Source organism: Cucurbita pepo, chromosome 18 (genome assembly GCF_057944985.1).
Source record: "Cucurbita pepo subsp. pepo isolate OVF chromosome 18, ASM5794498v1, whole genome shotgun sequence".
NCBI lineage: Eukaryota > Viridiplantae > Streptophyta > Magnoliopsida > Cucurbitales > Cucurbitaceae > Cucurbita > Cucurbita pepo.
The window spans coordinates 7,300,700-7,371,837 of NC_141815.1; the positions used below are offsets into that span (position 1 = coordinate 7,300,700).

At 34.5% G+C, this 71,138-nt stretch overlaps 5 protein-coding genes, 1 long non-coding RNA gene and 1 pseudogene across 8 annotated transcripts; all 7 read left to right on the top strand.

Annotated features, from left to right (window-relative positions):
- Window positions 1–2,327: 2,327 nt before the first annotated feature.
- LOC111780496 (beta-glucosidase 24-like) lies at window positions 2,328–7,343 on the top strand. The gene is made up of 13 exons (XM_023660918.2): window positions 2,328–2,415; window positions 2,511–2,574; window positions 2,999–3,057; window positions 3,691–3,766; window positions 3,884–3,961; window positions 4,141–4,228; window positions 5,018–5,273; window positions 5,347–5,462; window positions 6,380–6,594; window positions 6,710–6,732; window positions 6,808–6,913; window positions 6,994–7,096; window positions 7,160–7,343. The coding sequence occupies exons 4-13, from the start codon at window positions 3,706–3,708 to the stop codon at window positions 7,326–7,328; spliced, it is 1,215 nt and encodes a 404-aa protein (XP_023516686.2). The 5' UTR covers window positions 2,328–2,415; window positions 2,511–2,574; window positions 2,999–3,057; window positions 3,691–3,705; the 3' UTR covers window positions 7,329–7,343.
- Window positions 7,344–8,494: 1,151 nt separating this feature from the next.
- LOC147787333 (uncharacterized) lies at window positions 8,495–10,442 on the top strand. The gene is made up of 3 exons (XR_015413720.1): window positions 8,495–8,656; window positions 8,743–8,825; window positions 10,345–10,442. It is a non-coding gene; the product is annotated as an uncharacterized LOC147787333 (long non-coding RNA).
- A 48-nt stretch (window positions 10,443–10,490) lies between these two features.
- LOC111780508 (cyanogenic beta-glucosidase-like) lies at window positions 10,491–12,568 on the top strand (annotated as a pseudogene). Its single transcript, XR_015413719.1, has 5 exons — window positions 10,491–10,602; window positions 10,676–10,763; window positions 10,840–11,096; window positions 11,184–11,299; window positions 12,227–12,568. The product of XR_015413719.1 is annotated as a cyanogenic beta-glucosidase-like (transcript).
- Window positions 12,569–17,392: 4,824 nt separating this feature from the next.
- LOC111780499 (beta-glucosidase 24) lies at window positions 17,393–24,825 on the top strand. Its single transcript, XM_023660922.2, has 15 exons — window positions 17,393–17,566; window positions 17,649–17,712; window positions 18,911–19,002; window positions 19,098–19,161; window positions 19,535–19,593; window positions 20,514–20,589; window positions 20,707–20,784; window positions 20,964–21,051; window positions 22,269–22,524; window positions 22,598–22,713; window positions 23,696–23,910; window positions 24,018–24,040; window positions 24,116–24,221; window positions 24,302–24,404; window positions 24,467–24,825. Exons 1-15 carry the CDS (start codon window positions 17,399–17,401, stop codon window positions 24,633–24,635), a joined length of 1,677 nt encoding a protein of 558 aa, XP_023516690.2. The 5' UTR covers window positions 17,393–17,398; the 3' UTR covers window positions 24,636–24,825.
- Window positions 24,826–30,122: 5,297 nt separating this feature from the next.
- On the top strand, window positions 30,123–35,880 carry LOC111780506 (beta-glucosidase 12). Its single transcript, XM_023660933.2, has 14 exons — window positions 30,123–30,251; window positions 31,535–31,626; window positions 31,707–31,776; window positions 31,862–31,920; window positions 32,451–32,526; window positions 32,652–32,729; window positions 32,828–32,915; window positions 33,554–33,809; window positions 33,906–34,021; window positions 34,593–34,810; window positions 34,965–34,996; window positions 35,145–35,250; window positions 35,343–35,445; window positions 35,573–35,880. The coding sequence occupies exons 1-14, from the start codon at window positions 30,242–30,244 to the stop codon at window positions 35,739–35,741; spliced, it is 1,473 nt and encodes a 490-aa protein (XP_023516701.2). The 5' UTR covers window positions 30,123–30,241; the 3' UTR covers window positions 35,742–35,880.
- Window positions 35,881–49,816: 13,936 nt separating this feature from the next.
- LOC111780505 (beta-glucosidase 24) lies at window positions 49,817–54,581 on the top strand. Of its 2 annotated transcripts, XM_023660931.2 has the most exons (13): window positions 50,117–50,226; window positions 50,305–50,374; window positions 50,460–50,518; window positions 51,216–51,291; window positions 51,387–51,464; window positions 51,558–51,645; window positions 52,469–52,724; window positions 52,825–52,940; window positions 53,026–53,243; window positions 53,728–53,759; window positions 53,883–53,988; window positions 54,073–54,175; window positions 54,252–54,581. In XM_023660931.2, the coding sequence occupies exons 1-13, from the start codon at window positions 50,164–50,166 to the stop codon at window positions 54,424–54,426; spliced, it is 1,440 nt and encodes a 479-aa protein (XP_023516699.2). In that variant the 5' UTR covers window positions 50,117–50,163; the 3' UTR covers window positions 54,427–54,581. The 2 variants fall into 2 exon arrangements, with proteins under 2 accessions (XP_086975862.1, XP_023516699.2); XM_087119736.1 differs by lacking the exons at window positions 53,728–53,759; window positions 53,883–53,988; window positions 54,073–54,175; window positions 54,252–54,581 and adding an exon at window positions 49,817–49,913 and having other exon boundaries at window positions 50,113–50,226; window positions 53,026–53,319.
- Window positions 54,582–62,909: 8,328 nt separating this feature from the next.
- LOC111780507 (beta-glucosidase 24-like) lies at window positions 62,910–66,133 on the top strand. The gene is made up of 10 exons (XM_087119501.1): window positions 62,910–63,081; window positions 63,163–63,240; window positions 63,337–63,424; window positions 64,182–64,437; window positions 64,663–64,772; window positions 64,867–65,084; window positions 65,286–65,317; window positions 65,468–65,573; window positions 65,664–65,766; window positions 65,907–66,133. The coding sequence occupies exons 1-10, from the start codon at window positions 62,910–62,912 to the stop codon at window positions 66,073–66,075; spliced, it is 1,332 nt and encodes a 443-aa protein (XP_086975627.1). The 3' UTR covers window positions 66,076–66,133.
- The last annotated feature ends 5,005 nt before the right edge of the window (window positions 66,134–71,138 follow it).

The following is a 71,138-nucleotide window of genomic DNA, read 5'->3' on the forward strand; positions in this document are numbered from 1 at the left end:
TTGAATATTACAGATAGAATTGTCGATCATAGCAATGGAGATGTAGCCTTAGATACATACCATAGATACAAGGTGCGTGAGATGCCAACAATAATCGTGATTAGATTAGATTTAGATAGCTTAGGGTTTAAGTGCACAATTACATCTAGCTAGAGATGTTCATGAGAGGAGGCCGGATAAAAAAAAACCTTCCCCATTTTCGTCCCCACCTTTTGTTTCAATTTGCATCTACGTACAATTTTTCATTTATTTTATTTTCTAATTATAAGAAAAACATATTCATTTCATATAATTTCTATTTTTCAATATATAATTTTCACTAAAAATGTAACACTGTAACTAATATTGTTCGATTACAAGGAATGATTTGTTCCTCACGATTTTAAAACACTGGTAGGAGAGGTTTTCACACTTTTACAAAATCCACCCCTGTACACTCGTCGGGTATCTGGCTCTGGCTTTGATACCATTTGTAACCTCTAAAGTCCACGTCTGCCAGGCAGAGGTTTTCACACCCTTATAAAGAATATTTCATTTCCCTCTTCAACCGATGTGAGATCTCACAATCCACCCCCCTTCGAGTCCTAGCGTCCTCGCTGACACATAACCTGGTGTCCATTCCCTTCAAGGCTCATGTTCTCACGGGCACACCGTCCGGTGTCTGGCTCTGGTACCATTTGTAACAGTCTAAGTCCACCGCTAGCAGATATTGTCTGCTTTGGCCCGTTACGTATTGCCGTTAACCTCACGGTTTTAAAATGCGTCTGTTAGGGAGAGGTTTCCACGCCCTTGCAACCAATGTTTTGTTCCGCTCTCCAACCGACATGGGATCTCACACAAAAAACATATAAAAATTCTAATAAATTCAATAATATTTCAAAAGTAAAATATAATATAAGACACCAACATAATTTTTAAATAGTTTTCAATATTTTCATAAAGTTATTTATTTATTTATTTACTAAGTAAGTAAATAAATATATAGTTTTATGTCTTAGTTTTGATATATATAGATAAATATATTTATATTTATATGTAAAAAGCGGGACGAGGGGAGGATGGAGACGAGAAATATAATTTATATTCCCAGTCCCTATCTTGTTTAGTGAACGGGAAAAAATATTTTCTCGCTCCCTCTTCCTTCTCCTGTTTAAATGAGAATTTTCCACTTCGTTCAAGGCATGTCCCAGTCTCAACAGGTTAAACGAACATCTCTATCTCTAGCGATAAAATTTCTTGTTTATGAGCATTTATTCAATATTTACTACTAGAGATGTCATTTAACCCATGGAGTCAGAGACAGAGATTAAATTCTCCATCTCTACCTCCCATGTCACAATATATATATATTGTGACATGGGAGGTAGAGATCGATTGTGAGATCCCACCTTGGTTGGAGAGAAAAATGAAACATTTTTTTGTAAAGGTGTGGAAACCCCTCCCTAAGAGAACATTTTAAAATATTGAGGGAAGTCCAAAGATGATAATATCGGTTAAGAGTGGGCTTGAACATATAAACAATTTTTTTTTTTCATAATTTCATAAATCAAGGTTTATAATTGTTATAAATTTTTATCTAGAAGTGTTTTTTAGCTCTACTAGTTGTCTTAGCAGGTAAGATACTAAATACCATCTTGATAGTCAATCATTTTATCCCACCAACTACATTACTTCTGATAGTTTTATTATTAAGAAAGTAATATATGATCTTATGAAAAGTATAACTCAAACATAGAGGTTAATAATTGTGGTATTCGAATAAATGAAGGGTATGGGAATGAACCGACACTCAATCGAATGAGCGTGATCCTGAAGATGGGATAATTAAAAAAAACTTAAAGAAATTGAAAGTTTATATATATATATACCAATAAAGTTTATCTTCTTATTGAGTGGATAATCATATGAACTTCAAAGTTAAGTGTGCTTTGGTTGACATTCTACTAATTTTTCTAACAAACATGTGAGGAGAAAAATATGCTAAAAAAGATCCATGTTGGTCTTGAGGTAAGTAAGGTGATCATATTGCAAAAATGCCAGAGCTATTAGATGCGGAATCTGGATTCCAAATCATGATGGTTTGTTACAATAATAACCGAGATTTCTCAAGAATTAATGATATCTCGCTTTACTTTAATGCATTAATAGGCATTATAGTCTCTTAGTTGTCTTATAATGATTAATGGATTTGAATGTTAACATTTGCACTTCTCCTAATAATCACTCAATACCAAAGAAACATAACAAAAACATGCGATGATGGGTATCAAAGATGGCTGCGTTATCGTCTTCTTCCTCTTTAATTTTGTATTTCTTCGTGTAGCGGAAGTGCAGGACGACGATAGTAATCACTTAATCAAACGAAGTGATTTTCCTGAAGGCTTTATTTTTGGTGCAGCATCTTCAGCTTACCAGGTGAAGAAATGAGTATAAAGTTTCATTTTGTAAGTACCAAATTCAATGAAGGAATGTGGGTTTCACAGTTTCTTTTTGGTTGATGTTCTTGGCAGTATGAAGGTGGTATCTCAACAAGAGGAATAAATAATTGGGATATCTACACTCATAAATACAAAGGTCTTCATCATTGTGCTTTTTTAATTCTCTTAGCATATATTCTTTACTTTTTTGATATCATCTTTCAATCTTTGGCCAAATTCTCCAAACAATAAGTCAAAAGCTTTTTTAAGAACTACTTTCATTTTCAATTTTTTTTTTGTTCTAAAATAGTGTTTACAAACTTAATTTCATTGAGATATATCGTTCCCGATAACTATATGCCAACGTTTTTGTTGACACGAGATTTTTGTCGTATTTTTGGCAATGAATTGCACAGACTTCTCTTAACCCTTTGCAACGCTGAGAAAAGTGAAAATTCTTGTGGTATTTGACTTTTAAATTCTCAAACACGAACTATTCAAAAGCAAAATAATCGATATTTCTAATAACCTTTCGAGGAGGGTTGAAAAACGAAAAGTAACTACGTATTTGTGAATTGCAGAGAGAATTGTGGATCATAGCAATGGAGATGTAGCCGTTGATCAGATCCGTCGCTACAAGGTTTGTAGAATGACAACCAAAACTAGGATTTAGTTTTAATCTATAATGCTCGTAACACATCAACTAGAACCTATTTGCTTGTACTTTATTTCAAAATTACTTCTAAAATTTCAAGTGTTTCCATAATAACAACTTTTAAAAAAAATCTCAAAAACACTTTAAAACTTGAAAAAAAAAAGTTCGAAATTCTTACCAATATTTTAGATGGAAACAATTAATACTTTATTTAAAAATATCCTTGAACTTTTAATACCGTTTAAAAATTACCTTTTAACTTTCAAAATGTTCCAAATATACTCTTCAATTGTTTTATTAGTATTTTAAACTTAAAAAAAAATTCAAAATACCCTTAAGAATTGTACCAATATTCATGAACTTGTAAAACTAACATTAAAAAATTTAGAGATAACTTATAAAATGTAAATACACGGTGTTCGTTCCGATAAAAAAAAATTTAACAACAAAGTTTTAATGCCATTTCTAAAATTTTATTTTAACTTAGTATTAACAATAAAGGAATGTGAGTAGAGAGCTCCTAACTCTTGTTTGGATCTTATTATTATTAGCTTAGTTATTTTGTTTTATAAAATAATTTTGGAAGAATGACCCGTACTTTTATATTTATAAATGTAGGAAGATCTTTCCTTCATGCAACAAACTGGCTTTCATGCTTATAGATTCTCGATTTCTTGGACTAGAATATTGCGAGGTAATTAAGGAATTATTGACTCATAATTTTGAGAAATTTTCTTATATTATGGTAATATGAGTACTATTCTCATTAATTGATTGTAATATCAGCGTTTTTCATATTTTATTAATGCAGATGGAACTTTGGAAGGAGGTCTGAATAAGGAGGGAATCGAGTACTACAATAATCTCATTGACGACATGATCTCCAAGGGTTGGTATTATCATAATTTTTCATTACTTTTTCGAAAACATTTGATTGATAACTTATTAAATCCATTAGATAAGTGATAACTTTGAAATTAGAGAAGAAAACTACCAAATTTTGTTGAATATTTTGTATGAACACTACTCTTTTCTCCTTTTCTTACAACTAAATATTATGATTTGTAGGCATCACACCTATGGTTACACTTTTTCATTGGGAAATTCCACAAGCTTTTGTCGATGAATATGGAGGCTTCTTGAGTTCTCGAATCGTGTAAGTAAATTTATATTGAGGTTGCCAAATTTTCATCTTCGTCGTTGTTAGAAATTGTTTGCAAAAACATTAATTGATTGTAAGATTTCACATCGGTTTGAGAAAACAACGAAACATTTTTGATAAGAGTGTGAAAACCTCTCCCTAGCAGACGCGTTTTAAAAATCTTGAGGGGGAAGCTTGAAAGTGAAAGCCTATAATCGATTGTGAGATCCCACATGGGTTGGAGAGGATAACTCGGGCAAGCCTATAATCGTTTGAAGAGGATAACGAAACATTCTTTATAAGGGTGTGAAAAATCGATTGTGAGATCCCACATCTGTTGGAGAGGATAACTCGGGCAAACCTATAATCAATTTTGAGATCCCACATTTGTTGGAGAGGATAACTAAATATTCTTTATAAGGGTGTGAAAACCTCCTATCAGACACGTTTTTTAAAACCTTGGGGAACATTCTTTATAAGGGTGTGAAAACTCTCTTTAACATTAACTTTTTTAAAACCTTGAGAGAACATTCTTTGTAAGGGTGTGAAAACCTCTCCATTCTTTATAAGGGTGTGAAAACCTCTTTATAGCAGACGCGTTTTAAAAACCTTGAGGGGAAACCCGAAAGGGAAAGCCTATAATCGACTGTGAGATCCTACATCGGTTGGGGAGGACAATGAAATATTTTTTATAAGGATGTGAAAACCTCTTTATAGCATACGCGTTTTGAAGCTCAAATAGTACAATATCTACTAGTGGTGAATTTGAACAGTTACATTACTAATCTTAAAATTCAATTACAGGAAAGATTTTACGGACTTTGTTGACGTTTGCTTCCGAGAATTTGGAGATAGAGTTAAGCACTGGATCACAGTAAACGAACCAAATATTTACACCATGATGGGTTATGCAGTGGGACAATTTCCACCTGGTAGATGTTCAGAGTGGCAAATTCACAATTGTCTTGGTGGGAATGCAGCCACAGAACCATACATCGTTGGTCATAACCTAATTCTTGCTCATGCTCATGCTGTCAAAGTTTATCGAGACAAATATCAGGTTCTAACAAATATACCAACTTTTTACTTAATTCAGTCATATTTCAACCACTCTCTATGGCTTTGATTTGCAGAAAACACATAAGGGTGTGATCGGCATCACAGTGCTGGCTGATTGGTATGTCCCGTTAACAGATACTCCGGCCGACATAGAAGCTACAAATAGAGCTGTTGATTTCTTTTCTGGTTGGTAAGTAAATTTATTGATACAACTCAAACCTCTTGAATTATTGATTTTTTCTTCTTTCAAATTTTCAAAGCTTACTATTAAAATTATTTCGGTACACAAATTATTTCGGTACACATTTTCTTGAGATACCCAAGTAAAAAAGAAGTATATGAATGAACCGAGATCATATCTAAATAAGAGAATAGGATGATTAAGAAAAATTTAAAAGAATTGAAAATTACTATTTATACCAACATGATACACATTCCTTTTCCGTAGCTCAATTATAAGAACTTAGAAGTTAAATATGTTTTATTTGGAACAATTTTATTTTGGGTAATCCTTAAGAAATTTTATTAGGAAGCGCGTGAGTGAGAACAAAGATGTAAGAACCTCTTTGGATTTTTCCTCTCGTGCTTGCCCTCAAAGTTTTTAAAACGCGTCTCCTGGGGAGAGGTTTTCACACCCTCACAAAGAATATTTCATTCTCCTTCCCAACCGGGATCTCACAAAAACATAAATATATGACTGAACCAAGATCATATCTGAATAAAGCATAAGATGGTTAATAAAAGTATAAAAGAATTGAAAATTACTATCTGTATATGGTACACTTTCTTTTTCAGCGGCTCAATCACAAGAACTCTAAAGTTAAGTATGTTTTATTTGAAATAATTATAAGTAATCTTTAAGAAATTTTATTAGAAAGCAGGTGAGTGTGAACAAAACTGTAATGCCCAAGCCAACTGCTACCCGATATTGTCTTCTTTGAGTTTTCCCTCGAAGTTTTAAAAATGTCTCTTAGGAGGAGGTTTTCACACCTTTATAAAAAAAAATGTTTTGTTCTTCTCCCCAACAGACGTGGGATCTCATGTTGGTTTGTAGAAATATTTTTAAATAATGTGACCAGACTGCAAGGAATAAAAGGGAAAATGTAGGTTCTTCAATCCAGTTGTACATGGTAATTATCCAGAGACCATGATATCCCGAGTAAAAGAAAGATTGCCCCATTTCACAGAAGAACAAAGAATTTTGATAAAAGGAATCTCTGATTTTCTTGGAGTCAACTACTACACATCCAATTATGCCAAAAATGATGACAAACCAGCTGAACGTCCATCCTACCTCACTGATTCTGGTGCCATTTCTATAAGTACGTTATTCTTCCTACTTCTATACTTCTTACTCATAAATAAAATGATATTTGCTTATATTTTAGGGTTTCTTCATTTAAATCTCTCTAATTACACTTCGTATGATCGTTACAGATGAACCTTCACTTGGTTCAAAGGTAAATTGTCTAAGCTTTCTCTTAGGATGAAATTTGAAAAATGATATAAACATCTTATGCTTGTTCGTCTTTAAGGTGAATGCATCATCTTGGCTCGCGGTTTATCCACGAGGGTTAAAGGATGCGTTGATGGACATTAAAAGAAAATATAACGATCCAGTTATCTACATCACAGAAAATGGTAATAGAACAAAAATTTCGTTCGATCCTCCTAATTATTTATTTTATTTTATTTATTCATAAAAGTTATACATCGTGCAGGATATTTTGACTACGATGGTCCTAATGTTAAGGAATTGATTGATGATAAGAAGAGAGCGGAATTCTATAACGATCATCTTTATTATCTTCACAAAGCAATGGAGTAAGTTATTTCTTTTTTTCTTTTCTCATTTTGGCCCTAAATGATTTGAATCAAATATTATAGGGATGGAGTAAAGGTAAAAGGATTCTTTGCATGGACGTTATTGGACGATTTTGAATGGAAATCGGGATATACCAAGCGCCTTGGCCTCATCTATATTGATTTTTTAAACGACTTGAAAAGAATACCAAAGCTTTCACTGAAATGGTTCGCCAATTTCTTCCAAAACTAGAGATGTTTCAGCTACCAAATTCTTGCTATTCGGTGAAGTTTTATATGTCATATGTTATATGTTATTGCAAGTTTCTTAAAGACTACTCATAGAAAGAAGTAGCTCAATAAAGTTGCAATAGCAAAACCTTGTCTTGTTTCTTTTCCTCCTTGTCTTTTTTTTTTTTTTTTAATTATGTTTACATTATTTTGGGGCTTTTCTTTCTTAAAACTGACCATGTATGATGAAGTAATTTTACCAACTTTATTATTATTTGATCTCTAACTAAAATCTAAATAAGGTAACAAGATAAAAGAAAGAACACAAATTCTTCCCCTCATCCTAAATCTGAGTGAAACAATTTTTTGTTTATGTTTTTTTTCTTTTCAGGAAGGAATTATTGATACAGGATGATAGAGGTATTTTAGGGAATGAGCGGAGAGATGAAAGAAGAGGTGGTCCGTTACTTTTATTTATTTATTTTATTATTATTTTTACTGGGGTTACACCACATATCCCTATAAAAAAAACTCTAAATCTTCACTCAAAACTCAACAAAACAATGAATCTCTAAATAATAAATAAAGTCGAAGAAAGAATATCATTTTCTAACATTGGTGAGCTTTAAACAACAAATAGACTAATTTGAACTTATAAAGTCTTCCACTCTACAAATTAGGTAATTGTTTCGCCATAAATGAAAGAAAAAACAAATAAATGGAAGATGGAGATGATAATACATACCTAAATGGATTTCTTCCATATAATGATGTAATTTTTTTTTTTCAGAATTTAAAATTTTAATGATTTAATTATTAAAAATCCAAATCAAAACTGTCGTTGGTCATACCGCTGAATGGTGCAATTGAAAAGGAAATTGGTTCCTAACATGTTTCTTTTTCCCTCTTCTTAAGTCTCTTTCTTAAGCTATGTGTTGGTCGGCCATGATTAACGGTTTAATTAGCAGATGAGAGACTCTTTTCCCACCAATCCTCTTCTTAAGCATTGGTCGGCCTCTTCTTAACCCATGATCAACTCTTTAATTAGCAGATGCGGGACTCCTCTCCCACCAATCCTCGACATGGTATGGAATCTGTGCATACGAGAGAGGGAGTATGTTGCCAATAGTGTAACCTCTCTATATAAAGGAGGCCAACTAAGAGAGAAGTCACACCAAAACCTAATAGGATCGAGTTACAATGGGTATTAGAAATAGCTATGTCGTTGTCTTCTTCCTCAACTTTGTATGTCTTCTTCTAGAAGCAAAAGACGACATTGATCTTCAAACTATCAAACGAAGCGATTTTCCGAATGGGTTCGGTTTTGGTGCATCATCTTCAACTTACCAGGTTAAGAAATTTGTATAACTTTTAAGAGATTCAAGAACCCACGTGGGTTTCACTTCCCTTGTTAATTGGTTTTGTGTTTTGTTCAGTATTTTGTGTTTTGTTCAGTATGAAAGTGGTGTTTCATCGAAAGGAAAAAGTATTTGGGATACCTTCACTCACGAATACCCAGGTAAGCTTTAATTTAGAAATAACACAAAAATTATAATCCTTCTAATGTTATGATCATTGTGATTGTAAGTGTTTTAGAATATTGCAGACAAAATTGTCGATCGCAATGGAGATGTAGCCTTAGATACATACCATACATACAAGGTGCGTGAGATGCCAACAATAATCGTAATTAGATTGAGTTTAGATAGCTTAGGGTTTAAATGCACAGTTACGTTCATGAGGGGAGGCAGGATAAAAAAACCTTCCCCATTTTCGTCCCCACCTTTTATTTCAATTTGCATCTCCGTAAAATTTTTCATTTATTTTCTAGGATCAATGTGAAATTACCATGGAGAATTCATGGGGATTGAGTTTTTGGTGGATTAAAATTTTTTAATTATAAAAAAAAACATACTCATTTTAAAACAAAAAATTCTGCTGGGGAAAGGTTTTTTGACCTTTATAAGATTTTTTCCTCCTCTCCGTGAGATCTCACAATCCACCCATGTACACTCGTCGAGTATTTGGCTCTGATACCATTTGTAACCTCCAAAGTCCACCGCTAACAAATATTGTCCTATTTGTGCTTTCCATTTCAGGCTTCCCCTCAGAGTTTTTAAAACACGTCTCCTTAGCAAAGGTTTTAACACCCTTATAAATAATGTTTCGTTCCCTTCTCCAACCAATGTGAGATCTCACAATCCACCTCCTTCGAGGCCTAGCGTCCTCGCTGACACACCACCTGGTGTCCATTCCCTTCGGGGCTCATGTCCTCGCTAGCACACCGCTCGGTGTCTGGCTGTGGTACCATTTGTAACAGCCCAAGTCCACCGCTAGCAAATATTGTCCGCTTTGGCCCATTATATATTGTCATCAACCTCACAGTTTTAAAACGCGTCTGCTAGGGAGAGGTTTCCACAACCTTGCAACATATGTTTTGTTTCCCCTCTCCAATAGTGTGATCTCACCACAAAAACATATAAAAATTCTAATAAATTCAATAATATTTGAAAAGTAAAATATAATAGAAGACAAACATAATTTTTAAATAGTTTTCAATATTTTCAAAAAGTTATTTATTTATTAAGTAAATAAATATATAGTTTTATGCCTTAGTTTTGATATATATAGATACATATATTTATATTTATATATAAAAAGCGGGACGAGAAATATAATTTATGTTCCCAGTCCCTATCTCGTTCAGTGAATGGGAAGAAATATTTTCTCGCTCCCTCTTCATTCTCCTGTTTAAATGAGACTTTCCCACTTCGTGCAAGGCATGTCCCAGTCTCAACAGCTTAAACGAACATTTGTATCTCTAGCGATAGAATTTCTTGTTTATGAGCATTTATTCAATATTTACTACTACAGATGTTCATCTAACCCATGGAGTCAGAGAGACAAAGATTAAATTCTCCGTCTCTACCTCCAAAGTCACACTATATATATATATATATATATATAAAAGGGCAATTTCTTATTTGTTAATTTAAAATATCCTTAAATTTGATTGATATGTTTCCTTATAAATGCAGGAATATCTCTCCCTTATGAACGACACAGGCTTTAACGTTTATAGATTCTCAATTGCTTGGAGCAGAATATTCCAAGTAAAATATTAAAAACTTTTTTTTATTTTAAGAAACAAAAAAAAAATTAGAAAATTAAACTTGAAAATATAATGGTAACTTTTTGGGGTTTCTTAATTACTTCAGATGGAACATTGAAGGGAGCGGTAAATCAAGAAGGCATTAATTACTACAACAATCTCATCGATGGAACCCTTAAAAATGGTTGGTCCTAAATTTTATTGAATATATTAGTTGGTAAAAAAAAATTTACCATTTCATTTTGATTTATTTATAGGCCTCGAACCATACGCTACACTTTTCCATTGGGATGTTCCACAAGCTTTAGAAGATAAATATCGAGGTTTCTTGGATCGTCAAATTTTGTAAGTAAAAAACGGTAACATTTTGAAAATTAGGATCCAAATAAAAATTAAACTCAAAACTCAAAATGAACGGCAGGGATGATTTTGAGGACTATGTCGATGTTTGCTTCAAGCACTTTGGTGATAGAGTTAAGCATGTGGATCACTTTGAACGAACCAAATATGTTCTCTATAAGCGCATACTTGGAAGGAACATTTGCACCAGGAAGATGTTCGAAATGGATACACAATAATTGTCGTTATGGAAATTCTTCAATCGAACCATATATAGTCGGTCATCACCAAATTCTTGCTCATGCTCGTGCTGTCGAAGTTTACCGAACAAAATATCAGGTTTGCGATTTCTAAAACTAAAGCAATATGCATTTATATGAAGAATTCTTTCATATATTTTGAAGTATTATCACATTGAGTTTATAGAGAACACAAAAGGGTGTGATCGGAATAACCGTGATTGGAAATTGGTACGCACCATATTCAAACACTTGTGCAGACGAAGAAGCTGCAAAACGAGCTATTGAGTTCTTTTCTGGTTGGTAAGTATATTGATACAATCTCAAATTTTAAAAATCAATCATTTTGACACATGAATTAAAGCTTTCAATGCTTTCAATATTAAAATAAATTGCTAAGAAGTATTCCATTAGAATTACTATAAGACACGAGTTAGTTTAGTTTAGGTTATACTAATAACTTTGAATTTGTACTTAAAATGACGGGTTAACTATAGAGATGATTGTTGTCAATGGTGGGTGACGGTGGGTGTTGGTGAAGTAGGTAGAATTTTTTGAATGAAAAAAAGATCACATCTGAATAAGAGCGATTCTGAGAATTGAATGACTAAGAAAGACTTAAAAAGAATTGAAAGCTATTACATATACAAACACGATGGCTCAGTCATAGGAACTTTAAAATCATGTGTGTTTTGCTTGAAACAATCTTATGTTAGGTGACCTTTTCGGAATTTTTCTAGAAACATATGAGTAAGGAAAAACCATGCTAAAAATATCTGTGTTGATTTGTGGGGATAGTATTGTGGAGGATTGTTGAGAGAGGAGACTCACATCTCCTAATTAAGGAGTTGATCATGAGTTTATAAATAAGGAATACTGTCTTATCTCTATCTTTATTGGTACGAGACTTTTTGAAGAAACTAAAAGCAAAGTCACGAGATCTTATGCTCAAAGTGGACAATATCATACCACGATATTGTGGTTCCTAACACGTCTTTGCTCATAGAAACAAAAAATAAGTAACGTGGTTATATCGTACGGGAATGTCGAGTCTATCAAGTAGCAAATTCAAGTTCTGAATCATAGGTCACTAGTGCCAATTGCTAATGGTAGTCATCGAAAAGTAAAGATAGTGTGAAGATATTTTGATCATTTTTATTTATCAATGTCATTCCTCACTTAACCTAAATCATCAACTCAATAGTTAACCAAATTAAATGAATGATATAGGTTTTTCAATCCAATTGTGAATGGTGATTACCCACAAAGTATGAGGCTGCGTCTAAAAGATAGACTGCCCACATTCACACAAGGCGAAACCACTTTGATCAAAGGCAGCAATGACTTTCTTGGACTCAACTACTATACAGCTGCATATGCCATCGATGATTCCAGCGCTCATGTTCTATACCCTTCCTGGCGTACCGATTCTAGTGTAAATACTTCAAGTATGGCCTTCATATTATATCATTCAAAATCCTATCCTTTTTCTAAAACTATTTTGTAAAATTATTTTTCTATCTTTCATAACTTTTTAAAATCTCTGATTAAATTTTGTATGATGTGCTTCGGATTTGCTGCTGATCGTTTCGTGAAGTTTCGCTTGGACCAAAGGTAATTTATGCTAATCGTCTCTTTCCATTGTAGGTGAATGCATCGTCTTGGCTTTCAGTTTATCCCGAGGGATTGCAAAAATTGTTGATAACGATAAAAAATGATTATAACAATCCGACTATCTAAATCACAGAAAATGGTATCGACAAAAATCTTTTTATCTACTTTCTGACAATAAGAGAATTAGTTACCATATGGAACATCTCTTTTATCTTCACCAATCAATGAGGTAAGTAACTGAATGAGAGGTTCTCTTCTTCATTTACATCTACTCACCCATTTTCATCCATATTCGTATTTGGAAGTTTAATGTTTGATATTGTGAGATTGCACGTTAGTTGGAGAGGAAAACTAAACATTCATTAGAAGGGTATGGAAACCTCTAACCAGCAGACGCGTATTAAAATTTTGAGGGAAAGCCCAAAAGAACAATATTTGCTTGCGGTGGGTTTGGGCGGTTACAAATGGTATCAGAGCCAGTCACCGAGCGGTGTGCTAGCGAGGATGCTAGCCCCCAAGGAGGGTGGATTGAGATCCCACGTTAGTTGGAGAGGGGAACTAAGCATTTCTTACGTGTGGAAACCTCTCACTAGTAAACGCTTTTTAAAACCTCGAGGGAAAGCTTAGAAGGGAAAGTCCGAAAGGACAATATCCACTAATAGTTGGTTTGGGCGGTTACAAATATTTAATACTCCAAGGGTTTTAATAAAATTTTAAAAAAAAACCATATTGGATGCATTTAAAGTAATAATATATGAGATTTTTTAAAATAAAAATAGAAAAAATAAATAAGTAAATTTGACACTAGATCGAATTGATGGAGAGAAATCCTTAAAATAGGAGGGCTAAAAAAGACTTAAAAAAAAAAAAAAAAAAAAGAAAGAAAGAAAGTTAGTACCTATATTACTGTTTTTTTTAGGCTTAATCATAGAAACTCAAAAGTTAAGCCGTGATTTAGTTTGACCAATCCTAGGTTGAGTGACATCTTGAAACTTTTCTTAGAAAACATGTGAGTGAGGATAAAACATATTAGAATGACTCGTGTTGGTCAGTTAGGATAGTTTTTTGCCCTTAGAAGCCAAAAAAATAACGTAATCATGTCATAGGGAATGTGAGGAAATGTCAGAACCAGGACATGAGACATTAGAGATATTGTGACAAACAACATTAAACAAACGACCTCATTTTTGTTGGTTTAAATATAGTTTTTGTTGTTGCGTTTCTTTGTCATAAATAATGTTCTTACTAAACTTTGGAAAAATTATAGGGATGGCGTAGGGTAAATGGATACTTTGCATGGTCATTGCTAGACACTTTCAAATGGTCAGATGGATATACAAAGCGCTTCGCCTCGTCTACATCGATTGCAATAACAACCTGACTAGAACACCAAAGGATTCACTAAAATGGTTCTCTTCTTTCCTCAAGGGATGAACATGTTTCGCCAACCACTTCCTGTCGTTTGTTGTGTCCTTACAATATGTTCTTGCAACTTTCTTAAAGACTGCTAGTGGAAATAAGTATTAAATAAGTTGCGTTGTCTTGTCATTTTTATTTTGTGTTCTCGTTGTTGAGGATTGTTGGAGCTTCACGTTGACCAATTAAGAGAAAGATCATAGATATATAATTAAGGGACACTACTCTAATGATATGAGACCTTTTAGGAAAACCAAAATCAAAGTAACTAGAGCTTATATTCAAAATGGTGGACTAGTTTCTAAAACAACCCTCTGTACGTAGGTTCAATCCTTAGTATGTACTCGTCATGAGCTCACTTGCAAGAAAAAGAAATGTGAAGGTGACATATAGAAAGAAAACGAAGTTTCAATCCTTAGTATGTACTCGTCATGAGCTCACTTGCAAGAAAAAGAACGGTGACATATAATAAGAAAACGAAAGAACTTCGGCTAAGGCCAACCAAGCAAGGTAAGTGGCTTTACCTACAATGAAATTGTCCACCTTGAGCAACTACTGTCTATTCTGATTTTTTCTTCCGAAATGTGGCTCCCCCTCTTTTGTGAATCATTTTTCTTTTTATATTGTGCATTGCTTCCCATTTAGGGCTGAAAAGGAGTAACTAGTCCCCTAGGATGTTCCTAATTGGGTAGTCAATGTCCCACATGAATTGCTTATGTGGATTAAAATTATCATATCATTCCCAAATTATCATATCATTGGGTAGTCAATGTCCCACATGAATTGCTTATGTAGATTAAAATTGAATTGCTTGAGCATTAGGGTCAACAATTTGTTCCAGATTTGCCAACAGTGTTGTTTCTAGATTTGCTACAGCATCATGGTTCAGCATAAGTGTTTTGAAATTTTTTCCAAATAACTCGATTAAATGTATAATTATGCTCAATTCATGCAAGTTGATAATCTTTTCATGCTGAATCACACTGAACTATTTCATGCTTACTAATTAAAATAAATGGAGCAAATAATGAGAAAATGGTTTGTATGAGTGCTTTATCTAAAGGCAAGAACACTTATTTGAGATTCAAATCACCCCACAAACAAGATTGATCATGTCAAGCTTCAATCATTCTACCTGTACGTAGAATTGCAAAGAAATTTAGTCATTGACTAAAGAAGAACACAAATGCTTCTTTTACTACATTTTCCTAGTCTCTTTACAAAAATAACATACATGACTTTGCCTCAAAATAAAATTTTTAACCTTACCTGAGTTATTTTATGACCATAATTAGCAACTATGTATATTTTATGACCATAATTAACCACTCTGTAAATAAGCCTTAAAATACATTGAAGAAACAACAGCTCTAATTTATGATCCACCCAAAATTTATAACAATGATACTTGATTTTTCTTCGGCATGAATTGAAACATCTTTTGATAATTTTGACAACATTTTCTTCCCATCTTCCTTAAATTTTATATTACATCATTTATGTCTTGGTTCATATCACTTTTCCTTTATTTATACCATTTTATTATTTTTTTTTCTTGAGTCTCTAAATACTTCTATTACTACTTAAAATTCAGCTTTTAATATCTTCAATAAAATACTACAAATTAAAAAAAAAAATTCAAAAAAGTTGGAGAGCTAGTTCCACTCAAATATTGAGCACATGCTATATTAAAAAAAAAAAAAAAAATCCAAAACAGGTATTAGGAAAGGTGGAAACAGAATAGTGTGTCGAAGAAGATTGAAGAGAAAAAGGAGGATAGTAATATAATGACTGTGAGAAAGCCCTCTGCAAAGTGGAGATGATAGAAGAAAAAACACAAGGAAGAGGAATAATAGAAGAAGATCAATGAGGAATCATTTGAAATTAAGGAAAGGAAGAAAGAATGAAAGTAAAGAAGAGGAATAATAGAAGAATATGGGGAATCATTTGAAATTAAGGAAAGAATGAATGAGTGAAACTAAAGAAGAGGAATAATAGAAGAACATGGAGGATCCTTTGAAAGTATAGAAAGGAAGAAAGAATAAAACTATGAGACAAGGTTTCAGGCATTTAGTGATAGAATCCATTGAAGAATTATTGAGATTCTAAACATAATTAATATACTAATAGAAAGATGTGGAAAATATAGAGTTTTAACGAAGAAAAAAAAAGGATCAATTTCAAAAGTTGCATTCTAAATAAGGGAGTCCTTGAAAAGAGTACAATGTTTTGTTTTGGGATCAGATTGGTTACACCCGAGTAATAAAAAAGGAGTATATGAATAAACTGAGACCATATTCGAATGAGAATATTCTTGAAGATAGAATGTTAGGAACCACGACTCTCCACAATGGTATGATATTGTCTACTTTGAGTATAAACTCTCATGGTTTTACTTTTGGTTTCTCCAAAAGACCTCGTACCAACGGAGACATTCCTTATACCTCAACAATCCTCCCATGAGACCTATGTAGACCTCGAATAGTCTCCCCTTAATCGAAGCTCAATTTTTTTTCTCTAAAGCGTCAAACAAAGTACACCTCTTGTTCGATACTTGAGTCACTTTTGATTACACCTTCGAGACTCAAAACTTCTTTGTTCAACATTTGAAGATTTTATTGACATGACTAAGTTAAGGGTATGACTCTGATACTATATTAGAAACCACAGAACATCTACAATAGTATGATATTATCCACTTTGAGCATAAGCTCTCGTGGTTTTGCTTTTGGTTTCTCCAAAAAACTCATACCCATGGGGACTTATTCTTTACTTATAAACTCATGATCATCCATTTAATTAGCCACTCCCTCCAACAATCCTCAACATAGAATAACTAAAAAAAGCTTAAAAGAATTAAAAGGTACTAAATATACCAACAAAGGTATAGCTTGAACTCCAAAGTTAAACGTGTCTTGCTTGAAGCAATTCTATGATGTTTAATCTCTTGAGAATTTTTCTTGGATACCTATGAGTGATAACAAAACATACTGAAAGAACATGTGTTAGTCTATGAAAATAGTCTTCACTTATAGAAGTAGGAAGTAAGTAACACGATCATATCGCAGGGGATGCAGAGGAATATCAGGCACAAAAGTATCGGATACTAATCCAACACCTTGATATTAGGTGTTACATAATGTCTCAATAGATTTTGACATGTTTTAATAAAGTATAATATGAATGACCTAAAGATATAGTTTACTAGCTAACACAAATTGTACTTCCACAATGAAACATGTTCGAATCTTGAAACAAAAGAGTAAGAGAGAATAAAATGTGTGTACGGAGGGAATATGGGGGAGAGAAGAGGTGGAAGCCAATATTTTGTGTATGAGCTATCTCTCTATATAAAGGAAGCAAGGTGGGGAAATGAAAATCACACACCATCCAAACACTTGGCAAAAACAAGTGAAGATGGCTACCAAAGATGGCTATATTATTGGGTTCTTCTTACTTAACTTTGTATTTCTTCTTGTTGGAGCACAACGGGATGAGGATCTTGCGCACAGAATCAGTCGAAGAGATTTTCCATACAAGGTGATAAATGTGTTGAACTTTAAGGTTTTAGTGCCAAAATTCAAATGAATGTGGGTTTCACTCTATAATGTTGTTTTATTAGTATGAAGATGGTGTTTCAGCTGGGGGAATGAAGAACTGGGATATCTACAATCCCATACACCCAGGTCTTTCTTGTTCTACTTTTCTAAGTGTCTACCTTAACATTATTTTTCTTTGCTCTATCATGATTTTGATGCTTCTTAGTTTAGGCTCGTTTGATGTCGGTTTCGTTTTTAGTTTTCTTTTTTTTTTTTGTAAAAGAGTTTTGATGCCTCAAAATCATTTTCGTAAAATTTACACATTTGTTAGGACCGTTTTAGATTACTAGTCACACTTCAAAAAGAGCCAGGTTTCAAGCAGTGTTCTAGTAAGGACGCTAGGCCTCCAAAAAGGTAGATTATGAGATCTCAAATTGGTTGGAGAGGAAAATTAAACATTTTTTTTTTTTTTATAAAGGTGTGGAAACTCATCCCTAAGAGAACGTTTTAAAATATTGAAGGAAGTTAAAAAATGACAATATCGATTAGGAGTGGGCTTGAGCAGTTACATATAAACAATTTTTTTTTTTCATAGTTTCATTTTTATCTAGAAGTGTTTTTTAGCTCTACTATTTGTCTTAGTAGTAAGATACTAAATACCATCTTGCAAGTCAATAATTTTATCCCACCATTGTTAAACTAATAAAAACTACATTACTTCTGATAGTTTTATTATTAAGAAAGTAATATATGATCTTATGAAAAGTAGAACTCAAACATAGAGGTTAATAATTGTGGTACTCGAGTAAATGAAGGGTACGTGAATGAATTGACACTCATCCGAATGAGCGTGATCTTGAGGATGGGATAATTAAGAAAAACTTAAAAGAATTGAAAGTTTATATATATATATATATACCAACAAAGTTTATCTTCTTATTGAGTGGATAATCCTATGAACTTCAAAGTTGAATTTTTCTAAGAAATATGTGAGTAGAAAAATATGCTAAAAGAGATCCATGTTGGTCTTGAGGTAAGTAAAGTGATCATATTGTAAAAATGGCAGAGCTATTAGATGTCGAATCTGAATTCTAAATCCTGATGGTTCGTTGCAATAATAACCGAAATTTCTCAAGAATTAATGATATCTCGCTTTACTTTAATGCTTTAATAGGCATTATAGTCTCTTAGAATGATTAATGGATTTGAATGTTAACATTTGCACTTCTCCTAATAATCACTCAATACCAAAGAAACATAACAAAAACATGCGATGATGGGTATCAAAGATGGCTCCGTTATCGTCTTCTTCCTCCTAACTCTGTATTTCTTCGTGTTCTTGTAGCGGAAGTGCAGGACGACGATAGTAATCACGTAATCAAACGAAGTGATTTTCCTGAAGGCTTTATTTTTGGTGCAGCATCTTCAGCTTACCAGGTGAAGAAATGAGTATTAAGTTTCATTTTGTAAGTACCAAATTCAATGAAGGAATGTGGGTTTCACTGTTTCTTTTTGGTTGATGTTCTTGGCAGTATGAAGGTGGTATCTCAACAAGAGGAATAAATAATTGGGATATCTACACTCATAAATACAAAGGTCTTCATCATTGTGCTTTTTTAATTCTCTTAGCATATATTCTTTACTTTTTTTATATCATCTTTCAATTTTTGGCCAAATTCTCCAATTAAGTCAAAAGCTTTTTTAGAACTACTTTCATTTTCAATTTTTTGTTTTAAAATAGTGTTTATAAGCTAAATTTCATTGAGATATATTGTTCCCGATAACCATATGGCAACGTTTTTGTTGACACGAGATTTTTTTCGTATTTTTGGCAATGAAATGCACAGACTTCTCTCGACCCTTTCCGACGTTGAGAAAAGTGAAAATTCTTATAGTATTTGATTATGTTTCTAATAATCTTTGGAGGAGGATTAGAAACAAAAAGTAACTAAGTATTTGTGAATTGCAGAGAGAATTGTGGATCGTAGCAATGGAGATGTAGCCGTTGATCAGATCCATCGCTACAAGGTTTGTAGGATGGCAACCAAAACTAGGATTTAGTTCTAATCTATAATGCTCTTAACACATCAACTGCAACCAAATACTTTTAAAATTTCAAAAGTTTCAATAATAATCCTAAACTTTTAAAAAAATCTCAAAAAACACTTTAAAACTTTCAAAAAAAAAAAAATTTCAAATTCTTACCCTATTTTAGATAGAAACAATTAATACTTTATTTTAAAATATCCTTAAACTTTTAAAACAGTTTAAAAATTACCTTATAACTTTCAAAAGTATTTCTAAACTTAAAAAAATAAAAAATAAAAAATAAAAAAATTCGAAATACCCTTCCCAACTGCACCACGTATTAATAATATTCATGAACTTGTAAAACTAACATTAAAAAGTTTGGAGATAACCTATAAGATGTAAATAGACAGCGTCCGTATATTGAGGATAAAAATAAATTTAACTACAAAGTTATGCTAAAATTTTTTTTTTTGAATTTTATTTTAAAGCGGAGGATATTAATGAAATTTTTTTAAAAAGTAATTTTTTTCGAATCACCACTAAAATTTAAAGGTATTTTTTAAATAAAATACTAACCGTTTCCCTTCAAAAACTAAGGTAAGAGTATTTCTTAGAATTTTTTGAAAGTTCACTGATATTATCGAAACTTTTGAAAGTTAGAGGTATTTTGAGACATAGCACAGAATTTAGTGTATTTTTATTAATTTAGTCGAGAAAAACTCTAACTAATTTTTTTATATTATCAAATTTATCACATTCTATTCATTACTTACTAAATGATTTGGATAAATATAATGGAATGTATTGAGTAGAGAGCTCCTAACTCTTGTTTGGATCTTATTATTATTAGCTTAGTTATTTTGTTTTATAAAATAATTTTGGAAGAATGACCCGTACTTTTATATTTATAAATGTAGGAAGATCTTTCCTTCATGCAACAAACTGGCTTTCATGCTTATAGATTCTCGATTTCTTGGACTAGAATATTGCGAGGTAATTAAGGAATTATTGACTCATAATTTTGAGAAATTTTCTTATATTATGGTAATATGAGTACTATTCTCATTAATTGATTGTAATATCAGCGTTTTTCATATTTTATTAATGCAGATGGAACTTTGGAAGGAGGTCTGAATAAGGAGGGAATCGAGTACTACAATAATCTCATTGACGACATGATCTCCAAGGGTTGGTATTATCATAATTTTTCATTACTTTTTCGAAAACATTTGATTGATAACTTATTAAATCCATTAGATAAGTGATAACTTTGAAATTAGAGAAGAAAACTACCAAATTTTGTTGAATATTTTGTATGAACACTACTCTTTTCTCCTTTTCTTACAACTAAATATTATGATTTGTAGGCATCACACCTATGGTTACACTTTTTCATTGGGAAATTCCACAAGCTTTTGTCGATGAATATGGAGGCTTCTTGAGTTCTCGAATCGTGTAAGTAAATTTATATTGAGGTTGCCAAATTTTCATCTTCGTCATTGTTAGAAAGTGTTTGCAAAAACATTAATTGATTGTAAGATTCCACGTCGGTTTGAGAAAACAACGAAACATTTTTTATAAGGGTGTGAAAACCTCTCTAATCGATTGTGAGTTTCTACATCGGTTGGAGAGGACAACGAAACATTGTTTATAAGGGTGTGAAAACCTCTCCCTGGCAGACGAAGTCCGAAAGGGAAAACCTATAATTGATTGTGAGATCCCACATCGGTTGGAGAGGATAACTCGGGCAAACCTATAATCGATTGTGAGATCCCACATTGGTTGGAGAAGATAATGAAACATTCTTTATAAGGATGTGAAAACCTCTCCCTAGCAGATTAAAACCTTAAGGGACATTTTTTACAAGGGTGTGAAAACTTCTCTCTAGTGCGTTTTAAAAACCTTGAGGGAAAGCCCGAAAGGTAAGGCCTATAATCGATTGTGAAATCCCTCCTTTGGTAAGGCCTATAATCGACTGTGAAATCCCACATTTGTTGGTAAGGCCTATAATCGATTGTGAGATCCCACATCGGTTGGAGAGGATAACTCGGGCAAACCTATAATCGATTGTGAGATCCCACATCGGTTGGAGAGGATAACTCGGGCAAACCTATAATCGATTGTGAGATCCCACATCGGTTGGAGAAGATAATGAAACATTCTTTATAAGGATGTGAAAACCTCTCCCTAGCTTCTTAAAACTTTAAGGGACATTTTTTACAAGGGTGTGAAAACTTCTCTCTAGTGCGTTTTAAAAACCTTGAGGGAAATCCCGAAAGGTAAGGCCTATAATCGATTGTGAAATCCCTCCTTTGGTAAGGCCTATAATCGACTGTGAAATCCCACATTTGTTGGGGAGGACAATGAAATATTCTTTACAAGGGTGTGAAAACCTCTCCGAAAACCTTTCCATAGCAGACGCAGGGTGTGAAAACCTCTCCGAAAACCTTTTCATAGCAGACGCATTTTAAAAATCTTGAGGGGAAGCCCAAAAGGGAAAGCCTATAATCGATTGTGAGATCCTACATCTGTTGGGGACGACAACGAAACATTTTTTATAAGGGTGTGAAAACCTCTCTCTAGCATAGGTGTTTTAAAGCTCAAAGAGTACAATATCTGCTACTGGTGAGCTGCTAAGCTGTTACATTAATAACCTTAAAATTCAATTACAGGAAAGATTTTACGGACTTTGTCGACGTTTGCTTTCGAGAATTTGGAGATAGAGTTAAGCATTGGATCACGGTGAACGAACCAAATACTTACACCATGATGGGTTATGCATTGGGACAATATCCACCTGGTAGATGTTCAGAGTGGCAAATTCACAATTGTCTTGGTGGGAATGCAGCCACAGAACCGTACATCGTTGGTCATAACCTAATTCTTGCTCATGCTCATGCTGTCAAAGTTTATCGAGACAAATATCAGGTTCTAACAAATATACCAACTTTTTACTTAATTCAATCATATTTCAACCACTCTCTATGGCTTTGATTTGCAGAAAACACAAAAGGGTGTGATCGGCATCACAGTGCTGGCTGATTGGTATGTCCCGTTAACAGATACTCTGGCCGACATAGAAGCTGCAAATAGAGCTGTTGATTTCTTTTCTGGTTGGTAAGTAAATTTATTGATACAACTCAAACCTCTTGAGTTATTTATTTTTTCTTCTTTCAAATTTTCAAAACTTTCTATTCAAATTATTTCGGTACAAATTTTCTTGAGATACTCAAGTAAAAGAGAAGTGTACGAATAAACCGAGATCATATATGAATAAGAGAATAGGATCGTTAAGAAAAGTTTAAAAGAATTGAAAATTACTATTTATACCAACATGGTACACATAGCTCAATCATAAGAACTTCAAAGTTAAATATGTTTTATTTGGAACAATTTTATTTTGGGTAATTTCTAAGAAATTTTATTTTCTTAGGAAACATGTGAGTGAGAACAAAACTGTAAAAAACTTTTTGGATTTTCCCTCGTGTTTGCCCTCGAAGTTTTTAAAACGCATCTCCTAGGGAGAGGTTTCCATAACCTTATAAGGAATATTTCATTCTCCTTCACAACGGATGTGGGATCTCACAAAAACATAAATATATGAATGAACCGGGACCATATCTAAATAGAACATAAGATGGTTAATAAAAGTTTAAAAGAATTGAAAATTACTATCTATACCAATATGGTACACTTTTTTTTTTCAGCAGCTCAATCATAAGAACTCTAAAGTTAAGTATGCTTTATTTGAAATAATTCTATGTTAAGTAATCTCGAAGAAATTTTATTAGAAAGCATGTGAGTGTGAACAAAACTGTAACGCCCAAGCCAACTGCTACCAGATATTGTCTTTTTTTAGTTTTTCCACAAAGTTTTAAAAATGTCTCATAGGAGGAGGTTTTCACACCTTTATAAAAAAAAAAATGTTTCGTTCCTCTCCAGCCGATGTGGGATCTCATATTGGTTTGTAGAAATAGTTTTAAATAACGTGACCATACGGCAAGGAATAAAAGGAAATGTCGGAACCATCATGGCACTTGCACATGGGTCATTACATTGTATTCATTATTTGACCAAATAACTTAAATGGAAAATATAGGTTCTTCAATCCAGTCGTGCATGGAAATTATCCAGAGACCATGATATCCCGAGTAAAAGAAAGATTGCCCCATTTCACAGAAGAACAAAGAATTTTGATAAAAGGAAGCTATGATTTTCTTGGAGTCAACTACTACACATCCAATTATGCCAAAAATGATGACAAACCAGCTGAACGTCCATCCTACCTCACTGATTCTGGTGCCATTTCTTTAAGTACGTAATTCTTCCTACTTCTATACTTCTTACTCATAAATAAAATGATATTTGCTTATATTTTAGGATTTAAATCTCTTTAATTACACTTCGTATGATTGTTACAGATGAACCTTCACTTGGTCCAAAGGTAAATTGTCTAAGCTTTCTCTTAGGATGAAATTTGGAAAACGATATAAACATCTTATGCTTGTTCGTCTTTAAGGTGAATGCATCATCTTGGCTCGCGGTTTATCCACGAGGGTTAAAGGATGCGTTGATGGACATTAAAAGAAAATATAATGATCCAGTTATCTACATCACAGAAAATGGTAATAGAACAAAAATTTCGTTCGATCCTCCTAATTATTTATTTTATTTTATTTATTCATAAAATTTATACATCGTGCAGGATATTTTGACTATGATGGTCCTAATGTTAAGGAATTGATTGATGATAAGAAGAGAGCGGAATTCTATAACGATCATCTTTATTATCTTCACAAAGCAATGGAGTAAGTTATTTCTTTTTTCTTTTCTCATTTTGGCCATAAATGATTTGAGTCAAATATTATAGGGATGGAGTAAAGGTAAAAGGATTCTTTGCATGGACATTATTGGACGATTTTGAATGGCAATCGGGATATACCCAACGCTTTGGCCTCATCTATATTGATTTCTTGAACGACTTGAAAAGAATACCGAAGCTTTCACTGAAATGGTTCACCAATTTTCTCAAGAACTAGAGATGTTTCAGCTACCATGTTCTTGATATTTGGTGAATTTTGATATGTTATATGTTATTGCAAGTTTCTTAAAGTCTACTCATAGAAAGAAGTAGCTAAATAAAGTTGCAATAGCAAAACCTTGTCTTTTGTTTTGATCTTTATGATTTTGGCGTCGATTATCAATGAAACTAAGCTTGTCTTCTTTTAAGTGTTTTTTTTCTCTCTCTCCGTTATATATAATAAATTTGTCAGTTAATAAACTACACTTAATAGAATAAGTTATTAACTTATGGAGTAATTTGATGAACTTATCACAATAATTGGATTCACATCATATCATATCTAACTCAATGATTGAGTTTACATTCTCTAGTTCCTCTAAACATCCTTAGATCTAGCTCCTCATAATTTTGATTGGACTTATTAGACTTCATGTAATTTAGCTATAGCTATGCACTCAATTATTCCCTTGTTAAACCAATTCATGATGGGTGAGACGTAACCTCTAGCATAGTCTAACTCTAGGATGTGTGCGACTTATATCTCATTAAAGAGTCTACTATTAGAGATTAGTTGCTTCTCCTCGAGATTCTGAGAAGGTTTTGTGGAGGAAGTTCGACTGAAATTGGACTCCTCTGGCAGAACAAAGTTTGTGACCGTTGTTTTTCTCCTCTCTCTCTTTCTTTCTTCTCCTTTCGGTACTTTTCCTTCTTCATTGACTAACTCATCAATAATGGTTTTTGCGGCCTCCCTAACGGTGAGGGCCAAAAATACTCCTTTTGGGTTAACTTTGACCATTTGTATTTTCACAATTTTCTTTCATATTTTTCTGGAGAACTTTTTAAATATTTTCCCTTCTTAACTAGCTTCAAATTCGACCTCTAAGATCTTCCATAAAGTCATGGAAGTTTGAGCGCTATGAAAAAAAATATAGTATTTTTAATTCATTGTCGAGGCTCCGACGTTACAATTTTCTTCTCATTTTTTTTTTCTTTTACAGAGTTGTCCTTGATTCACTATTCTTTCAATAAATTGTTGTAAGTTTTGATTTGATTTGGTTACTTGGATTAGATTTGATTGGTTATTTAGATTAGATTGAGTTAGATTTGATTCTCTAATGCTAATAGCTAATTTTATTTTTAATAGAATGAGAGATTTCTCCCTCCATTCCTAACTAGTGGTATCGGGATTTGGGGGAGTTTTATGTGTCACATTGTATTTCTTGAGTGACATATTGGTGAGAGTCTTTATAGTGTGATAATGAAGTATTCACTTGTAATACTTTGTTTATTCGTGATTGGTTGCTACCCGTGGAGGTAGGAGAACTTCTTCTCTCCGAATCATGTAAATATCTTGGTGTCTTTTTGTGTAATTTCGTTCATTGGTGTTGTGAGTACATTTGTTCCGTTCTCGACGCACAACACCGAGCACCATCCACCGCCATTAGGTATGACTTGCCTCCTCTTATACTTCGTAACAACGATAATTCTTACTTGTGATGGCGAACATGAGCCCTAATTGGATATTGAAACACACTAAAAAAAGAGAAGGGTCAATGTTATGACTAAATTTAAACTTCTAATCGTTTAGTGGAGCAACGAGTTTGTTAAATTATGACTAAGTGTTATACATCCAGCAGCCATTGAATGGCTAAGGGCAAGAAAGCGAGCCTAGACATAGGCAAGTGGGTCACAACATTATATGGTTGAGGGCCTAGTATATTTCGCTTGGGCCCAGTATATTTTCACTCTGTGGTTGATGTGGGATCTCACAATTCATTCGGTGTCTAGCTCTAATATTATTTATAAGAGCATAAGTACACTGCTAGCAGATATTGTCCGCTTTAGTCCGTTACGTATCGTCGTCAATCTCACGATTTTAAAACGCTTCTGTTAGGGAGAGATTTCCACACTCTTACATTGACTTGTAGAGCAAAATTAGTAAATTTGTTAGTGCTCCCTTCGTGTAAATACTCATACCATGTATGTTTCCTTCGCAACAAACAAAAAAGAACAAAAAGAAACATAGTGGTTAAGGTTTTTGGTGCAAAGAAACTCTCTCCCAAGTTGATATTTTTGCTTCGATTATTTATTTTGGATTAAAGGTCAAAACCGAGCTTCATTTATTAGTTCTATTTTTTTTTTATTATTAATTGGTTGTTAAGAATCTTTGTTTACTCTTTGTTCAAGGGAGAGGTTTAGTAGTTAAAGAGTTTACTTTACCTCGTGAAAGAAAGAAGGTTCCGGTTAAGGAGCCAAGACGAAGACGGAGTATTTTATTATTTTTAGGGGAAATGTGTAGATTTATTTATCATAAGAAAACAAAGAAACAAAGAACAGAATTTTGTGGGCGAGATAACACGTAAGGAATCAAAAAAGAAATTATTGAAGATGAGAATCGAAACAAAGGATTTTATTTAACAAAAAGGAAAGAGGATGAGATCCTTGAGAAGAAAACGATAGTGTATAAAGCTTGATTCATGCTTTTGATCCTTTGACTTTCTATTAACAAACTACTCCGTTTTTAACAACTTTACGAGTAAACACTTCTCTGTAGTAAATACTCGCACTCTTTATTACAAGACACTACAAGGACACACTGTAACGCCCCATACAGATATTGTCCTCTTTACACTGTAACGCCCCATACAGATATTGTCCTCTTTACACTGTAACGCCCCATACAGATATTGTCCTCTTTACACTGTAACGCCCCATACAGATATTGTCCTCTTTACACTGTAACGCCCCATACAGATATTGTCCTCTTTACACTGTAACGCCCCATACAGATATTGTCCTCTTTACACTGTAACGCCCCATACAGATATTGTCCTCTTTACACTGTAACGCCCCATACAGATATTGTCCTCTTTGGGCTTTCCCTTTTGGGCTTCCTCTCATATTGTCCTCTTTGGGCTTTCCCTTTTGAGCTTCCCCCCTCAAGGCTTTAAAACGCGCTGGGGGAAGGTTTCCACACCCTTATAAAGGGTGCTTTGTTCTCCTCCCCAACCAATGTGGGACATCACAATTCACCCCCTTTTGGGGAAGGTTGCAAATGGTATCAGAGCCAGTCACCGGACGATTTGTTGGCCTTCTCGCTGTTCCCCGAAGGGGGGTAGACACAAGGCGGTGTGCCAGTAAGGACGCTGGGCCCCGAAGGGGGTGGATTTGGGGGCGGTCCCACATCGATTGGATAAAGGAACGAGTACCAGCAAGGACGCTGGGCCCGAAGGGGGTGGATTTTGATGTCCCACATTGGTTGGTGAGGAGAACAAATCACCTTTTATAAGGGTGTGGAAACTTCCTCTAGCAGACGCGTTTTAAAGCCTTGAGGGGAAGCCCAAAAGGGAAAGCCCAAAGAGAACAATATCGGCTAGCGGTGGATCTAGGTCGTTACACACACTCTATGTGGTAAACAACTCTTCGTTACACACACTCTATGTGGTAAACACTCGCACTCTTTATTAAAACCAATTGAGAAGAGATTACAAAACCTAAATTGGTTTGTATTTTTGGATGAAAACTTAAATAAAGTGGAGGAGTATAGACAATTTATTCCTAAAGTTTCTCAGCTTTTTTTTCCCTAAAATTTCTAAATCTATTCCTAAAAAAAATTAGGTATATTTATTCCTAAAATAAATATATAACGAGCACTATTAGGATTGTTGGGTTTGACCCTATTGAACTAGTGATAGATATTTTATAACACTCTGTGACATTCTTCGACTTTGTTGTTTAGTGACCAAGTATATCTTAGTATATATCAACTTTGTTTTTCTTATGAGTAAGCTTGCATCTTGGACATATATTTGGAATCAAGTAAATCAATCATTTTGTGCCTTACAAAAAGATAAAAGGATAGAGAATCAGGTGTGGATTCTTGCCATTAAGATTAAAAATGATAGATAGAGAGAGGTATTTGGTATAAGTGAGGGGGATCATGGGGTTTGTCCACGGTGACTCACCACCTTTCCCAAATGCTCCAATGTGTTCGTATATGAACAAAGATAGAGGGGATAGTGAAAGATCTCTTAAAGAACTTGTAGGCATACAATAAAGTAAACAAGTTCGAAAATAATTTCCTATGGCGATAGACCACATGGCACAACCAACGACTTGATCTTTTCACGAGTGATGTACATCCTATGACTTGATCTTGATGGTTTATATCTTGAACGGTTAATCTGGTTTTAGGATGCAACACCCGAGTTCCAACAAGAAATTAAATGCACAAAGAAAAAAAAAATGCACAAAGATGTTGCAAGAATCGTCAAGAATCGAGGAAGAACTGAAGATAAGCATTTTGTGTTCTTGATTTCGATAATCTTCAAATTTGAAAGTCTTTCTTAGAATTAAGTTATGCATTCTTAGTATGTTGATATTGGAGAACTTTTATGAAAGAAGCCAAAGTTGATTCGGGTAGGAAGACAGCCTTGGAGAACAGTTATGAGCTTTTGACCACTTATTCCTAATTAGAGGTTTCGTTAGCCCCCAATCAAATTAGTATGATGAAGAGAGAAAGAAAAAACAAAAGAAAAAAATGCAAGAGGCATTGGAGAACGATTATGAGCTTTTGATTTGATCAAATCTGTCAAGAATTAAGGAAGAATCAAAGATAAGCATTTCATGTTCTTTGATTTTGGTTTTCCTTCAAAGTCTAGAGCCTTTTTTGGAATTAAGTTCTAACTTCGTAGTATGTTGATATCATGTTGATATCGGAAGAGTTTCATGCAAGATTTATGTAGGAAGCAAGAGTTAATTCGGATAGGAAGGCAGTGTTTTTGAAGACGTGCCAATCCACTCACCACCTGTGTCCGACTTGAGGGCAATCTGCTCCAGCTGACCCGACTCGCTCCGCGCCCCAGCCAATGTGATTTCACCGCATGTTGCTCTGAGGACACTTATGTATGCGCTTATACCCGGTGTCACGATCGTGCTTGTCAAAGCCGTGTTGCATGCGGTCACATGTCAAATTCCTCAGTCAGGCCACATGCTAGTTTCAAACTCCTTTTATTTTCTTTCACATTAGATAAGTTTTTGCTACTATTGTTGTGTCAATTCTTCATATCCAAGTTATATGCTATCAAACTAATTGTCGTTGCCTACACGCTTTTAGCTTATAACATTGTTTTCTTTAAAATTGCTTTCAACGTATTTCCTCGCCCACATTTGCTAAATAATTTCTCTCAAACATGATCTGAGGCTCAAACATACGCCAACGTTGTCCGCGAAATCCGCGTTTCTCACGGCTGACTTGTTTGCTAGGTTAGAACAAGTGTCGTACAATTATTGTTCTGCTATCGTAAGAGTGTGATTGTGATAACATAATCCCAAAGAATAATATAAATCAATCTTAGGAAATCAAATTAAATTAGTTTGAAAATAAAAATCGTTTACAAGAAGACAAAAAAAATCGAATATGTATAAAAGCATCATTGAAAAAAGTAGAAACAAAACAAACAAATAAAAAGACTACAAGTAAATACATCTCACGACTTGGAACCTTATAAAAAGGAGGGAGCGACAGCCTGCAGTGCACCACAAAGAGCAACCAAGCCATCTTTGATCTGAAACTCTCTCCAAGGATCAAAGCAGCAAAACCCTTACTTCTCTTGAAGCAGAATGGCTAACGGTAAATGAACTAACTTCATTTCTTTTTCTTCCTCCGAGCTCAAAATTTCTTAACAATCTTTATTTTTTACTCTTTAGCTCCAATCCATCATTACATATCCTTCGACAATATGAAACATCGAACATATAGTTCGTCTTATACTTTTGTCGTTTTGTTATGACACCTGAGTAAAAGAAGGGTAAGAAGGGTTCATGAACGAGTTGAGACTACATCCAAATGAAAGCTACCCTGAGTATAGAATGACTAAGAAAGACTTAGAGGAAATGAAAGTTACTACCTATATCAACAAGGTGCACCTTCCTATTCGGTAGTTCAATCATAAGAACTCGATAGTTAAACATGTTTTGCTTGGAGCAGTTCTATGTTGAGTGACTTCTTGAAAATTTCTCTAAAATGCATGTGAATGAAGACAAAGTATGTTGGAAGAACTCGTATTGGTCTGTGGAAATAGTCTTCACTCTTAAGAAGTGAGGAGTAGGTAACCTGACCATATCGCAGGGGATGCAGAGGAATGTCGGGACCATTAGGTGTCGAATTCGGATTCCGAATTCTTATCTAAATCCTGGGCATGAGGTGTTACAAATGGTATCAGAGTGGTTCCTCTCCCAATAAGACGTGGTTCGGGGACGAACCAGGGCGGAAGCTAGTGGGCATATGACACCTGAGTAAAGAATGGGTAAATAAATGAAAGGGTGACTAAGTAAAGCTCAAAAGAAATGAAAGTTACTATCTTTACCAACAAGGTCTACCTTTCTTTTCAATATCTCAATCATAGGATAGTTAAGCGTGTATTGCTTGGAGCAATTCTATGTTGGTGACCTCTTGAAAATTTTCCTAAGATGCACGTGTTGAGGACAAAGCATGCTGAAACAACTCGTGTTGGTCTGTGAGGATAATTTTCACTCTTAATAAATGAGTAGGTATCGTGGTGGTCAGTGATGATAGTCTTCACTCTTAATAAGCAAAAAGTAGGTAACGTGACAATATCGCATGGGATGTAGAGGAATGTCGGGGTCATTAGGTGTCAAATCCGAATTCTGAATTCTGATCTAAATCTTGGACACGAGCGTTACATTTATGGTTTTTTTTCCTAATTTCATCGAGTATTATCTTTCACAATATTTATATTGTTTAAAGCTTTCTCTCTATTGCTACATATCTTTTCTATATGAATTTGGTGCCAAAAAAATCTCACCAGCAAACCAAACCAAACTCAGTTATGGCTTTTAAAAAGATTGTTATATTGTGTTCTTCCCAAAAATTTGTGCTTCCTATGTTCGCAGTTTTCAATAACAACTGCCAGCCTATCGATGTGGTCAGGCGAAGCAGCTTTCCTAAAGACTTCGTATTTGGTGCAGCCTCTTCAGCTTACCAGGTTGAAAAAATGTTTTAAAAGTCTACAAAAAAAATAAATTAAGAACAAAGAATGAGTATTGATTTGTTATGTTTGTTCAGTATGAAGGTGCTGCCTTTAAGTATGGCAAAGGGCCAAGTACATGGGATACCTACACTCACAAACATCCAGGTCTCTCTCTTTCTCTCTCGATGGTGTTTATTTTGAATTTCACATATAATTATCTCTCTCAATGTTGTCTATTTGTTAAATTCAGAGAGGATTGCTGATCACAAAAATGGAGACGTAGCTGTTGATGAGTATCATCGCTATAAGGTGAGTAAAATTGAAAGTAGTGTCATAAGAGCGGAGTTGAGTAACTCGTCTGGTTCAAGAAACCCCGTGAGATCCCACATCAATTGGAGAGGACATCTAAACATTCTTTATTAAAGTGTGAAAACCTCTCCGACACATTTTTAAAAACTTTGAGGGGAAGTCCAAAGAGGACTATATCTGCTAGCGGTGGGCTTGAGCCATTACTAATGGTATCAAGCCAGATACTGGGCAGTGTGCTCGAGGATGCTGGGCCTTGAAGGGGGTTGGCACCGAGCGGTATGCCAGCGAGGACGCTGGCCTCGAAGGAGGGTGGATTGTGAGATCCCACATCGGTTGAAGAGGACAATAAAACATTCTTTATAATGGTGTGAAAACCTTTCACTAGCAAACGAGTTTTAAAAAAGCTCGAAGAAGACAATATCTGATAGTGGTGAGGTTAGGATCATTACAAACCCTCTCGACCATAAAGAAAATGCCATAAAAGTTACGGATTAGGGTGTATAAATAGCTCATAATTGTTCAAAATGCAGGAAGACGTTGCCATCATGAAGAGTATAGGTTTTGATGTTTATCGATTCTCAATCGCTTGGTCGAGAATTTTGCCAAGTAAGGACTTAAAAAGATGAATTAAACAAATAATCTAAATAATTAATATATATGTTCTTGATTTTCAAAGCTTAATTTTATGAACATTAAAGTTCATACTTAATTGTTTAAAATATACTTTTCAGCGGGAAAGCTTTGTGGGGGTGTGAACTTAGAAGGAATAGGCTACTACCATAAACTCATCGATGAACTGCTTAAACATGGTGGGTTCTTCTTGTATTATTCATTTAATTAGTGATTAATCTCATTGATTATCTTAATTAAGTTTTATTAATCTCAAAATGGGTCAACAAATCTGTAGGCATCAAACCTTATGTCACACTATTTCATTGGGATGTTCCTCAAGCTTTGGAAACCGAATATGGTGGCTGCTTGAATCGTCAATTTGTGTAAGTAATCTTTTATGAGATTATCATATAAAATATAAATGAGTGATTTTGAAAAGGGTTATTGTTATAAAATAAGATTATCAGTTATTAGTAACAAAAGATCATAAATTTTCATTTCAATAACATTTCTTTTGAAAAAAATCAAATAAAAGGTATAAAATTTTTACCTTTACACTTTCAATTTCTTTAAATTCAACCGTAGAATATAATCAAGCTTGGAACCTTTCTATTTATCTTCCATCATCTTCAATCACGACTTTAACCGTTCAAGTTCACTACTAGCGGATATTATCTGTTTTGGTTCGTTATGTGTAGCTCTCAGCCTTACAAATGTAAAATGTATTTGTTAGAGAAAGGTTTCCAAACCCTTACAAGAAATTTTTCGTTCCCCTCACTAAACAATGAGGGGAGCTAGCGTCTGGCACACCGCTCAATGTCTGGCTTGAATACCATTTGTAACAGTATCTGTTACCGTTTTAAATCTTAGAGGCTAACGACGATACCTAATGGACCAAAACGAACAATATCTGTTAGCAGTCGGGTTCGATTGTTAAACTCACTTATTCTAACATAACAAAATGAGAGGTTAATGAATCTATAAAGAAGTCCGTAGTTTTGAGGAAGAGCTTTGTTTGCAGATGCCATTTCCGAGACTTTGCAGAGCTTTGCTTTAGAGAGTTTGGAAGAAAAGTGAAGCATTGGATAACCTTAAATGAACAGTTCATCTTCACCTTCAAAAGTTATGTAATGGGAGAATATGCACCCGGTAGGGGTGCAGAATGGGATCCATGTCGTTATCTTGGTGGGAATTCTGGCATTGAACCATACATTGTTGGTCACAACCTAATTCTTGCACACGCTGCGGCTGCCAATCTTTACAAGGCCAAATATCAGGTTCTCTTTTCTCTACTCTTTTATTTTTCTTTAAAAAAAGTTATAAGTTGCTCTTAACCTAAACATTAAGGTAGTGATGTTAAATGGAATTCTTAGGCAGAACAAAAGGGTGAGATTGGCGTCACATTGGTGTCAAGATGGTATGAACCATATTCAAACTCTGAGGCAGATGGAAAAGCTAGAGATCGAGCCTTTGATTTTTCACTTGGTTGGTAAGTAAATATTAACCTCCATGAATTCATTACTTCATTACTTCATTAGTACTTATACATCGCTAATACATCGCTAGCAGATGTGGTCCTCTTTAGATTTTCTCTTCCGATCTTTCCTTCATAGTTTTAAAATGCGTACGCGAGAGAGAGATTTTCACACCCTTATGAAGAATGTTTTGTTCCCCTCTTCAATCAACGTGGGATCTCATAACTAATTGTGAGATCTCATACCGGTTGGAGAGAGGAACGAGTGCCAGCAAGGGACGCTGGACTCCGAAGATGATGGATTGTGAGATCTCACATCGATTAGAGAGGAAAACGAGTGCCAACGAGGACGCTGGGCTCCGAAGAGTGGTGGAACGTGAGCTCCCACATCGGTTAGAGAGGGAAACGAAACATTTTTTTATAAATGTATGAAAATCTCTCTCTAGCATACACGTTTTAAAACCATGATAGAAAATTCGGAAAGGAAATTCCAAAGAGGATAATATCGGCTTACAGTGGACTTGATTTGTTCTATTATATCATTAGCATTTTCTTACAAATATATGACCAAATTAAATGCATTTAGGTTCTTAAATCCAATCGTTCATGGAGATTATCCACAAAGCATGAGAGATTTGGTTGGGAGGAGATTGCCCAAATTCACAAAGGACGAAAGCACTTTCATCATGAACTCCTTTGATTTTCTTGGCATAAACTATTATACAGCTAATTATGCAAAAGACAATCCCAATAACGTTCACCCGGGCCCAAGCTATTTGAATGATATTCATGCAACTCTTTCAAGTATGTGCTCATACTTTCACTCATACTTTTTTGTTAGAAAGTGTTTGACTTGGAGTACAATTCTAAAAAACTATCCCAAATATACTTGGTGTTTATTTCACATATATCATATCTATTCTATGATCTAACTTTGTATGATATGTTCGTACGATAGCTGATCGTGACGGAGTTCCAATTGGTCCAAAGGTAAACGAGTGTTCAAAGTTTCTTCAATGATGAATTAACACAATAATAGTGTGCATTCTTTTGTTATGCTATGAAGTTTAAATTAATTTTATGCCATTGTCACCTTTTAATCTAACAGTTTGCTACTTATGTGTTCATAATGGTGTAGGTGGACCCATCATCGTGGCTAGCAGTTTATCCAGTAGGTTTAAAGGAGTTGTTGATACATATAAAGAAAAACTATAAGAATCCAATTATTTACATCACAGAAAACGGTACGGAAAATAACTTTATAATTTAATTGTATCAAGAAAAAATAATGTCTATCTTTGATTAGTTTGTTGATTAATTAGACTCACAATTGCAGGATACCTCGACCTTGACAGCCGCCATGTTCATCATTTGATTAGAGATAAGGGCAGAGTCCAATATTTTCATGATCATCTCTATTATCTACACGAAGCAATGAAGTAAGTAACTAAGTTAAAGATTAAACTACTAATCACTTTTTTAGCTTATTTATTTGTACATAACTTCTGTTCTACTCTTTCACCGATAGTTGATTGTAATTATGTTATGTTTTGGAAAATGTTGTAGAGCTGGTGTAAGGGTTCGAGGATATTTTGCATGGTCATTATTGGACAACTTTGAATGGGCAAGTGGATACACTGTACGCTTTGGTCTCACCTACATTGATTTCAAACACAATTTGATGAGAATGCCAAAAGACTCAGCAAAATGGTTCCACAATTTTCTCACGACCTGAAAATGATACTAGAATCTTCTATGTTATATATGTTATTATCATATTGTGTTTTGTTATTGCAACCTTCTAGAACACTTACTACTAGGAGAATATACTAAATAAATTGCAATAACAAATAAACTTTATCTTTGATAATGTATCTTTTATGTTTTCTATCGATGGTATGATGGTATGAAGTAAAATTTCTCCATCTCTTTTCTTGTTTGATCACTTTGATCCTTCTTTAAATATATTTTGTTGAGATATGATTCAAAGTATTCAAAACGAAGATATGATTCGTAGTTGAGATATGATTCAAATATTCAAACTACCAAGATTTTAGTAGATTTTAGGAGATTGTTTAGATTTTAGGAGATTGTTAGTAGATTTGAATTTTTCTAGATTTCGATGATTTACTATTTCTGGTCCGGTGTATAAGCTATAAATACTGGAATTGTGTAACCCTCTAAGCATTGAGTCAGTAGACAATAATAATGCACGTTAGCATTCATCTATTTTATCTATTCTTATCATTCTTATCTCTTTCACTATCCCTTTTTTCAACAACTTTGGTATAGAGCAAGTTCGTTCAACACGAGGGCGAGTGATTACTTTCTTTCACAAAACAAAAATGGCAGTAGCTGGTTTTTCTTCCTCTGCACCGTTGTTACCAATCGTTAATGGTGAGAAATATGAGTGGTGGAGCATCAAGATGAAGACCTTGCTCAGATCACAGGAGCTATGGGACTTGGTGGAGCACGGGTTTGTTGATGTGTTAGAACCCACAATAGAAGAAAAGAAGAGACTAAGAGAAACCAAGAAAAACGATGTCAAGGCTTTATTCATTATTCAGCAAGCAGTTCATGAGACTTATCTTTTCACGAATTGCAGCAGCAACCACATCAAAGCAGGCATGGTCAATTCTACAGAAGGGGTTTCTAGGAGATTCAAAAGTCATGACAGTGAAATTGCAATCTCTAAGACGTGACTTTGAAACTCTACTCATGACGAATGGCGAATCAATTGCTGATTTTTTGTCAAGAGCAATGGCAATAGTCAGTCAGATGCGTACCTATGGAGAGAAAATTTCAAACGAAACAATTGTTGCAAAGGTGTTGAGAAGCTTGACTCCAAAGTTTGACCATGTGGTGGCTGCCATAGAAGAAGCTAAGGATCTATCCATACTCTCCGTTGATGAATTGATGGGCTCGCTTCAGGCTCATGAGGCAAGAATCAATAGAGCATCAGAAAGGAACGAAGAAAAGGCACTACAAGTGAAGGAGACAACCAACAACGAAAATAACGAAAGAGAAAATATTCATTTAGCAGGTAGAAGTCGTAGAAGAGGAGGATTTCGCAGCTTCCATGGTGGTCGTGATAACAGGGGTAGATGGAGAAGTGATGGACAGAGACAATTCAATGAACAAAGGAACGTCATACAATGTTACCATTGCAGAAGGTATGGACACACAAAATCTGATTGTTGGTTTAAAAATCAACGAATGAATTTTGCAGCAGAGAATGAAGAAGAAGAAAAAAAGCTGCTTATGGCGTGCATGGATACTAATCCAAAAAAAGGTGACTTATGGTTTGTTGATAGCGGATGCTCGAACCATATGACAGACACCAAATCCTTATTCAAAGAGCTTGATGAGACGCAAAAAATTAAGGTGCAACTTGGAAACACAAAAGAGATGCAAGTTGAGGGAAAAAGTACAGTGAAAGTCGAAACCAATCAGGGTAAGATAAAACGATTAGATAATGTTCAATTTGTACCTGATTTAGGGTATAATTTATTGAGTGTTGGACAATCGATGATTAGAGGACATTCAGTTCTATTTGATGACAACACATGTGTAATGACACATAAGAAATCAGGCCATAAAGTTCAAATTCCCATGAGTTCAAATAAGATGTTTCCACTTGATATTTCTAATATGGAGGATTTTGCTCTTGCTGCTAGCACGAAAGATGACTCAACATTATGGCATCTCAGATATGGACATCTGCATATGAACGGCCTGAAAATACTCAGAAATAAAGGTATTACCAAGAATTGACTTAACTAATTTATGTGAATGATGCATTTATGGCAAGCAGACTAGGAAGTTCTTTCCTGTTGGAAAAGCTAGAAGAGCCTCACATTGTCTAGAACTAATTCATGCTGATTTATGTGGGCCAATGCAAACGAAGTCCTTGGGTGGAAGTATATATTTTTTACTATTCATTGATGATTATAGTAGCATGAACTGGGTTTACTTCCTACAATATACGTCAGAAACTTTTTAGAAGTTCCAGATTTTTAAAGCTATGGTAGAGAACCAAAGTGGCTGTCACATTAAAGTTCTTCGAACAGACAGAGGTAGCGAGTTCATATCAAAGAGTTCAATTTGTTTTGTGAAGAAGAGGGCATCCAAAGGGAATTAACAGCTCCCTACACTCCAGAACAAAATGGAATCGCTGAACGAAAAAATCGAACTATTGTGGAGATGGCAAGAAGTATGTTACAAGCAAGGAGTCTTCCAAACCAATTTTGTGCAGAAGCCGTAGCAACATCTGTTTGTCTATTAAACATCTCACCAACAAAGGCGGTTATGAATCGAACTCCTTATGAAGCATGGCATGGAAGGAAACCATCTGTAAGTCATTTACGAATCTTTGGTTGTGTTGCTTATGCTTTGAAACATCCTCAAATTCATCAAAAGCTTGATGAAAAATCTGAAAAATGCATTTTCATTGGCTATTGTACTCAATCAAAGGCATATAAATTATACAACCCCGTCAGTGAAAAGATTTTAGTTAGAAGGGATGTAATATTTAATGAAAACGTGAGTTGGGATTGAAGTAAAGAACAGGAGCAGCAAAAGATTACAGTTGAAGTTTCCCCAAATGAAGAGACAAGGGTCAACTCCAGTGCATCTCCTAGTGCCTCCACTGCAACACAAAATGTGTCAAATTCATCATCTTCAGCATCACTAAACAACGATTCTTCTCTTGAAGAACTTTCAGATGAGACACCTCCAAAGAAGTATAAATCTTTAACTGACATATATGCATCATGTCAATTTGCTCTTACTGTTTCAGATCCTATGAATTATGAAGAAGCAGCTGAAAAAGAAGATTGGAAGAAAGCCATGGTAGAAGAGATGCAGTCCATTGAGAAAATTGGAACATGGGAGATGGTTGACTTACCAAACGAAAAAAATGCAATCAATTTGAAATGGGTGTTCAAGACAAAATTTGCACCAGATGGAAGCATACAAAAGCATAAGGCCCGTCTTGTAGCAAAAGGGTATGCACAACAACAAGGTATAGATTTTGAAGAAACTTTTTCTCTAGTAGCTCGTTTTGAAACTGTAAGAACTATTCTAGCATTAGCAGCAGAATTGCGGTGGTCGGTTTATCAGTTTGATGTTAAGTCAGCATTTCTTAACGGAGATTTACAAGAAGAGGTTTATGTAGCACAACCAGAAGGATTCATAAAGAAGGACAAAGAAACAAAGGTATACAAGTTGAGAAAGGCACTATACGGATTAAAGCAGGCCCCTCGAGCTTGGTACAGCAAGATTGATGGGTATTTTCAAAAGAAAGGATACATGAGAAGTGAGAATGAGCCTACTTTATACGTGAAGAAGGAAGGTAAAAGTGATTTCATCATTATTTGCCTCTATGTTGACGATATTATTTACACTAGCTCTTCTAACTCTCTTTTGGATAAATTTAAGTCTCAAATGATGAGTGAATTTGAGATGTCAGATATGGGTCTATTACATTATTTTCTTGGTCTCGAAGTATATCAAGTTGAAGATGGAATTTTTATTTCACAAAGAAAATATGCCAAAGATATTATGAGTAAATTTGGTATGCTTAATTGTAAGCCTGCAGCTACACCTATGAATATTAATGAGAAATTACAACATGATGATGGAGCAGAAATGACAGATGTTAGAAGGTTCAGGAGCTTGGTTGATGGACTAATTTACTTAACTCACACACGACCCGACATTGCATTTCCTGTTGGTATTATTTCTAAGTTTATGCAACATCCTTCAAAGGTTCATTATGGAGCAGCAAAAAGAGTCTTACGTTACATTGCCGGAACTATGGAGTATGGAATTTGGTATTCTAAATCCTCTAATTTCAAACTATATGAATTCACCGATAGTGATTGGGCAGGATCATTAGATGATAGACGAAGCATTTCAGCCAATGTTTTCACTTTAGGGTCAGGAGTGATCACTTGGAGCTCAAAGAAGCAAGCAACAGTGGCGTTGTCAACGTCAGAAGCAGAATATGTTGCAGCAACTTCAGCAACGAGTCAAGCCATTTGGCTAAGAAGAATGTTAGCTGATCTTCAACAAGAGCAAAAAGGGGCAACAAAGATATTTTGTGATAATAAAGCAACTATTTCTATGACAAAAAACCCAGCGTTTCACAGTAGAACAAAACATATTGAACTTCGACATCACTATATTCGTGATCTTGTTGTAGACGAAGAAATTGTCTTGGAATATTGTAACACCGATGAACAGCTAGCAGACATACTTACCAAGGCTTTGTCAAAAGAAAAGTTTTGCTACTTCAGACGATTACTTGGCATTTGCAACTTTGAATCAAGGGGTGAGTGTTGAGATATGATTCAAAGTATTCAAAATGAAGATATGATTCATAGTAGTTGAGATATGATTCAAATATTCAAACTACCAAGATTTTAGGAGATTTTAGGAGATTTTAGGAGATTTTCAGTAGATTTGAATTTTTCTAGATTTCGATGATTTATTATTTCTCGTCCAGTGTATAAGCTATAAATACTGGACGTCAGCATTCATCTATTTTATCTATTCTTATCTCTTTCACTATCCCTTTTTCCAACATATTTTACCTATGATCGTTGTTTTCTTTGAGTGTTTTTAAGAACTTGATGTTGAGGAGTTTGCGTGAAATTTCACAATTACCTCTATAGTGTGTGTCCATTAAGAAGTTTGTGATAGATTGTTAATTGGGTTTGAAGGGTTGTATATTGAGAATTGTCGGGAAAATCTTGTTCATGAATCTCTTTGATTCATGAATACTTTAGGTACATTTCCCGATTCAGGAGTCTATTAGATTCATTTGGTTCTATCTCACATATTGGTACATTCTCTTATATTGATACTTGAATCATCTTGATTTATTTATGAACATTAATATTGTTCCGATTCATGTATGATAATTAGTATTGCTATGTCTATATAATGTTTCTCTAGTATTGTTTTGAGATGTGGAGCTATTGTCATTTTGTGTTTGCCTAGAGGCAATTGGGAGAAATTTTGTAAGAGAGACTTTGTAGTATAGGAGTGTGAGAGATGCACCTGTAAACACTTTGGTTAAAGTGATTGGCTTACCACGTGTAGATGTAGGGAAATTTCTTCTCTCCAAACCACGTAGATTTTTGTGTCTCTTTGTTTAATATATATTTGTGGGTTTGTGAGTAAAATCGATCTTGTTTCCGCTTCCACTACAATAATGGGTATAAGAGAATTTGGTTGTGGCATTTGTGGATTGAAGACATCTTTTTGTATGGGCTAAAACAATCTTCTCATCAATGGTATAGGAAGTTCCATCACTTCATGATGGAAAGTAAGTACACTCATAGTCAATTTGACCATTGTATGTATTTTTGGTTCCTTGATGATGGCTTGTTTATCTATTTCATCTTGTATGTTGATGACTTGTCAATTGCTCCCAAGAGACAAGTGGAGATGGATAAGCAACGATTCAATGCTTGTTATCTGTCCACTATGGTTGGTGGAACGGTTTGTTGGCATTCAACATTGCAGTTTACTATTGCATTGTCTACCATCGAAGCAGAGTATACGACAGTCATTGAAGCTTTTAAAGAAGCTGTAATGACCCTAAATTTATACTTACCTAGAGTTGCTACCGTCATCATAATGTAATCATTTTGTATGGAAATAAGCGTTTGAACTTTATCATAAAACATATATTCGTCTTAAAACACTGTCATGGACTTGAGTGTTTGAAAACATCTTTAAAACTACACATGAAAAATACCAAATGAAATAAATAAGCATTTGATATGAATCCAACAACGGACCCTTTGCATGTACCCGAAGGACCGATTACAAGAAGCAAGGTTAAGAAGATTCAAGAGGCCTATACATTGCATCTTCAAAAGCTAGCTAGTGTACCGGTTGAAACAAAGACTTTTGAGCCCAAAAATCTTTATAGCATTAGCATATCAAATCAAGAAGATAATGGAGTCGCTGATATTGGAAAGTAATTAGAAGACTTGCCTTTGGTAGTTGAATTACCAATTAAGGAAATTTATGGAAAGTAATTAGAAGACTTGATTTTGGTAGTTGAATTACCAATTAAGAAAATTTATTAATGCCTTTGCTTCAATTTATATTTAAGAGCATTTATTAATAGTTTGTATAAATGTCTTATTTTCTTCCATTTGTATTTAATAGCATTTATTACCATTTATTAGTGGTTGGTGGCTGAACTTTATTTTGTTAGGGTTATCTTTTGGGCCTATTCAAAGGCAGGTAATATTCATGTTAGGATTATGGTTGAATACAGAAAAAAACTTTTGAACCTTTTGGTGTTATTCTTTTTCAAACCTTGCTTTAGGTTTGATGTTTAAACCGATTCATTGAATTAGTTTTGATCAAGCTAATTCTGGAGTGAATTGTCTTGGTATCTAAGAGTGACCATCATAGATTCCAAGTTCGATCTAAGAGTCATTCATCTTCTAACCAGCTCTTGGTTGGAATCAATCCGTTAAGTTAGCTTTCTCTGTGAGCGTTTTGCAAGGATTCTAGAAGGACCTCTAGCTTTGCAAATTCCAGCATTGTAGGCGCTTATCAGCATTAAAATTGAAAACACCATTTTCTAACCTAAGTCCAAAAAAATAAGTACAGCTACCCCATGCATGTGCCACTGTCTCCTAGGTTGCAATGCCACTGTCAGCCGTACAGAGGAGCCTTGCCTTTGCCTGAAAAATAAAAGTAGCACATAACTTGAGTATTTAAGAAATACTTAGTAAGCGACCCCCCATCAGTCTATTTTCCTAAGCGAGTAATTTGATGTGTTCTTAATTTTCTACACACGGTTCACAAGTGCGAGTATAAACCCACCAGTCGGTTCGCACACCTCCTGGGACCCTTTCTGGTCGAGTGAGCATTCTCTGGTAGTGGTTGATGCCAGTTACCCATTAGGAATAGCAGTCGTCATGGTAGCATTATGACAAACATAATGATCGCTCCCTGCCTTGTAGCATACATGTCCGTACTATCATAAAAGGAGAAGAAGTATCTCCTGATGCATGAACACACGATAATAAATGAGTTCCCAACGTTTTTCCTTTTTCATTATCATGTATAACAACCCCTCTAGCGTCTTCCTTCATATCATAACATTTCTATCGTAACTTTCTATGAGTATATCAGGGTTGTACATTATGCCAATTTGTCATTTGCATGTCAGTCATATCACATATCATTCATGTTGCACATATGTCATATCATAAAAATTATCATGTCGTCGAACATATCAATTCCACTCGTGGATATAGGAAAATTTCTTCTCTCTGAACCACGTAAATCTTTGTGTCTCTTTATTTAATTTATATTTGTGGGTGTGTGAATACGATCGATCTTGCTTTCGCTTCCGCTACAACAATTAACATTTTGGTTGTGGCATTAGGGTACAATTGTAATAACCCAAAAATGAGAAAAGAAAAGAGGAAAGGAAAATTGTCCCAAGTTGGGTAATTTGAGAAGTTTGGACTTAGGAAGCCCTTTACTTCATTTTATCATCCCACTTGAACCGTTCGAAACTAGTCGGAGAACATTTTCTGATGGCTCCAGGCCAGCATATTGGTTGATCCAACTTCATTTTATCATCCCACTTGAACGGTTCGAAACTAGTCGGAGAATATATTTTCTGATAGCTCCAGGCCAACATATTGGTTGATCCGACTTGGGTCTGATACGTTCATACCATTTCCTACTAGTTTCAACTCTTTGGGAGCATTTAAGGTTATACGACTACCTTTTAGGTAATTTAATTCTTTTGGAGTCTAGTTTAAATTACAAAATTAGGTTTAATTAGTTTAAATTATTATGAGTAATTTTAAATTATTTTATGTCAAATTAGGTGAGTCAATTACAAGAGTAGAATGCTAATTTGTAAGTGTGGAACTCATGAGGTAGAATTAAATTTCAGAGAGCAGCATTAAGCTAGTATCAAGGGGTCATAGTAGCTTCGGCCTAGGCCAGCCAAGTAAGTGGTCTTAGTGGTTGGAAGACTTGCCTTATGTATGATGACACGTTTCTAGTGGCCCTTGCACGTGTCATTTATGTTTTATGTCATATGATGATGTGATGATGTGCATGATGATGATGATCCATGATAACATGATGATGTAAGATGTATAATGATGAGATGACTTAATATGATGATATTTCATATTAAAATGATGTGATGCATTATGACGACGATTTTCCTAAAACACAACCCTAATTAATGTTAATGATGATGAATGTACGAAGGTTAATGCATGCATGTTACTAATGTGTGAATGATGTATAGGTTTGTGGCACAAGAATGATTTAAAGATGAAAATTATAGGGACATCATGCATAGTGTGTGTCATGTACATCGAGTTACTTCCCCATTTATGATGATGAGTATGAACACGTACACTATGATGATGATGATAATGATGATCATGCCTTACATCATACTCAGGGGTTTGCTGAAATCTAGACGTCCGGCTACGAACAACTAGCCCGACTACGATGGGTCCAGGGGGTGCAGACCGCTTGAGGGTTTACATTCACACGTGTGGGTCGTGTGTAGGAAAGTACTACACATCCAATTTTGTTCGGAATGGAGGCCACCTCTACGATGATTTTAACGATAGGTCCCTCACCATGAGTTGCATGTGTTTGCATTCCCTGACCGAATAGTGGAGGTGTTTACTGAATATTTCTTAAAATACTCCAGTTGTGTGCTATTTTAGGTAAAAGCAAGACACTATGCAGACTCAGACTCACGACCACATCACAAGTAAAGACCATTGCCCATGCATAAAATAGTGATATTTCATTTGATAGACTTTTGGTTAGTATAGAATGTTTTTACTTTGGAATGTTTTATATTTTTATTTAGCATTTTCTTATATTGTTTTTAAAGGTTTTTGACACGAAAGTACATGTCAAAGTTTATGATGAAGTTGCCCGCCAAACCTGAGAAGACGACTCAAGGACTGCAATATTTGCAATGCCATCAACAACACAATTTTACAGCCTACATATGTGGCAAAAACCACGCACAGCACCTTCTTCGCCAACAATTTGATCGGTGTCAAATTCTCATCCTCCCGATTTAAAGAACGGATTGCCTCCACACAATCAGATTCGATAACGATGGAGTATATTCATTTCAAAGAAAAGATGACAATGCCTTAAGAATCGCCGTCATGTCAACCTATAGAACCAAAAGGTGCAACCCTCCTCCAAGCCCTTCTCGATCACACGACTCGAGAGCCCATCAATTCAAAGGAATTGTTTTTATTTATTTTATTTGGACATGATGAGATCATGGAGAATAAATTGCGCAAGAAAGGTTGATAATATAATAATAAATGATAGGGGATGAAACATTACTTAAAAGGGTGTGGAAACTTCTTTCTAGCGTATGCGTTTCAAAATCATGAGATTGACGGCGATACGTAACGGGCCAAAACGGACTATATCTGCTTAAGAGTGGGTTTGGGCTGTTACAAATGGTATTTGAGTCGGTTACCGGATGATGTGCTAGTGAGGATATTGCGCCTCCAAGATGGGCAAATTGTGAGATCCCACATTGGTTGAAGAGGGGAACAAAACTGTGAGATTGACGGTGAGACGTAACGGGCCAAAGCGGACAATATCTACTATCAGTGGACTTGAGCTATTACAAATGGTGTCAAAGTCAGTCACCGGACGGTGTGCCAGCGAGGATGCTGGGCCTCCAAGGGGGTGGATTGTGAGATCCCACGTCGGTTGGAAAGGGGGAATGAAACATTTTTTATAAGGGTGTGGAAACTTTCCCTATAGACGCGTTTTAAAACCACGAGCCTAAACCTCTCTTTAGTAGACGCATTTTAAAATCGTTAGGCTGATGGTGATACGTAATGGGTCAAAGCGGACAATATCTGCTAGCGGTGGGTCTGGGCTCTTACACCGTCATGGTAAGATTAAAATAAATAAAAATAATTTAATTCCCTTATATATGTAACCCATAAAGAAACATATATGACCATCAAGCTTGATTCATGCCTGAATTTTATCATATAGTATTGGTTCATGCTTTATCTTATTAATTATTTGATTCTTTGATTTGCTACTAAGCTGGTTTATTAAATGGTTGTTTTATTTTATTATTTCTTAGGGAACCATGTAGATTTATTTATCATAAGAAAACAAAGAACAGAATTTTCTTATGGAGATAACGCATAAAGAATCAAAAAAGAAATTATTGAAGATAAGAATCGCAAAAGATTATAATAAAAGGAAAGAGGATCATATGCAACAATCTTATCCTCTAAATACGGTGAAGATCCTTCAAAAGAATGCTCTATAAAGCTTGATTCATGCTTCAATTTTGAGACAGGGTTGATCCATGTTTTTGTTCCTTTTGACTTGCCATTAATGAATTATTTGTGACGTTCGTTGACTTGATTGTTTAGTGACGAAGTATATAGTGAGTGTATTTTTGTTAATTTTTCATTTATATATTCAAACTTTGTTGTATTTAGACTATGCTTGCATCTTCAACATTTATTTGTAGTAAAGTTGATCAAAAGGATAGAGAATAAGGGTGTGGGTTGTTGCCATAAGATTAAAATAGATAGATAGGGGAGAGGTATTGGGTATCAATGAGGGGGATCAGGCGTTTGTCCATGGTGATTCACAAATGTTCCCCAATGCTCCAATGTGTCCGTATATGAAGAAAGAGAGATTGGATAGTGAAAGATGTTGATTAGAGAATGTGATGGATTTGACGGTCGAGAGGAAAATAGTTATTCGATACCCGAGTAATAATCTTACTTTTCTAGACTTAGATACACTAGAATTGTTACTATATACTTATTTGACTGACCTGATTTTCAAGATTTCGAATTTCATGTTGGGACCCTAATGACAAAATGAAAAGAAATTAAATTAAAAAATATAATAAAATAAAAGGTGAAAATTGATAAATTTTAAATTGAAATAAAGACAATAACACCAAAATTAAATACAAAATCAATTTTAGTTATAGGATAATGCTCTTCAAATGTATTACAAGGGAGGAAGATGAGTTTGGGAGATAATTACAAAATAAAGTACAAAAAACACAAATAAAAGGATGGACTAATGCTTCGGAACGACTCCCTCTGTGATCGATAGCTCGCAAACACTACTTCACCTCAACCAGCAACCTGCAAATACCTGATAAAAAAAAGAACAGAGAAAGGAGCGAGTATAAAAATAATAAAAAACAACCTACTTATAGGATCTCATCAGATCATTATGCTAAAGGTATCCACGAGCTTTACTTTGAGCTCTGAGAAGTTTGAGCCTAGTCTCTACAACTATCTAAGAATCTGGGATGTCTCGAAGTTTTGAGTTGTACGTTAGCTGCTTACGAACCCACTCTTGGTATGGAGGAGGTGGTTCACCCATTTCATGTGTCGCAGGTCTTCTGGCTGAACTACTTTTTTATTCTTAGATTTAAGGTAGCTTGCTTTTCCTAAGCAATGTGAAAAGGGTGTCCTAGGTTGAGGCACTACCTTGTAAAATTCTCTCTCTAGTTGGGACATTATGGTGTGTGCTAACCTACTCACATGACCATCTAGTCAGCTAAGGTTGGAGGAGCGACCCCCCTATGCTTACCAACTACTAAGACTACCTGCATAATCTCACGTCCCCACATAGGACGAATTTACTGTGTAGGATAATCTAATTGAACTGTCGGTTACACAACCCTAACCGGCCTAAGCCTGGCTCAACGATATTTGTACCAGAGTAGAAAGGGAAGTGGAAGCTCTGTTGACACTATATCAATTGTTAACGACCTAGAGGCTACCTTTGTCATTCTTGAATGCCGTGGAGGACTACTAGTTTGTTAGGGATATCTAGGCTGTTTAAAACTTGTCTCTTGTTTTCAAAACGTCTAGAATCAACTCCTCATGCTAATCCACTCTCTAGGTGCTCATAGGTCTTTCCTTCAGATCACCGCTCACGATCCTTGGGTGTAGTATCTATTGGAAACATACTGACTTGGGTCAACATGTAAATCACTCTATTTGTAGCACCGTAATTAGATCTAGACCCTAGTGCTCTCAGACTAAGAAAGCCTCAAAGAATTGGACCGAAGTACCGAAGAGACAAAAGTTCGCGTTAAGCCACGTAATCGCCCTAGGAATCCAATGGACCTTCTCAACTCCTAAATATGACCAAGATGCCTTTTAGAATATGCATACTATGCTCTAGGTAATTTCGTGAGCGACGATCTAGGACATTACATCTTTAATAGACACTACACTCTAGGATCGTGAGCGGCGATCAGAGAAATAGACCTGTGTGCACCCAGAGATTGGATTAGCTTGAAGAGTTGGTTTTAAATGTCTTGGAAACAAGAGACAAGTTTTAAATTACCTAGATGTCCCTAAGAACCTAGTAGTCCTCCACGGCATCAAAGAATGACAAAGTAGCCTCTAGGCCGTTAATAGTTGGTACAATGTCAATAGAGCTTCTACTGTCATTTCTACTTCGGTACTAGTACTGTCGAGCCAGGTCTAAGTTGGTTAGATTTGTGTGACCGACAGTTTAATTGGACTATCTTGCACATCATATACGTCTTAAGAGGGGACGTGGGATTACGTTGGTAGTCTTAGTAGCTGGCAAGCACAAGGGGGTCGATCCCCCCAACCTTGGGTGACTTTATGGTTATGTAGGTCGGGTTTGTCCGCGAACCTTCCATGAATGATAAGAGTAAGCTATCACACACCCTAATATCCACACTAGAGAGAGTTATACGAGGTAGCGCCTCAACCCAAGACACCGGTTTCACACTGAGTATGCAAAGCAGGCTACCTAAATCTAAGAATAGAAAAGTAGTTCACTCTAGAGATAGAAATTTTTCACCTAGAAGACCTACCTGTAACGCAAGAAAGGAGTGAACCACCTCCTCTGTGGACCTGTAAGCCACCAAAGTACCAATTGGAACTTGAACCTTATATGCTAAGATAGCACTAGAGACTAGGCTTAAACTTACTTACACCAGAAGCCAAATGCGCTTCTCTACTTACACGTGTCCTTAGCGCTTCCAAATACGTTATCCACCCAGTCGTGCGATGAGGGTCTCTTTGGTTGCCTCAACTTGCGCGAGACCCAAATTCCAATGAAGAAATTCGATTCAAACTATTTTCTTTATATTTTGGTATTTTCTTGCACAAATTTCGAATTGAATTGATTCCTTCACCAAAAGTTGTTGAGCTTTTTGCCCATCTTTACAAATGTATTTTTCTTATAATTTTTTTGGACAATCACAAACTAGAGTATTGAATCCTTGCCAAATTTGTTCATGGAATCTGTTGGAATCACACCTAAGGTAACATATCCAAATTTAAGTTTTTAACTCTGAAGATTACTATCAAAATTTAAGTTTCTAACTCTCAAGATTACTCTCAGGTCTAGAGGAAGCCGAATCTAAATACTCATCGACCACAACCACATCCAATCAAATGAAAATTAAAAGCTCAAAATTTAAAATTGAAAAAAAAAAAATGTAAATTAATCTTTCATAAAACTCAAGACATTACATCAGCTAGTAAATCAAATTAAAAGAAAAGAAAACCCGTTTACAAAAAGACAAAAGAATCGAATCTATAAAGTATTAGAAAAAAAAAAAAAAAAAAAAAAAAATAGAAACAAAAAAACAAATAAAAAAACATATACAAACACATATGGCTAGAATTAAATACACCTCTTGACCTGAAACCTTATAAAAAGGAGGGAACGGCATGGTATAGTTCCACCACAAGCAACCAAGAACCCTTTCATCTGAAACCCTCTCCAAACCCTTCTCTTGAGGCTCAATGGCTAACGGTAAATGAACTTGCTTCATTTCTTTCTCTTCCTCCAACCTCAAAATTTTTAGAACATTTAGATCATCGTCATATTCGTTCTAGATCCCAATTTTCATCCAAAGTTCAAAAGAAAACGTTCTAATATAAGGGTATTGAACGTTCGATATCGATACGAGTGAATTGGTGACAAAAAGTCTCGATAGCAAACCAAACCAAACTCAGTGATGGGTTTGAAAGATTGTTATATTGTGTTCTTCCCTAAACTTTGTGCTTCTTGTGTTTGCAGTTGTCAATAACCAAATCCAGCCTATCAACATGATCAGGCGAGGCAACTTTCCTATAGACTTCGTATTTGGCACAGCATCTTCAGCTTACCAGGTTGAGTAAAAGTTGGATAGACAAATAATAATAAATTAAGAACAAAGAATGAGTATTGATTTGTTATGGTTTTTTCAGTATGAAGGTGCTGCCTTTAGGTATGGCAAAGGGCCAAGTACATGGGATACCTACACTCACAAATATCCAGGTCTTTCTCTCACAAAATTGCTTTTTTTTTTTTGAATTGCACACTGAATTATGGCTCTCAACGTTGTTTATTTGTTTGATTTCAGAGAGAATTGCGGATCGTAGCAATGGAGATGTAACTGTTGATCAGTATCATCGCTATAAGGTGAGTAAAATGGGAAGAAATAAATAGTGTCATAGGAATGGGTTGGAAAAGCTCATCTGGGTACTCGTTTAACGATTCTTAAATATAGATCCCAACTCGGAACTAAGCCAATCTTAAACTCGATTTGGTAACTTTTTGTGAGATCCCACTAGAGAGGAACGAGTGTCAGTGAGGATGTTGGCCTCCAAGATGAAGTGGATTGTGAGATCCCACAACGATTGGAAAGGAGAACGAAACATTTCTTATAAAGGTGTGGAAACTTCTCCCTAGTAGACGCGTTTTAGAATCGTGAAGCTGACGGAAATACGTAACGGGTCAAAGTGGATAATATCTGCTAACGGTGGACTTGATCAGTTACAAATGGTATCAGAGCTAGACAGTGGGTGGAGTGCTAGTGAGGACACTAGCCCCAAGGGGGTGGATTGCGAGATCTCACATCAGTTGGAGAGTAACAAAACATTCCTCATAAGGGTGTGAGAACCTCTCCTTAGTAGACGAGTTTTAAAACCGTGAAGCAGACGACGATACGTAACGGGCAAAAGTGGATAATATTTGATAGCGGTCGAGTTGAGGTAGTTACACATAGCTTCTTTTAAAAGCACTTTACTTTACTAATTGGCCATCAAGACTAATGCTATAAACTGATTGTTATGCAAATATATTAGGTATAATTAGCTAATAATTGTTGACAATGCAGGAAGACGTTGCCCTCATGAGGAGTATAGGTTTTGATGTTCATAGATTGTCGATCTCTTGGTCCAGAATTTTGCCGAGTAAGGAATTAAAAGATGAACAAACCCAATCTCAAAACTCTACTTTAATATACATTTTGGAAGCTTAACTTTATAAACATTAATCTTCTTCTCAGCGGGAAAGATTAGTGGGGTTATGAACAAAGATGGAATACAGTACTACCATAATCTCATCGATGAAATGCTTAAATATGGTGGGTTCTTCTTCTATTATTTATTTAATCTCAATGATTATTATAAGCAAGTTTTATTAATCTCAAAATGGGTCATATAATTTCGATTTGTAGGCATCCAACCTTATGTCACACTTTTTCATTGGGATGTTCCTCAAGCTTTAGAAACCGAGTATGGTGGCTTCTTGGATCGTCAAATTGTGTAAGTAAATTTTTATGAGATTATCATATAAAATATAAAGGTTAAAGAATTTTGATGAGTGAATTTGAAAAAGGGTTATTTTTCTAAAATAATAATAAAATTTTCGACCATAACTGTGTGATTTCACATCGATTTGGAACCAGAACGAAACATTATTTATGAGAGTGTGAAAATCTCTCCGATACGTTTTAAAATTTTTGAAGGGAAGCCCGAAAGAGAAAACCCGAAGAGCACGATATCTGTTAGCGGTGGACTTGGAGGGTTACAAATGGTATTAGAGCCATACACCGGACGAGGAGGTTGAGCCTCGAGGGGAGGGGGGTGGACACAAGGCAGTGTGCCAGCGAAGAAGCTGAGCCCCGAAAGGGAGTGGACACGAGGCGGAGTGACCATGGAGGAGGTTGAGGTCTGAAGAGGGGATGGACACGAGGCAGTGTGCCAGAAAGAATACTGGGCCCCGAAGGGGTAGATTGGGGGGTCCCATATCAATTGAAGAAACGAACGAGTCTCAGTGAGGACCCTAGGCCCCTGAAAGGTGTGAGACACCATATCAGTTCGAAAGGGGTGAATTGTGAGATCCCACATCGGTTGGGGAGGAGAACAATACGAAACCTCTATCTAGCATACGCGTTTTAAAAACTTTGAGGGAAAGTCTGAAAAAGACAATATATGAGGGGAATTCCGAAAAGGATAATATCTTCCCGTGGTGAGCTTGGACCGTTACAAAAACAAAATTTTAAAAGTTGATTTTAAAATGGTAAGAATGTGGCCAACATTTTTGTCTAAGTGCACTATAAATTTACCCTAAGGAAATTATTTGCAGAGATCATTTTCGGGACTTCGCTGATCTTTGTTTCAAATTGTTTGGTGGAAAAGTGAAGCATTGGATAACCTTGAATGAACAGTACATCTTCACCTTCAAAAGTTATGTAATGGCAGAATACGCACCCGGTAGAGGCGCAGAATGGGATCCATGTCGCTATCTTGCTGGTAATTCCGGCACCGAGCCATACATTGTTGGTCACAACCTAATTCTTGCACACGCTGCGGCTGTCAATGTTTACAAGACCAAATATCAGGTTCTCTTTGCTCTATTCTTTTGTTGGTCAATAAAGTTTAAGTTTGGAGGTAATGTTTATATCTCTTTGAACCCCTTCTCAAATTAAATGGTACTCTTAGGCAGACCAAAAGGGTTTGATTGGCATCACATTGGAATCAACATGGTATGTGCCATATTCAGATTCTGAGGCGGATAGAAGAGCTAGAGATCGGGCTTTTGATTTTTCACTTGGTTGGTGAGTACACTAATACCTTTAGGAATCCATTACTAAGATCATAACTCTTTCTATTCAATCCTTATGAACAAATTCAATGATTTAGGTTCTTGCATCCACTCGTTTATGGCGATTATCCACAGAGCATGAGAACTTTGGTGGGGAGGAGGTTGCCCATATTCCCAAAGGAAGCAAGCATGTCCATCATAAACTCCTTTGATTTTCTTGGCATAAACTATTACACAGCCAATTATGCAAAGGACAATCCCAACAACGTTCATCCAGGCCAAAGCTACTTGAATGATATTCATGCAACTCTTTCAAGTATGTACTCAAACCAAAACCTTACATTTTTTAAATTTAGCTACAAAGAAAACTTATAACTTCGTGATTTGTTTATAAAATAATCAAGTTACAGTATTACTCTTAATCTTTCATATATTTTAAAACTATCTCTAGAGTAATTTTTTTTTTGGAATTTAGGATGAACTTTAAGGAGTATGTAGGTGACGTGCAATGGTGCGGCAATTTTTGAGTCTCAATTTCTATTTCTCATCATCCACATGTTGTTTTAAGTCTGAATTCTCGTCTAATATTCTAATAGATTTCTACTTTAGTGATAGTCTTCAATAATTAAATTGATATTTACCCTAATCTATAATATAATAAAAGTGTTTATCTAAGAATACAATTTTCAAAAGTATCCCAAATATACTTTTAAGTTCATCTAATACTTAATTAGCGTTTCTTTCTCATATGGCATTTCTATTCTATAACTTGACTTTTGTATAATATCTTTGTATGATAGCTGATCGTGATGGAGTTCCAATTGGTCCAAAGGTAATTTGTGTTCAAACTTCCTTCAATGATGAACTATAACAATAATAGTGTGCAAATTATTCTTTGGATGTGCTCTTTCAAGTCTAAAATTAATCTAATACTTTTGTGTTAATAATGGTGTAGGTAGACCCATCATCTTGGCTAGCTGTTTATCCAAAAGGATTGAAAGGAGTGCTGACATATGTAAAGAATAATTATAAGAATCCAATTATTTACATCACAGAAAATGGTAGGAAAACAACTTTATAATTTAATCATATGAAGATATGAAGATGAATATAGTGATTTGATTAATTAAATTTTACAATTGCAGGATATCTCGACTTTGATACCCACCGTGCTCATGATTTAATACGAGACAAGGGTAGAATCAAATATTTTAATGACCATCTCTATTATCTTAACGAAGCAATGAAGTAAGTACTAAGTCAAAAATTAAACTACTAATAAATCACTTTTTTAGCTTATTTATCATTTTGGAAAATGTTGTAGAGATGGTGTAAGGGTACGTGGCTACTTTGCATGGTCATTATTGGACAACTTTGAATGGGCAAGTGGATACACTATACGCTTTGGTATCACCTATATTGATTTCAAGCACAATTTGATGAGAATGCCAAAAGACTCGGCAAGATGGTTCCACAACTTTCTAACGTCTTTTAAATGATATACTAACCTTCCATACTATATTGTATGCACTATTATCATTTTGTATTTTGTTATTGCACCCTTCTAGAGCAAAATAAATTGTAATAACAAATGCATTTATTTAACTTTATGTTTTCTATTGATGGTATGAAATAAAATAATTTTCTCGTCTCATTTCTTGCTCCCTCACTTTGGTTCCTTTTTTAATCTTCTTTTGCTCCTATTCAATTCGATTTTATCCGATTTTGATATTAACCATAATATGACTTCAATTAGCCCCAATTTGAGGAAATTCAAGAAACTCGGGGCAACGAATGAGTAGGAATGGATCAGCTTAGGCACATACGAACAAGTAAATAACCACATGAATTTATTTCGAATAAGACTTGTAGAGATCGCTAGACTATGCTAGCATGCAAGCATGAATTGCATTATATAGCTAGAGAATGCATGATTAGAACATTTAAATGAACTGATTCATGAGTATAATATATGTGTTATGTGCGAATGACTAAAATGTTCCTCAAAAGAAAACTTAGAACTTTCACTCTACAGAAGAATTACACTACGCCAAGAGCTCGGATATGAGTTTAATAACATGATTCAGGTGAAAGGATTTATATCCCTCTATGAGAATGCACAAATGAACCAAGTTAATTATAGGGCACTAGAGTTAGTATGATTTCTTGATTGCAAGTCAATAAGCTTGACTTGTACTTGATTTACTTTTTAAAAAATCTAACTTGTGAAGTAAATTTAGGAGGTAAGAAAATCGAAAAATATTGTAATTGAAGTTTTTTTTAAAAAAAATCTAGATCATGTTCAAATTCTATCTCAATTTTTGAAAAAAAAAAAAAAAAAATTATGTGAAGGGTTTAAGTTTGATGGTAGAAAAATTATCGTTTGAATGTTTTAATTAGAAGTTCGAACACTTTTAGTTGTTAGTCAAGAATTCTTTAATGTATATTGCATGTTCCTAGTCTCGAGTTAATTTAATTTTGAAGTGGAAAGTTCGAACCTTTAAATTCTTGATTGATGTATATCTCATCTTAGCTAGTTGAGTTAAGCACAAATGTAGCGACTCCAAATCTTTTTATTGAAATCAAGGTCGTCACTACATGCATAACATATCATATCTATAATACACGGAAAAAATTATTTAAAATATTTTATTATGAAAACCCTTTTATCGTAGGTACAATCATTAGAGAGCAAATCTCATTTTATTATAAAAACCCATCATTAAAAGCCGTCCAAATGTAACTGTCGTAGGTACAATCGTGTAGAGAACAAATCTTCTTTTATCTGACAAAAGAAAAAAAAAAGATTCATATAAAACATGTCCGTTCAAACTATGAAGTTACACTAATACAACATTGTTTGCCCAAAGTTCACTTTGAACCCCAGTTGAATTGGCCTTTCCAATCTGCAACGTACTCGTCCAAATCATCATTTCTCGATTTATAACGAGTTCGTTCAGATCTACAAATTTTCTTAAAGAAAAAAATTCAAAATATCAAAATTCTTGATTTTATAGAAAAATATCACCAAAAGAAAAAAATAAAGTAAAATAGGAAATACACCAAAACCAAATTAAAACCCAAAAGTAATGGTACTTTGAACCTAGAAAAAGTTAGAAATTTTGCCCAAAAACTATATGAACTCAAATCAAACTCAAATTAGATTATAATATAAAACACAAAAACGTTAGAATTTGTTATATTTTCGAGTTTAAATCTAACAAATATTTTTTAAATCTTGTTAATCATATTTATTTTTCTTCCCGTTTAAACAATGGATAAATAACATTAAAAGAAAAATTTATAACTCTCATGTTTGAGATAATTGATGTTAATTAAGGAGAAAATATAGAAAATGCAACCGTCTATTTTGTGTTTTCTTTTATTGTTTAATTAAAAATAATACAGCTTTGTTTTTCAATCTCCATTAAAAAAAATAGCAAAGATATATCTATTTTGTGTTTTCCTTTATTGTTTAATTAAAAATAATACAGCTTTGTTTTTCGATCACCATTAAAAAAAAAATAGCAAATAAAAAAAATTGATATTTATAACTATGCAACAAGTATGGATATCCAACCTCAAAACATTAATAGCAATTAATGTGTTGCCTCCATATTAAACTTAAATCACCCTCCCAAACATTATTAAGAGCGGATACACACAAGTTTCATGGATATATAATGAACCAAAATCTGAATGGCTGAGCATTAATAAAAGAGCCTCGAGTATCTAAAGAAAGATGAAACCTCTAACCAGCTTGTGGTTTATCTTATTGTTTGCTTTGGAATCGAGCATGGTTATTAACACATGTTTTGCAGGATCCAACAAACAAGCTATAGGGAGCCATGGGCAAGTACCAGGGAGCAAATGGCAAGTGACTATTTACAATTATCAAACAAACTCAGTTTTAAATGCTCATTGCAAATCAAATGACGACGATTTGAGCAAACGCATTTTGGAGAAGCAAGCCCAATTCAACTGGAGCTTCAAAATGAACTTTTGGCGTACGACTTTGTTTTGGTGCAACTTTAATAGTTTGAATGGGTATGCTTCATTTGAGGTTTTTTGGCCAGAAAATTCAAATTGGCTTTCTGAACGATGTGACTTTAAAAACTGTATTTGGGCAGCTTTTGATGATGGATTTTATTTAAAAAATATTCCTTCGAATAAGTTTGAATTGATACACCCTTGGAAAAAATGAAATAAAATCTCTATCACTCATGTTGCTCCCACAAAACTTTTTTTTTTCTTATATGTTTGATGGCTTACCTATGTAATAATTCAACATAGAGTTGTTGAGTTTCTTATAGACCTAATATGTTGTAATTTGTATTCAATAAAAGTGGGAGGAATCTTTTGGGATTTTAGAGTTCTTTTGATGTTATAATTTGGTTGGATTTCGAGTTTCTACTTGTAACAACTCATACCCAAGATTTGAAATCTGAATGACACTGAATAACCCTAGCATTCCCTTTGATAACATGGTCACGTTACTTACTCCTCGTTTCTAAGAATGAAAACTATCCACACAAACCAACATGAGTCCTTTCAACATGTTTTGTCCTCACTCACATGTTTGCAACAAAAATTCTCAAAAGGTCAACATAAAATTACTTCAAGCAAAGCACACTTAATCTCAGAGTTCCTATGATCGAGCCTTGAAAAAGGAAGGTGCTTCTGGTTCATATAAGTGGTAACTTACCATTCTTTTTAAGTATTTTTTAATCATCTATACTCTCTTTTATTTTGGATATCACATTTCTCAAGAACCATTTCATTATTGAGGAATAGTTTATTGGTTTAAACTAGAAAGGGAAACAATTTATGACCGAAAAGAAAATATGTATAATACTTGAAAATGGGAAGGTTAGGATCATAAAACCGATATATACAAAGAACCGAGGTCAATTTTCCTTAAAGAATGATGATTAATTGCAAGTTTCTAATTTGAAGCCTGCCAACTTGCACAACATTTTTTTTCATATTATCATTGAAGAATACTTTTTCGGCTCAAAAAGAAAAGAAAAAGCACGTTATCAATTTTAACGTCATATTTAACGAAATAATTTTATTGAAAAGCAGGTCTGTGGCCCGAGTCTCTCAAGAAGCAGGTCGTTACAGTGCCTTACTGAGTATTAATATTTTTTTTAGATAATAATAAGGTCATAGCCAAGCCCACTAGTAAGATTTTTATACTCATTTATACTATTTTTTTTTTAGCTAAAAACGACTACAGGAGGAGTCGAGAAATTGCTATTCAGTAACTGAAAATCTATTGAAATGTATTGAAACACATGTATGCTCTTAAATAATTCAAAATTGAAGACTCGATTTAATTCTAGATCGGTGGCTTTTAATTCTTAAAAAAATGGATCATTACATACCATTCCTAGTAATTTAAAATTTTGGCAAATGATGTAACGAACCAAAATTTTCTACTTAGTTTAAAGTCGCTACTGTATACGTATCATAAACATTGAAGGCGGAAGACTTCATTTAAATTCCATAAAACATAACTTTTATCTCAAAACACAGCCATGGACTTACCTGTTTCAAAAACATCTTTAAAACGACACAACAAAAGACTAAATAAAATAAATAAGCTTTTTTAAAAGCATCCTATTCTAGCCTTAGTCTAAGAAAATAAATATCACTATTCTATGCATGTACCATGGTCTCGAGTTGCGATGTCGTCGTCAGCCATACAGGAATGTCTTGCCTGAACCTGAAAAATGTAGTAGCACATGACTTGAGTGTTTAAAGAAATACTTGGTGAGTGACCCACTATTGGGGTTAAATGCAAGAACATGCGAATGCAACGACGGGACCTATCCTTTCAATCTATTTTTCTACGATACTGTCCTAACGGGTAATTTGGACGTGTACCATATACTCTACACACAACTCATACGTGCGGGTATGGGCTCACCAGTCAGTTCGCACACCGCTGGGCCACCTTACTTGTTGGGCGAGCATACACTGGGATGCTCCCCAGGCCGGACACCCGTTAGAATTAGTAACCGTCATGGCAGCGTTATGCAAAACATAACGATCGTTGTCCTGCCATTGGATGTACGCGTCCGTACCCTCGTGATGGAATAAGGGAATCCCCCAAATGCATGAGCACACATAATGCATGAGGTCTCCAACATTTCTACTTTTATCATTAATGAATATAACCCCGCTATCATCTTTCATGCTTAACATGTCATTTCTCATATTTCAGTCTACGTATCATACATAATCTTAACGGGGTTACATTTCATTTCATTTATTGTGATATCATGTCATTCATAACATGTTGTATACATACAATTTAGAAAACATAACATAACGCTCCATGCTTTTAACATGTCATTTCATAACGTGCAATTCATACAACAATTACCTCAATGATCACACAAAACAATCTAAAAATAACATATCACATCACAATATATCATATCATAAACATGTCATATCGTAAACACTTCGTGGTCATATCGTTCCCTAACTTATCATAGCCTTAACGTTCTTATACCTATCACAATCATATCGTTATGTCAACGTACCTTAATCATATCATCACAGGAACGTATCCTAACGCTATCGTTTTGTCAATCTATCACAAACCTATCCCTTTCTACCCATCCATATTCTTTCATTAATCTCTCCTATCCATAGCACTCCGGTATGTAACCTAACTTTAACGTTTCATGAACGTATCTTACTCCTATCGTTACATTTCATTTTTTGCATCCTTCTCATATCTCATCTCAAACATATCCTTGAACACATCGTACCATAATTATTATCATACAATTCACATATTATAACATAACATATACATAATATAAGCATACCGATTCATGGATAATTCACACATATCAGTATATATGACACGTGCAGAACCACAGGCACGTGTCAACATCAATTATAACCATGCCGATAGTAAGACCACTTACCTGGCTAGCTTAAGTCGTTGTCACAAATATATCTTTAATGAAAGTTTGATTCCGTCCTTTGAAATCTGAGTCAACCTATGTGAGCCCATGACATCAGTTGCAAGTTTGAACTTTATAAATTATTTCTCTCATTTACATTGGTCATTGTTAAAGTCTGAAGTGTTATTTATATACATAATGATATTTTCAACTAGACAAAAATTTTAAATTATGTTCAACAAATTTTTCCTCAATCTTTCCTCCTCGGTAATTATTTTTATTTTGTAAATAGATTTTAAATTATGTAAACATTTTTCAATTCTGTAAACAGATATTACTGGCCAATTTTAATAGATTGTTTGGCTACTATCTTACAGATGTATAGATCTCCCAACTAAAATTTTATTGATTCTAACCTTATTTCCTATAAGCTAACAAAAATCTAATTAATTGGATATGGGGTCTGATTATTACAAGATCTGGTAAAAAAACGAAAGAAGATTTGATTCTAAATTAATTTCTTATAACCATAACTATAAGGGAAAAAGGAAGTCTGAGATACGATTTTAGCGTGAAAGATCAAAATCTCTCCAAGTAAATCTGCATCATATCTCCTCCTGTTCATAAGCCATTTTACATCATATCTCCTCCAGTTCATAAGCCATTTTACTTTTTCTCAAATCTGATATTTTTATTTTTATTTTTGGATGAGCTGTGATACTGTCCCGTTGAGGAAAGAGGATGGGTTCCGATGAGAGGTTAGTGGAGAGAGGTGGGTAAATTTTATTTTATTTTTTATAATTATTTTTATTTGTTTATTTATTTTTATTTTTTTTTTTTTTGGCTATTACAAATGAGGTGGGAAAAATATATTTTAACTTGGTGGTGGTTGCACATGGTTAGTTCACTTGGTCGAGTTGTTCGTGTTGGTCAGTTTTTTTTCCTCTTGATCATGAATGACAATAATACCACATGGTTGACTAAAATAATGGGATGGAAATCAGGTATCCTATGATATTTATCCATTTTGATTGAAGTATGAACACAATCCAAGTGAGAAATAAAGATTATTATTGAAGTTTGAACACGATCCAAATGAGAAATAAATATTATTATTATCTTAGAACGTGAACATTTAAGTTTACATAAGAATATTTTATCGAGAAACATTGAGAGATATAAAAACATGGAAATCATGAAATAAATAAATTTGTTATAAATTTTTTTTGAATGAAGCATAAGAATTTGAATTTAAAAAGAATACAGGTGAATTATAGTAAAGTTACTCAAATAATAATAATATAATATTTTAGTTTAAACTATGGTGATGTAATATCTGATTTTTTTCAAAATAAAATTAGAAAAAGAATTTTGGTGGCAATTTTTTTTTTTTTTTTTTTTTTTTTTTTTTTTTTTTTTTTTTTTTTTTTTGTTGAACTATAACGTTTAGGTAGGAAAAGGATGGAAAAACATATATTTTACAGTCGTTTAGGTAGAGATTTACCTAATAATGAGATTTTGATGTATTAAAAAATTTCGAGTCTAAATGCAATCGTCCAAAATTTTGGGTCTTCGACTCGTAAAAAGTTGGAGGAAATTTGGTTCAATTATTTTGAGGTCTTACTTCATAAGTTATCAAGTAGTGCTGTTAATTTGGTTCAATTATTTGAGTAAGGTTAGGTTTTTTTCTTGATGCTATTATTGTGAGATTCTACGTCGGTTGGAGAGGGGAACGAAACATATATTATAAGTGCGTGGAAACCTCTCCCTAGTAAACGCGTTTTAAAAACCATGAGGCTGATAGCGATAAATAATAGGTAAAGTGGACAATATCTTCTAAGGGCTTAGGTTGTTACAGTGGTATCAGGGTTAGTCACTATGTAGTGTGCCAGCGTGGATGTTGGGCCTCAAGGGGGTAGATTGTGAGATCCCACATCGGTTGGAGAGGGGAACGAAGCATCTCTTATAAGCGTGTAAGAGCAGACGTATTTTAGAAATCATGAAGTGCAGTAGACTTGGGCTGACGACGACGATATGTAATGAGCTAAAGCAGACAATATCTAATAGAAGTAGACTTAGGCTACTACACTCCCTTTATGATTATGGGTGAGGAATAAGATCACTCACTTTATGGTTAGTTAAACTTTATTAGTAAACTATCTCGATTAGTATGCTATAAGAGAATAGTTAGAGAGTCGCCAATTACTCTCTAGCAATAAACATTCTCTAGATTATTTGAATTCGTATGAAATCAATATAATTGAGATAACTTAAAGTAAGTTGGATCGTGTGAACATGAAATGATACCTACGATATAAATGAGTTCACATGTCCTAACCAAATAAAATATATATAAAACATTAGAAAAAAAAGAAAACAAACAAATCAAATAAATAAAAAATGGCTTGAAGTTAATACATTCTGAGCTGAAACCTTATAAAAGGGAGGGAATGACAGCCTATAGTCCACCACAAAGAACAAAAAACCCTTTCTTGAAACTCTCTCCAAAGATCAAAGGAGCCAAACCCTTCTCTTGAGGCTCAATGGCTAACGGTAAATGAACTAGTTTAGATCATCGATCATAGTCATATTCGTTCTTGTTCTAATATAAGGGTATTGAACGTTCGATATCCATTCGATACGAGTGAGCAAATCAAACCAAACCAAACCAAACCAAACCAAACACAGTGATGGGTTTGAAAGATTGGTATATTGTGTTCTTCCCTAAACTTTGTGCTTCCTGTGTTTGCAGAGGTCAATAACAACGGCCAGCATATTGACACGATCAGGCGAAGCAGCTTTCCCGAGGACTTCGTATTTGGTACAGCATCTTCAGCTTACCAGGTTGAAGAAGAGTTGCATACATTGCTTTAAGGTTTACAAATAATAAATTAAGAATAAAGAATGATTTTGAATTGTTATGTTTTGTTTAGTATGAAGGTGATGCTTTTAAGGATGGTAAAGGGCCAAGTACATGGGATTCCTACACTCACAAACATCCAGGTATGTCTCTCTCTCTCTCAATGTTGTTTATTTGTTGAATTGGACACAGAATTATGTGTCTGAATGTTGTTTTATTTGTTAAAATTTCAGAGAGGATTGCTGATCACAGCAATGGAGATATAGCTGTTGATGAGTATCATCGCTATAAGGAAGATGTTGCCCTGATGAAGAGCATAGGTTTTGGTGTTTATCGATTCTCAATCGCATGGACAAGAATTTTGCCGTGTAAGAACTTAAAAGGAAGAATTAAACTAATCCATATGCTTAATTTTATGAACACTAATGTTGTTAAAATATTGTTGTCAGTGGGAAAGCTTAGTGGGGGAGTGAACAAAGATGGAATAGAGTACTACCATAATCTCATCGATGAGCTGCTTGCAAATGGTGCCTTCTTCTTCTTCTTCTATTCTTTCTTTAATCTCAATCATTATCTTAACCAAGTTCTATTAATCTCAAAATGGGTCATATTTCCATTTGTAGGCATCAAACCCTTTGTCACACTTTTTCATTGGGATGTTCCTGAAGCTTTAGAAATTGAATATGGTGGCTTCTTGAATCGTCAAATTGTGTAAGTCAAAAATTTTAAAATATAAATGTAAACAATATGGTGGCTTCTAGGAAAGAACAATGGTAAAATGAAATCATTGTCCCAAAGTGAGCGATAATGTGAGATCCCACGTTGGTTAGAGAGGAGAATGAAATATTCCTTATAAGGGTGTGGAAACCTCTCCCTAACATACGCGTTTTAAAATCGTGCGGCTGACGATGATACGTAACGGGCCAAAGTGGACAATATCGGTTAGTGGTGGGCTTGGGCTGTTACAAATAGTACGAAAACGCTAGGCCCCCAAGGGGGTGAATTGTGAGGTCCCCACGTCGGTTGGAGAGGAGAATGAACATTTCTTATTAAAGTGTAGAAATATCTCCTTAACATACACGGTTTATAACCGTGAGACAAAAGTGTAGAAATCTCTCCCTAACAGACACTGTTTATAACCGTGAGATTGAATGCGATACGTAACGGGCCAAAGTGGATAATATTTGCTGATAGTGGGTTTGGGCTGTTACAAATGATATTAGAGCTAGACACGGAGGGGTGTGTCAACGAGAACGTTGGCCCCCAAGGGGGGTGGATTATAAGATTCAACATCGGTTAGAGAGGGGAACGAACCATCCCTTGTAAGGTGTTGGAAACCTCTCTCTAGCATACGTGTTTTAAAATTACGAGGCTGACAAAGATACGTAATGAGTCAAAGCTGACAATATCTACTAACAGTGGATATAGACCATTGTAGATAAGAAATAATTGGCGAAACTATTTGCAGCGAACATTTTCAAGAGTTTGCGGAGCTTTGTTTCAAGGAGTTTGGAAATAAAGTGAAACATTGGATTACCTTTAATGAACAATTCATCTATACCTTCAAAAGTTATGTCGTGGGAGAATATGCTCAAGGTAGGGGTGCAGAATGGGACAAATCCCGTTATCTTGGTGGTAATTCGGCCACCGAACCATACATTGTTGGTCACAACTCAATTCTTGCCCACGCTGCCGCCGTCAATGTTTACAAGACCAAATATCAGGTTCTCTTCTCTCTATTTAGTTCTTTTTTAACCAAGTTTAGGGTTATTAAGAGATCCCACGTCCATTATGTGAAAATTTCTCTTTAATAGACGCGATTTAAAAATTTTGAGAGAAAACCCAGAACACAAAATCTGAAGAGGACAATATCTGATATCGTAAATTTCATTATTTTATGTGTATAAACATGCTTATAACACTAAGTTAAATGGGATTGATATTGATAGGAAGAACAAAAGGGTGAGATTGGCATCACATTAGAAGCAACTTGGTATGTACCATATTCAGACTCTGACCCATATGCTGCCTATCGAGCTTTTGAATTTTCACTTAATTGGTAAGTAAATATTAACCTCTATAAGATCATAACTTCCTTCTATTAAATCATTACCATTTTCTTACAAATGTATGACCAAATTAAATGCATGTAGGTTCTTACATCCAATCGTTCATGGATATTATCCAATAACCATGAAAGCTTTGGTGGGGGAGAGATTGCCCAAATTCACAAACGAAGAAAGCACTTTGATCACAAACTCCTTCGATTTTCTTGGAATAAACTATTACACAGCTAATTATGCAAAACACAATTCCAGTTCCAGTTACCCAGAAGGAAGCTATTTGAATGATGTTAATGCAACCCTTTCAAGTATGCACTCCTACTTAAACCAAAACCTTTAATTTAATTTGGATCGAGTACCAATTTCTATTATGGATCACCAACATATCGTTTTAGGTTCTAATTATGGTCCAATAAGTCTCAAATACCTATCCCAAGTTCATCTTATTGAATTACCATTTTTTTTTTCATATGTCTAATTTGATTTTGTATAATATCTTTATATTGTAGCGGATCGTGATGGGGTCCCAATTGGTCCAAAGGTAATATTGTTTAAAATTCCTTCAACAATTATAACAATAATAGTATGCAAATGGGTTCTTTTGTTATGCTTTTCAAAGTTTAAATTAGTTTTATCTCATTTTCACCTTTTAATCTAATAATTTGCTATTTATGTGTTAATAATGGTGTAGGTGAGACCATCATCTTGGCTAGCAGCTTATCCACAAGGATTAAAAAAATTGTTGTTATATATAAAGAAAACGTACAAGGATCCCGTTATTTACATTACAGAAAATGGTATTGGCAAGAATTTTGTAATGTAAATGTATGATAAAAAAAAAAGTATATTTGATTAGTTCGTTGATTATTTAAACTTTACCATGGCAGGATATTTTGACTATGATAGTCCCAACGTTGATGAATTATTAAGAGACGAGGGCAGAATCAAATATTTTAATGATCATCTCTACTATCTTCGTGAAGCAATTGAGTAAGTAACAAAACAAAGGATTAAGCTATTCTTTTTTTTTTCTCAATTATATATTCTTTTATAATTTTACATAACTTCTATACTTAATCTTTAAAAAATAGTTGATTGTAATTATGTTATATTTGTGGAAAATATTGTAGAGCTGGTGTAAGGGTTCGTGGATATTTTGCATGGTCATTATTGGACAATTTTGAATGGGCAAATGGATACTCTATGCGCTTCGGTCTCATCTATGTCGATTTCAAGAACGATTTGGAGAGAATTCAGAAAGACTCAGCAAAATGGTTCCACAATTTTCTCACGACCTGAAAATGATACAAAAATCTTCTACGTTATATGCATTATTATTATATTGTGTTTTGTTATTGCAACCTTCTAGAGCACTTACTGCTAGGAGAAGATACTAAATAAATTGCCATAACAAATGCACTTTATCTTTGAGTTAATGTTATGAAGTACAATAAACTTTTCATCTCTTTCTTTGCTAGATCACTTTCATTCTTTCTTAATTTTCCTTTACACATGATCGTTAAAGTATTTTAAAGATATTAACGTTGATGAGTTTGCGTGAAATTTCATAATTGTTTTCATATAGCTTGTATAATAAGTAGTTTGTGATAGATTGTCAATTAGGTTTAAAGGTTGTATCAATAAAATCTTATAGCTTTAAGAAGTTGTGAACTTGAACTTTCAATGGTGTGTAATAGGTCTTTACGGCTAACTCATTTAAATAAACATTTACACTACCAAATACTTTGAATGAAAAAGTTACCTGTTATATATCTTAAAATGAGGTGTATTTATTAGGCTGATGGATGTTTTTCAATAATTGTGCAATATGACTATGTTACCCACTTGTTTCTAAATGATTTTAAGAGTGAAAAGTATTCCTACAAATTAATATGAGTCTTTTTGGTATATTTTATCCTTACATAATTCTTAGAAATTTTTTAAAGAGTTGTAACGTCGTAAGTCTAGGGCTAGCAAATATTGTCGTCTTTAGGCTTTCCCTTTCCGACTTCGACTCAAGGTTTTTAAAATGCGACTGCTAGTGAGAGGTTTCCACACCTTTATAAAGAATGTTTCGTTCTCCTCCTCAACCGATATGGAATCTCACAATGCCTACCCAATCTGCAAGATGCCATAAGGAAAATCGCTATATATCCTTAGGTAGTCAAGGATCGAACGATTGCTGCAAGAGTCTGAGTTGAGCCAACTATCTGCCTTAGGTATTGCAAAAGACCTCTCCAACTTCCAACAAAGACTAAGATGATGTTTAGATTTTGTTATCTCATGCTTTAGGTGATCAATAGGTTTATCTCCCTAACAAGCATGCACTAGAGAACTTAGATATGATTGGGGACTAGTGTTACTTATATGTTGACCTAGGTTAATACGTTTTTAGTGGACTGAGCACCCCAGGATCATGAACGACAATTAGAGATCTAGACCTGTGTGTACCCAAAGATTGGATTAGTCTCGAGGAGTTAACCCTAAGCATTCTAGAAACGATAAACGAGATCTAAATCGTCTAGACACCGATAAGAACCTAGTAGACCTCCATGGCACCAAGAATGACCAAGGTAGCTCTCTAGGCTATAAGTAGTGTGCACAATGTCTTTAGACCCTTAACTACTCTTTCCACTCCGATAATGGTACTATTGAGATAGTGGTCTCTTGAACAGGGCCATTTTGCTTAAATCCATTCCTGAAAGGGAAGCATGAGACCACATCATTTAGCCTAGTACATGGCAAGGACATAGAGGGTCGCATCCTCTAGATTCGGGTGACTCCATGATTCCGAGGGATGCACTAGCTAACCTTCCTTGGATGATTTTCAAACTAGAAACTACCATATTATCTCATCATAATGTTATGATTTATTGCCTCAACTCAAGTCATCCGTCATTCATTAAGTATTGCAAGCTGCCAAGGTCAGACCTTTATAGAACCCAATAGAGTAAGACTTAGACCATGAATCTTTTTGGAACTTCGATGCACTCCAGAGGCTCAGATCGCACTAGATATTAGGTCTAAACTTCCTAGAGCTCAAAGAAAAGTATGTGGAAACCTATTAGATTAATGATGCAATAACAGCCTACAAGTAGCTTAGTATAATTTTAAACTCACCTCTTTTCCCCTTTCTTTTCAGGTATTCATAGGCTGTCTATCGAGGTGGAGAAGCATTTAAGAGTGGTGCGGTCACAGAGGGGGTCGTTCTAGAGCATTAGTCCGTCTTTGTGTTTTAGTCTTTTGTATTCTGTTCGGTAATTGTATCACAAACTCATTTTCTTTGCTTGTAATAAATTTAAACTGCACCATTTTATAATTGGACTTTATTTTGTATTTAATTTCAATGAGGTTAACTTTATTCCAATTTAAATTTTATCGAAATTTCATCTTTTATTTTATTTTATTTTACTTTTATTTTTATTTCCTTGGCTTTCGTCTTTTTTTATCTCAATTCAGGTTTCAAAGTTTCAAAATTTTGGTTGTGACAACCTTGTTGGCATACGTAATGACTTTCAATTCTTTTAAATCTTTCTTAGTCACCCTATCTTTAAGATTGGTGTAGTCTTAATTTATTAATGTGCCCCTTCTTTACTTAGGTATCACAAGATCACAAATGTATTTGTTCACATTGTTTAGCAAATTAAGTTTACATGGTAAGATGAGAAGTCATATTGTCCTATGAAATATGAGATACGGTCCGGTAGCACTTTAACCCAAAACAAAAAGGTTAAACAATTGGCTCAAAACACGCCATACTAATAAAGATAGTGTTAAGAATTAGACTAGTAGTCTAATATCAAAACAATTCCCAACAACAAAGGCCTAAAGCCAATCTAAAAATTATCCACAAATCTTAGAGAAGATGACTCGAGAATTACCATACTTGCAACGCCATCAACAACACAATTTTGTAACCTACATATGTATCGAAAACCACACACACCCTCGAAGCGAGCTAAGAAAAGCACGTTCGTCGTTAACAATTGATTGGCAGCAAATTCCCATCCTCCGATTAGAGAACGGATTACTTCCACACATTCGGATTCGATGAGGATGGAGAACGATTCACTTTAAAGCAAATATGGAAATGCCTTTAGAATCGCCGTTATGTCCAATGATAGGATCAAAGATGTGTCAAAAGAGACCTGGAAGTGATACAGGGCAAGACATCCCGTGAATTCAAAGGAGCCACAGCGCTGAAACTGCGGATGCAGTCTGGAAATGGTACAGCTCAAGAGATCCCGTGAATTCAAAGGAGCAACCCGTGAATGGGTGATCAGGGCTTTGCCCACAGTGACTCACAAATGGTCCACAATGCTCCAATGGGTCAGTAGTGGAAGGCGTTGATTAGAGAGGAAAATTGTAATTGTCCTACATACTCACAAGAACCGTTACTATATACATCTTTTGTCTCCAACCGATGAAAATTAACACTCGGTCGTTAAAGTTGAAACACAGACGAAATCGATAAAAGATGAGAGAGAAATCGAGATAGGTGTTAAAAATCATGACCCTCGACCATTGTATGATATTGTCTACTGTGTGCATAATCTCGTGATTTTGCTTTTGGTTTCTCCAAAAGATGTCATACTAAAGATAATATTCTATATTTATAAATCTATAATCTTCCTTTTATTTAGCCAAGGTGGGACTACTTCCAATAAACCTAAACAATCCTCTCATCGAACGAATTACACTATAAAGCCTCCCCGAAGACCTCTAGAGCCCTCAAATAGTCTCCTCTTAATTGAGACTGACTCTCTCTTTTTTTTTTTTTTTAATTGTTTTCTGGAGCCCTTAAATAAAGTACACCATTTGTTCGACACTTGAGTCACTTTTAGCTACACCTTCGAGGCTCACAACTTCTTTGTTCAACACTTGAAGATTTTATTGATATGATTAAGGTTAAAGCATGGCTCCAATGTCTTCACAATTATATGATATTGTCCACTTTGAGCATAAGCTCGCATGGTTTTGTCTTTTTTTTTGTTTCCCATACAGCCTCCTATCAATTGAAATGGTATTCCTTACTTCTAAATTCATGATCTTCCCCATAATTAACTAATGTAGGACTACTCCTTCCAATAATCCTCAATAATAGGCTTACAATCGCTAATCGGATCAAGCGTATTCGAACAGGGGTCAAAAGTCATGAACGGTAGTATAACAAAAATGATCCGAGTTGGTGCTGCACGTGGTGAACGTTAAAGAAGCATCGTGATGCATGTTTTCTCTTAAATAAGGGAAGTGTGTCAGCAAGAGGGAGAGACGAAGCAGGAAGAAGGGTTCAAATTAGGGAGCGATTGTTGTGGTGACAACTTGGTGCTACTAGAGCTAAGCTTGATACTTCGAGTAGTGTGCAACATACACCATAAATAATGTAGATGTTTTATAACATTTTTCATACATCGTGTCAGTCCACATTATTAAAAGTTTGGAACTTTTTGTAGTATTTTTTTTATACAAATAATAGATGCTATAATAGAAGAAGAAATTTAGATTATATACATTGCTATGAAAACATTTTGTTTATGTTTTATTAAAACTATAATATAATTAAAATATTGTATTATCTTTTAACTTATAATAATATTTTTAATGCGATAATATAGTATTTATAGCTTTATGCTATATAAAGTTGTTTATTCGTTTATAATCATTATAATTATCCTAATAACTTCCGATAACATTTTTTTTTCGTGGTATAAACTTATTTTAATATTTAAATGTCTTTTAATAATTATATTTTAATAAAATTTAATTCAAATCCTCATTTTTTAATTGTATAAACACACTTGAAATACTAGAAAACATTATGACTTCCATTCATAACTAAAATTTTATAATCTATAATGATATAATTAAAGTCATTCAAACGATATAAAATAAGTTATTATCCACTATTTATAATGATGTTGAATGTCTAGGGGCGCTATCACCTCCAGACTTTATAGTATACGTCTTCTATCATCTTTAATTTCGTATAAATAACCAACCATCTTAACGTTATATACCAATACTTTACTCTTTTTTTAATAAAGAGTATAGCATTTGTACCAATATGTATAGGTAATGGCCTCGTCTTTAGTCACACATGTGATACATTATTAGTTGAATAACTATGTGAAGAATCAATAATACAAAGATAATTAGATAACGTTGTAAATCCAAAATATATTCACATGACCATTACACATAGTTGAAAAGATCGAAGAATTCATAAACTATATCAACAATCCACAAACCAAGACAATCTAATTCTTTCTAAACTTTTCTTACAAATATGATCGAATTAGATGCATTATGGCTCTTACATCCAATCGTTTCTGGAGATTATCTACTAAAGCTGAGAACTTAGG

Bases quoted from the DNA above. Each gene is read 5' to 3' on its own strand.
- LOC111780496 (XM_023660918.2), top strand. From the start codon at position 3,706: ATGCAACAAACTGGCTTTCATGCTTATAGATTCTCGATTTCTTGGACT. The intron at 5,274-5,346 runs GTTCTAACAAAT...TTTGATTTGCAG, and splicing joins TTTATCGAGACAAATATCAG to AAAACACATAAGGGTGTGAT. The intron at 7,097-7,159 runs GTAAGTTATTTC...CAAATATTATAG, and splicing joins TATCTTCACAAAGCAATGGA to GGATGGAGTAAAGGTAAAAG.
- LOC111780499 (XM_023660922.2), top strand. From the start codon at position 17,399: ATGAAAATCACACACCATCCAAACACTTGGCAAAAACAAGTGAAGATG. The intron at 20,590-20,706 runs GTAATTAAGGAA...TTATTAATGCAG, and splicing joins TTGGACTAGAATATTGCGAG to ATGGAACTTTGGAAGGAGGT. The intron at 21,052-22,268 runs GTAAGTAAATTT...ATTCAATTACAG, and splicing joins TTCTTGAGTTCTCGAATCGT to GAAAGATTTTACGGACTTTG.
- LOC111780506 (XM_023660933.2), top strand. The intron at 31,777-31,861 runs GTCTCTCTCTTT...TGTTAAATTCAG, and splicing joins CTACACTCACAAACATCCAG to AGAGGATTGCTGATCACAAA. The intron at 33,810-33,905 runs GTTCTCTTTTCT...TGGAATTCTTAG, and splicing joins TTTACAAGGCCAAATATCAG to GCAGAACAAAAGGGTGAGAT.
- LOC111780505 (XM_023660931.2), top strand. From the start codon at position 50,164: ATGATCAGGCGAGGCAACTTTCCTATAGACTTCGTATTTGGCACAGCA. The intron at 52,725-52,824 runs GTTCTCTTTGCT...TGGTACTCTTAG, and splicing joins TTTACAAGACCAAATATCAG to GCAGACCAAAAGGGTTTGAT. The intron at 54,176-54,251 runs GTAAGTACTAAG...AAAATGTTGTAG, and splicing joins TATCTTAACGAAGCAATGAA to AGATGGTGTAAGGGTACGTG.
- LOC111780507 (XM_087119501.1), top strand. From the start codon at position 62,910: ATGTGTCTGAATGTTGTTTTATTTGTTAAAATTTCAGAGAGGATTGCT. The intron at 64,773-64,866 runs GTAAGTAAATAT...AAATGCATGTAG, and splicing joins TTTGAATTTTCACTTAATTG to GTTCTTACATCCAATCGTTC. The intron at 65,085-65,285 runs GTATGCACTCCT...TTTATATTGTAG, and splicing joins TGTTAATGCAACCCTTTCAA to CGGATCGTGATGGGGTCCCA.